The sequence below is a fragment of the Aedes albopictus genome, chromosome 1 (genome assembly GCF_035046485.1).
Source record: "Aedes albopictus strain Foshan chromosome 1, AalbF5, whole genome shotgun sequence".
Taxonomy (NCBI): Eukaryota; Metazoa; Arthropoda; class Insecta; order Diptera; family Culicidae; genus Aedes; species Aedes albopictus.
This window is the reverse complement of record NC_085136.1, coordinates 36,252,168-36,324,256: the sequence shown is the minus strand read 5'-3', so window position 1 is coordinate 36,324,256 and position 72,089 is coordinate 36,252,168.

The window sequence follows — 72,089 nt, the reverse complement described above, 5'->3', positions numbered from 1 at the left end:
GAACTGAATCAGTCTATATCGACTTTGGTGCGACTATTCCCAAATGCGAGTATTCCCAAGTGACATCGCTGCGGTAACTTCCACGTGTGAGGTGAAACCGAACTCTCCATTAAAGAATCTGCATTTTGTTTTAAAAGATGACATTTTGCATGTCGGTGGACGTCTTACTAACGCTCCGATTCCGGAGGATGGAAAGTACCCACTGATTCTTCCTGCATGGCATCCGTTGACTGACAGCATTTTGTTGCACTACACGACGGGCCAAAATTGTTAGTAGCAAAGTCCGCAAACCATTACCTACGAAGTGCTACATAGACATCTTTGCCTGCCTCGGCACCAAGAATATCAACGTAGAAATGGTCAACGATCTTCCAACAGCCGCCTTCATTGCGGCACTACATCGCTTCATCGCTCGCAGGAGTATGCCCAGAACCATCTTTTGAGACAATGCCCAAAACTTTAATGAGGCTGATCGAGAATTTGCCGAACTGGCCAAGCAGTTCCATTCGAAGCAGCATCAGGCGGCGGTTGTGAACCACTTCGCAAAGGACGGAATCCTCTTCAAATACATACCTCCCCGCAGTCAAAACTTCCGTGGGCTGTGGGAGGCAGCGGTGAAATCTTTCAAGTAGCACTTCTGAGCGACCGTTGCAACTCCGTTCTATTGCAGGACGAATTCGCTACGCTGCAGACACGCTTGAACCCCAACCTCAGCAGACCCGAACGACCTGGCCACTTTTTTTGGTTCACCGTCCCGTCATCGGAAGTCCCTCGGAATCGTCTCGATCGTTGGCAGAAAAATCAAGAGCTGCTTCGACATGTATGGAAGCGCTGGTTTACGGACTACTCGTCCAGGCTGCATTCCTCAAAGAGGACAACCTCCCTCCGCTAAGATGGAGATATAACAGAATCACCCGAATCATCCGAGGACCCGACGGAAACATCAGAGTGGTTGACGTGAAGGCGTCCGACGGAGAGTTTTGACGAGACATCTACAAGGTGTGTGTACTTCCGGTGATCGCTCAAGAACTCGACGACAGCTGTATTTCGATACATACTGCCCAACGCTCGGCGGCTGCGGTTTTTATCAACATTGCAAAAACCTGAACAATTTTTCGTCCTCCGACATGTATGTACCTTAGATCCGTAGACGGCGATTCCAACCCGGTTCGAGTGCGCCCAACTGTGCGAGCTCGTGGTTCATCCTTCGTCGCCACACACCGTTCTCCTGCACACCGCCGAAGATCGTCCTTAGCACGCGTCGCTCGAAAACTCCGAGTGCTTGCAGGTCCTCCTCGAGCATGGTCCATGTCTCATGCCCGTAGAGGATCACCGGTCTTATTAGTGTTTTGTACATGGTGCATTTAGTGCGTGGGTGAGTCTTTTTCGACCGCAGTTTCTTCTGGAGCCCGTAGTAGGCCCGACTTCCGCTAATGATGTACCTCCGAATTTCACGGCTCACGTTGTTGTCAGCCGTCAGTAAGGATCCGAGGTAGACGAATTCCTTCAACACCTCGAAAGTATCCCCGTCTATCGTAACATTACTACCCAGACGGATCCGGTCGTGTTCGGTTCCGCCTACCAGCATGGACTTTGTTTTTGAGGCATTCACCACCAGTCCGACCTTTGCTGCTTCGCGTTTCAGGCGGGTGTACAGCTCTGCCACCGTTCCAAATGTTCTGGCAATAATGTCCATGTCGTCCGCAAAGCACACAAATTGTCCCGATTTTGTGAAAATCGTTCCTCGGCTGTTGAGCCCGGCTCGTCGCATCACACCTTCCAGAGCGATGTTGAAGAGTAGGTATGAAAGACCACCACCTTGTCGCAGTCCCCGGCGAGATTCGAATGAACTAGATAGTTCACCTGAAACCCTTACGCAGTTTTGCACACCGTCCATCGTTGCTTTAATCAGTCTATTCAGCTTCCCAGGAAAGCCGTTTTCGTCCATGATTCTCCATAGCTCTGCGCGGTCGATACTGTCGTATGCCGCTTTGAAGTCGATGAACAGGTGATGCGCTGGGACCTGGTATTCACGGCATTTCTGGAGGATTTGCCGTACGGTAAAGATCTGGTCCGTTGTCGATCGGCCGTCGATGAAGCCGGCTTGGTAACTTCCCACGAACTCGTTTGTTTTAGGTGACAGACGACGGAAGATGATCTGGGATAGCACTTTGTAGGCAGCATTCAAAATAGTGATCGCCCTGAGGTTCTCACATTCCAAATGGTCGCCTTTCTTGTGAATGGGGCAGAATACCCCTTCCTTCCACTCCTCCGGTAGCTGTTCGGTTTCCCAGATCCTGACTATCAGCCGATGCAGACAGGTGGCCAACTTTTCTGGGCCTATCGTGATGAGTTCAGCTGCGATACCATCCTTACCAGCTGCTTTGTTGGTTTTGAGCTGGTGAATGGCATCCTTAACTTCCCTCAGCGTGGGAGTTGGTTTATTTCCGTCCTCCGCTGCACTGGCGTCGTCGTTTCCTCCGCTGCCGTGGGCTCCCGTGCCTACGTTCTCCACGCCGTTCAGGTGCTGATCGAAGTGCTGCTTCCACCTTTCGATCACCTCACGTCCGTTCGTCAAGAGGCCTCCGTCTTTATCCCTGCATATTTCGGCTAGCGGCACAAAGCCGTTGCGGGATGCGTTGAGCTTCTGATAGAACTTCCGTGTTTCTTGGGAACGGCACAGCAGTTCCATTTCTTCACACTCCACTTCTTTCAAGCTGCGCTTTTTGTCCCGAAAGATAGGCGGGTCTGCTGTTTCCGCTTCTGTTTGTAACGTTCCACGTTCTGTCGAGTCTCTTGCTGCAGCATTACCGCCCTCGCTGCATTCTTCTCCTCCAAAACCATTCTGCACTCTTCGTCGAACCATTCGTTCCGTCGATTCTGTTCCACGTACCCGATGGTGCTCTCGGCTGCGTCGTTGATGGCTGCTTTCACTGTACTCTAGCAGTCCTCTAGAGGGGCCTCATCGAGCTCGCCCTCGTCTGGCAACGCGGCCTCGAGATTCTGCGCGTATGCTGAGGCGACATCCGATTGCTTCAGTTGCTCTAGGTTGTTCCGTGGCGGTCGCCGGTACCGTACATTGTTGATGACGGAGAGTTTTGGGCGCAGTTTGACCATCACCAGATAGTGGTCGGAGTCGATGTTGGCGCCACGATAGGCCCTGACGTCGATAATGTCGGAGAAGTGCCGTCCGTCAATCAGAACGTGGTCGATTTGAAATTCCGTCTGCTGTGGTGATCTCCAGGTGTAACGATAAGGGAGGCTGTGTTGGAAAAAGGTTCTTCTATGCCCATATTATTGGAGGCGGGGACATCAATGAGTCGTAGGCCATTTTCGTTCGTCTGCTGGTGGGCGCTGAACTTACCAATCGTCGGTCTGAATTCCTCCTCCTGGCCTACCTGAACGTTCAAATCCTTTGCGATAGTTATTAAACCTATTGTTACATTACCCGTATCCTTAGTGTAGCGCATGTCGCAGTACTCTATTGCCATCGAAGGGCAAAAAAGTATCGAATTTGATAATTTTTGTTTTGTTTTCTCATAGATAACAGACGTTCATGTTAACATATGAAATGTGTGTAAACCCCTTCAACCGTCTTTTCGATAAGGGATCCTAACTGGCAACCATTTAAAGATGGCGCAATGATCCCATTCACAACGCTTGAGTGCAAATAACAAACGCAGATAGTTCCTTTGTGGGGTTTTATCACCGTTGAGTTTTATGTTTCGAAATTTGTTGATTTTTTCGGTGAAAAATACTTTCCAAATCGTTTTAGCGTAACGTTTCGGCCTACTTCATTCAGCCATCATCAGATTTGTGAACATTAATTGAGTCAAGTTAGTACAGTTTTTCTTCTTGGTCTACAATTTGAAATTACCACCCACTTATACAAAACGTTTGTTCTCCACCACTGTGGTCTATCAACTAATCCTAAGCCCTACTTCTATGTATAATATTTTGTCATATTGCGTCATTCGGCTCTTCTCGGCTGTGTGCGCTTCGACAACGTTCGTATTTTGCACACTAGTTCGTTGTACCACCACACACACTCGCGCTGTAGGTTTACAGTGGTGTTGTTTCCTAGCAGTTTTATATGGAAGACCTCTGCGATAGTTCTGCTCTCCTGGTTGCCAATTCTTTCCAGGATCTCGGTGTTCTGGAAGTCGAAATTGTGTCCTTCTTCAATGTGGTGTTGTCCTAGTCCTGTTTTCGCTTCCTTCTTCCTTATGTTATTTCTAAGCTCGTTTAGCCGCGCCTCTAACATTCTACCTGTTTGTCCTACGTAAATCTTTCCATCGCCTGAGCCGCATGGTACTGCATGTACTACATTTTTTGTCTTTCCTTTCGGGATTGGGTCCTTAAGTTTACTAAATATTGTCTGTTTTATTTTGTTACGTGGTTGGTAGGCTAATTTAATGTCGTGTTTGTCTAGGATTTGTGCCTGTTTGTTCTCTGTTTTAACAATTTGTTAATGAACCAATTAGTAAAAAAACACTACCCAAAGTATTCGAGGAGGAATTCCCAAAAAAATTTTTAGGAAGAATCGCCGAAGGGTATCAAGGAGAAAGCCTGCAAGGAATTCCAGAATGAATCCCCGAAGGATTTCCAGGAGAAATCCCAAAAAAAAAAATCAAGAGGAATCCCGAAAAAATGCAAGGAGGAATTCTGGAAGATTTCCAGAGGGTATCTTTTCAGGATGAGGAAAGCATTTCTAGATGCAATACCCGAAGGATTTTAAGGAGGAATCCTCGAAAGGATTCCTGGGGCAATTCTAGAAGGATATCCTAGGAACTCCTTGAGAGATACTTCAAAGAAATTCTGGAGATATGTCTAATTAAAGCTTTAAGAAACTTCTTGAAGGAACTCCCAGAAGAAATCCAAAAAAAAAAATCAAGAGGAATCCCGAAAAAATGCAAGGAGGAATTCTGGAAGATTTCCAGAGGGTATCTTTTCAGGATGAGGAAAGCATTTCTAGATGCAATACCCGAAGGATTTTAAGGAGGAATCCTCGAAAGGATTCCTGGGGCAATTCTACAAGGATATCCTAGGAACTCCTTGAGAGATACTTCAAAGAAATTCTGGAGATATGTCTAATTAAAGCTTTAAGAAACTTCTTGAAGGAACTCCCAGAAGAACTCCTAAAGGAATTTCTGCAGAAATATCTGAAGTAACTCCTGGAGGCATCTGTAAAGAACTCTAGGGACGATCTCTGGAAGAACGTCTGGAAGAATCTCTAAAAGAACTTTGCGAATAATTCCGTAAAGAACTCATGGAAGATTTTCAGAGCGAACATCTGGTCTAATCCTTGTAGGAACTTCTGGAGGAATTCCTCAGTTCTCCTGGAGGTATCCATGGATTCTCCTATGAGAATCTCTGAAGCAAATTCTGGAGAGCCCTAGAGGAACTCCTGCAGGAATCCCTGAAGGAATTCAACAAGAAACTCTGAAGAAACATGTGGATGAATCATTGAAACTCGTGGAGGAATCTCTGAAGAAACTCGTGAACTCATCTCTGAAACTTCAGAAGAAATCTCCATATTAATTTCTAGATAACCTTCTGTCCCTACCTAAAGGAACTTCTGCAAAAATCTCCTATAGGGTGAAGCTCTCAAAAATTGGGCAATATAGCCAGATATTTAACTTCAATTTTCCAGGATCCAAGGAGGTCCTCCTAAAACTCACCCATGACATCCAGAGATTCTCGTAGTGATTTTTCCCGAACACCTCCAAGAACTTTCCCCAAGTGATTCCTGCAGTGATTTAATTTTTCCAGAGATTACCCCGGGTATTCTCACAAGAATTGCTCTGGTGGAACCCTTGAATCCCAGAAAAGTTTTTCCGAAGATTCCTTCAAAAAGATTCTGTAAGATGCCTTGCCCCTCAAGCTCCACATCTTTCAACGCCACTGACGGTAGCTCACACCGCTTCCTTCAAACCGTGCACGTGTGAAAGCGCACTGTTGATGCATTTTTATTGCACTTTAGCCGGCTCGTCACGGTTGTAATGCTGGTGGCAGAGCACTAGAGGCACTGCTGCAGTCAAACGAATCACCACCGACGATGACGGTGCTTGACTGTCGAGAGAAGCTTCTCCGTGTTGGTATAGGAATAGGTAGTCCTCTGCTAGTTCTAGATATTTTCCTGAATTGGTTGCTTCGCTCTCATAACTCCCTATTCGGAATAGCAGCCATTGAAGTTTCCTTCGCTGGAAGAGAGGCTACGTAAGGTACCTACATGTTCTAGTTATAAGTGGTGGAACAGATGCACTTGAGCTATCAAAACGCCGCGCGCTAGATGGATGTAAGGGGTGGAAGTGCACTAAGTTTGAATAATGAACGATTCGACAAGTGAGCGTGCGGAAGTTATGCATTACACGGAAGCAGAGCTGTCAATGAGAACTGGGAAAACCTCAAAAGAACATAACTGTACTGTGTTGAAACAATTCGATCGAATGCTTAATCCGTCACTGACTGGTCCAGAGACAGTTTCGTTAAACACCTTCCACACGAACGGGGAATCAATTTATATCACGAACAGCTTTCCCCAACTGACAGGCACCATCCGGCAAGTGGGATTTTACTGCTGCACATGTTGCTAACTCATCAGCCGGTAGCTGCGGTGCTAAAGTGTCATGTAAATTGTATCTTATTAATCATGGTGACGCGCATTGTCGCCTCTCCAGGGTGGTGGTCTAACATATAGCTAGGTGTATGCATGACACAGCCCACCGTTACATAAAATATGGAGTGATGCTTACGCGGCAATTCCGATGAATTTTCTCTGGAAATTCCGATGAATTTCCCCTGGAAATTCCGGTTAATTTCCCCTGGAAAATTCAGTGAATTTCCCCTGGAAATTCCGGTGAATTTCCCCTGCAAATTCCGGTGAATTTCCCCTGGAAATTCCGGTGAATTTCCCCTGAAAATTCCGGTGAATTTCCCCTGGAAATTCCGGTGAATTTCCCCTGGAAATTCAGGTGAATTTCCCCTGGAAATTCCGGTGAATTTCCCCTGGAAATTCCGGTGAATTTCCCCTGGAAATTCCGGTGAATTTCCCCTGGAAATTCCGGTGAATTTCCCCTGGAAATTCCGGTGAATTTCCCCTGGAAATTCCGGTGAATTTCCCCTGGAAATTCCGGTGAATTTCCCCTGGAAATTCCGGTGAATTTCCCCTGGAAATTCCGGTGAATTTCCCCTGGAAATTCCGGTGAATTTCCCCTGGAAATTCCGGTGAATTTCCCCTGGAAATTCCGGTGAATTTCCCCTGGAAATTCCGGTGAATTTCCCCTGGAAATTCCGGTGAATTTCCCCTGGAAATTCCGGTGAATTTCCCCTGGAAATTCCGGTGAATTTCCCCTGGAAACTCCGGTGAATTTCCCCTGGAAATTCCGGTGAATTTCCCCTGGAAATTCCGGTGAATTTCCCCTGGAAATTCCGGTGAATTTCCCCTGGAAATTCCGGTGAATTTCCCCTGGAAATTCCGATGAATTTCCCCTGGAAATTCCGGTGAATTTCCCCTGGAAATTCCGGTGAATTTCCCCTGGAAATTCCGGTGAATTTCCCCTGGAAATTCCGGTGAATTTCCCCTGAAAATTCCGGTGAATTTCCCCTGGAAATTCCGGTGAATTTCCCCTGGAAATTCCGGTGAATTTCCCCTGGAAATTCCGGTGAATTTCCCCTGGAAATTCCGGTGAATTTCCCCTGGAAATTCCGGTGAATTTCCCCTGGAAATTCCGGTGAATTTCCCCTGGAAATTCCGGTGAATTTCCCCTGGAAATTCCGGTGAATTTCCCCTGGAAATTCCGGTGAATTTCCCCTGGAAATTCCGGTGAATTTCCCCTGGAAATTCCGGTGAATTTCCCCTGGAAATTCCGGTGAATTTCCCCTGGAAATTCCGGTGAATTTCCCCTGGAAATTCCGGTGAATTTCCCCTGGAAATTCCGGTGAATTTCCCCTGGAAATTCCGGTGAATTTCCCCTGGAAATTCCGGTGAATTTCCCCTGGAAATTCCGGTGAATTTCCCCTGGAAATTCCGGTGAATTTCCCCTGGAAATTCCGGTGAATTTCCCCTGGAAATTCCGGTGAATTTCCCCTGGAAATTCCGGTGAATTTCCTCTGGAAATTCCGGTGAATTTCCCCTGGAAATTCCGGTGAATTTCCCCTGGAAATTCCGGTGAATTTCCCCTGGAAATTCCGGTGAATTTCCCCTGGAAATTCCGGTGAATTTCCCCTGGAAACTCCGGTGAATTTCCCCTGGAAATTCCGGTGAATTTCCCCTGGAAATTCCGGTGAATTTCCCCTGGAAATTCCGGTGAATTTCCCCTGGAAATTCCGGTGAATTTCCCCTGGAAATTCCGGTGAATTTCCCCTGGAAACTCCGGTGAATTTCCCCTGGAAATTCCGGTGACTTTCCCCTGGAAATTCCGGTGAATTTCCCCTGGAAATTCTGGTGAATTTCCCCTGGAAATTCCGGTGAATTTCCCCTGGAAATTCCGATGAATTTCCCTTGGAAATTCCGATGAATTTCCCCTGGAAATTCCGATGAATTTCCCCTGGAAATTCCGATGAATTTCCCCTGGAAATTCCGATGAATTTCCCCTGGAAATTCCGATGAATTTCCCCTGGAAATTCCGATGAATTTCCCCTGGAAATTCCAGTGAATTTCCCCTGGAAATTCCAGTGAATTTCCCCTGGAAATTCCGGTGAATTTCCCCTGGAAATTCCGGTGAATTTTCCCTGGAAATTCCGGTGAATTTCCCCTGGATATTTCAGTGAATTTTCTCTGGAAATTCCAGTGAATTTCTCCTGGAAATTCCGGTGAATTTCCCCTGAAAATTCCAGTGAATTTCCCCTGGAAATTCCGGTGAATTTCCCCTGGAAATTCCGGTGAATTTCCCCCTGGAAATTCCAGTGAATTTTCCTTGTAGATAAGATTGAATTTCCCCTGGAAATTCCAGGGAATTTTCTCTGGAAATTCCAGTGAATTTCCCCTGGAAATTCCAGTGAATTTCCCCTGGAAATTCCAGTGAATTTCCCCTGGAAATTCCAGTGAATTTCCCCTGGAAATTCCAGTGAATTTCCCCTGGAAATTCCAGTGAATTTCCCCTGGAAATTCCGGTGAATTTCCCCTGGAAATTCCAGTGAATTTTCCCTGGAAATTCCGGTGAATTTCCCCTGGAAATTTCAGTGAATTTTCTCTGGAAATTCCAGTGAATTTCTCCTGGAAATTCCGGTGAATTTCCCCTGAAAATTCCAGTGAATTTCCCCTGGAAATTCCGGTGAATTTCCCCTGGAAATTCCGGTGAATTTCCCCCTGGAAATTCCAGTGAATTTTCCTTGTAGATAAGAGTGAATTTCCCCTGGAAATTCCAGGGAATTTTCTCTGGAAATTCCAGTGAATTTCCCCTGGAAATTTCAGTGAATTTTTCGATAAGTTTTCCTTGGAACCTTGGAAGTTCCGATGAATTTCCCCTGAGAATACTAGTGAACTTTCCCTGGAAAATCCAATGAACTCCCTCTGGAAATTCCAGTATCCCCTATTGTTCTGGTACTAGCAGAATGGAAATCTGAGATTCGGCTACACAATATGGATAAGAAACTTATCATTGTGTTTGCTCACTTGCAGTCCATAATCTGAATGATTTTCAGCCACATCAGTAGGATGAAAATCAAAATTTCCATTTCTTGAAAATCACGAAGCAAATCGTCATTTTGACTTAGCTTGATTCGACCACCTACAGCTGATTTCAGAAGCAGGTTTTACCCCAGAGCAGTGCTGAAACGATGAAATGGTGCTGAAGATGGATGAACCTAAAGACACATTGTACATACCTAACATACCATACATAACTTCCTAGACGTAGATGAGAGGATGATCGAATTGCGGTTTAGGTGGTTTAGAAGACCAACGCGAATCCAATCTTATGAAATTGGTGCAATTAGCTCATGATAGATATAAGCAGATTCTCTTCAAGCTGTGTTTGAGAAACTATTATTCACAAATGATCACCCATCATTTGGAAGAAGTACTGCAGAATCTTCTTTTGAAATCTTGGAAATGTTTCAGGGAGGGAAGCATTATGAAGATTTGACCTTATTTTCAGAAGTTAAATTCTCCACTAACAGGTAGGGTAGCACACGTGCTTCCATGGCAAAGAACCTCGACAAGCTTGACTGAGAAATGGCTTGCCGTGTGAGGTCTTTTACTGACTAGCACGATCTGGAGAAAGACACACGGAAGTTCTACGAGAAGCTGAACCTCTCGCGCAGAGGCTTTGTGCCACAAACCGACATGTGCCGAGACAATTACGATGAAGATATAGGAATACGTGCGCATGTTCAAAGATTTCCAGCCCCTTACCTCCAAGAGATTGAGGAGGAGGTTGGTCGGTTGAACAACAACAAAGCCAAGCGAGCTTCTAAAATACGGTGGAGAAGCACTGGTGAGAGCACTACACTGGGTCATTACCAAAATTTGGGAGGAGGAAGTATTACCATAGGAACGGATGGAAGGTATCGTGTGCCCCATCTACAAAAAGGACGACAAGTTGGATTGCGGGAACTCTTGCGCGATCACATTACTGAACACTGCCTACAAGATACTCTCTCAAATTTTATGCCGCCATGATTGCAAGAGAGTTCGTGGGGCAATATCAGGCTGGATTCAAGGGTGAACGCGCTACAACGGACCAGATGTTCGCCATCCGCCAGGTGTTGCAGAAATGCCGCGAATACAACGTGTCCACTCATCACTTGTTCATCGATTTCAAATCGGCTTATGATACAATCGATCGAGACCAGCTATGGCCAGGTTGTTCGAGTATCTGGGACACTCTCGGGTCCCTTCGAATCTCGCAGAGAGTTGCGGCAAGTTGCGTACTTGCTGTTTAACATTGCTTTAGAGAGTGTAATAAGGAGAGCGAGGATAAACACGAGTGGGACCATTTTTACGAAGTCCGTTCAGCTGCTTGATGATATTGGTATTATGGCTACACGCAAAAGAATCCGTTCCGATAAACGTGAACTCTCAGTCACGGCAACGGCAACAAACGGGAACTATGCATAGCAACGATAACAACAATAAGAAATATACACCGTGAACTAGATTTCACGTTTTCTACAACCCCCATATTGACAGCTGGAACTAGTTCCAGTTCAAGGTGTATATTTGCTTGTTCTCATATTTGCGTTTGTTTGTTCACGTTTATCAGAACGGATTTCTGAGCGTGTAGTAAATTTGTGACCGAATTTCTATCGACGGTGATGAAATCAAGGTGGTTTCGTGTGCTTGGGCTCACTGGTGACCGCCAACAACGACACCAGCAGAGAAATTCAGAGACGCGTTGTGGCATCAAATCGAGCCCTCTTTGGACTCCGCAGAACTCTACGATCGAGTGAAGTTCGCCTTTTCACGATATTAACTATCTACAAAACGCTGATTAGACCGGTAGTCCCCTATGGGCACGAAGCATGGGCTCTACGTGCAGAGGACCAACGCGTCCTTGGAGTTTTCGAACGGAAGGTGTTGCGTACCATTTACGGCGGAGTTCAGATGAAAGACGTTACTTTGAGAAAACGAATGAACCACGAGCTGAATCAGATGCTGAAAGAAACAACCACCGTCCATACCGCGAAAATCGGGAGGCTACGGTGGGCGGATCACGTCATCAGGATGTCGGATAGCAATCCGACTCTCGAAAGTCATTCGACCGGTACAAGGAGACGTCATGCGCAGCGAGCTAGGTAAGGCAATCAAGTGGAGGAGGTTGCAGAAGCATCTCAGAGGATCCCCAGGGACTTTTGGAGAGTTACAGTGGCGTTTTAGGGAGTCTTAGGAACATTTCTGGAGACCTCAGGTTTTCAGGATATTTCCAAGGGTTTCCGGAGCGCTGCAGAGGGCCTTAAGCTCATTGCAGGTGATCTCAGGGGCGCTTAGGCGGTCTTTGGGGTCTCAGGTGGTTTCGGAGGGTCTCAGGGACTTTTAGGGAGGGTCCAGGGGGTTACTGGAGTGCTTCAGGTGGTCGCGAGTGCTTTTTAGAGGATTCCAGTGGGCATCAAAGGGATCCCAAGCAACACACATGTTATATAAAAGTTACGGCAGCGCAAGTTTTGATTGTATAGAAGTTTATTTTACGTTATTTAAACATAATGTTAAAATTACGTCGAATAAACCTCTATATAACCAAAACGCGCTGTCGTAACTCTATTAAAACATGTGTGTTGCTGGGGATGTCAGGGGCGTTTCAGGGGTCTCAGTGAGTTTCTGGAAGACTCAAAGGCGTTCCAGGTAATTTCAGAGGAGTTTGAAGTGGCCTCAGAGGTGCCTTAGGGGGTCCAAGGGGGTTTTAAGGAGGTACATCAAGGTGTCAAGGGGGTTACAGCGGGTTTCAGGGGGTTTTAGGGGCTTGTCTTAAACACCCTTGAAATTTCCATAACCTCATTGCAACGCCCTTACCTGGTGATAATTTAAAAAAATCGAACTTTTTTATTGCATAAACTGAAAGAATTTTTGCTAAAGAATACACATTCCAAATTTCATAAAGATTTGAGTACTAGAATCAAAGTTATAGGCCATTATTGTAGCACGCACCCATCATAAGGACAAGACAAAGCGGGAAACTTTAACTTTCAGATGATATGATGAAGCCACACCTTAAGGTACACCGGGGCAAGTTGAAACGGGTGGGGCACGATGAAACGCGAAATTTTGAAAAAGATTTCAATACAAATTGCAAATTTTTCTTTCGCCAAAAGATTGTTTGATCAAAAACTATGTGTTATGGTGTTCAAGCTGTTTACCATCATTCGAAAGCATCATGTTAACTTGCTGTTTCATCTTGCCCCACCCGTTTCAACTTGCCCCGGTGTACTTTATATTTTCAAGAGCACAAATCTGAAGAACTAGATGTCGGCTTGCGCTGAAAAGTTAATCGATTGGTTACCCACTAGTGGAGACCAAACGATCAAGTTTTTTAGCGCAAACCAACAATTGATTCTTCAGATTTGTTGTGCTCTTGAAAATTTGAGCAGTGGCTTGAGCTTCACCATAACGCGATTATCTCAAAATGATCCCACTTGAAACGCCCCTGAAACCTCTTGAAACGCTCTTTAAAGGCCCCTGAGTAGGGTGGCCCACACTTACATATATGAGAAACAAAAATTTCGAAAAATGCCTAGCCTTATCTCCTGAATCAGTCGTTTAAGAAAGAATACTAAAGGATTTTATTATTGAACGTTTACAGCGCCACCTAGCGGCAAAAATCGAAATGTTAATATTTCTGCATTCATTTTGCCAAGTTTTCCGCATATGAACTTCAAGCTTGTTGAGCGCCCCCTTGGGCTTAATCGATTTTGCTCAAATTTTGATCGTAGCTTCTGGCAGTCCAAAACATCTGATTCAGGAGGTAAGAAAAGGCATTTTTCTAAATTTTCGTTCTCATATAAATGTGGGCCACCCTACCCCTGAGACTTCCTCTGAATCATCCCTGACTCACCGTAATCCTATTGAAATGTCAACGAAATATGTCGGAGCGTACTTATAAGCGTACGCATAAGTCATCGAACTTACATGCATAGCTTGTGTGTTTAACTGTACTTAACTGTACAGAAACTGTAGGCTTCCTTAATCCTCCTCAAAGTCTGAGACCCTCCGAAAACGTTTGCGTTACGCCTCTGAAAATCCGTCAAAAATCCTCTGAAGCATGTCACGCACCTGATACCCTCTGAAAAGCTCTAAAATGCCTACGTAACGCCTGAGTAACACCTCTGAAATTCTCCAAAATTTATTTGAATCTTTCTGAAATACCTTCGGAATCCCCCTAAAACCCCCTCCGAGATCCTCAGAAACCACCGAAAATGCCTTCGTAACGTCTGAGTAACGCCTCTAAAACTCGCCAAAAAACATCTGAAGCTTTCTGAAATGCCCTCGATATTCCCCCAAAACCCCCTCGGACACCATGTAACGCACCTGAGACCCACAGAAACCCCCGGAAACGCCTACGTAACGCCTGAGTAACGACTCTGAAACTCGCCAAAAATCTTCTGAAGCTGAAATGCACTCAAAATCCCCTTAAAACCCCATCGGATCCCGTTACGCGTTACGGAGACCCTTCGGAACTCCCAGAAAATACCACTGAAGCCCACCCCCCCCTCTGCAATGCCTCTGACAGCCCCAACCCTCCTGAAACTCCCATGAAATCCCTCGGAGACCCCGCATGGATCTCTTTAAACCTCCAGGTCACTCGCCCTTCTTAAACTTCTTTGCAATCTTCAATTCGAGAGTATTAAGAAGATTTCCGTGGCTTTCAGGTATTCAGTTAAGTTTAAGATGGATTTCGCAGAGGCTTCAAGGCGTTTCATAATATTACTTGGGGTTTTAGTAAGATTCTTATGGTTTAAAGGTGTTTCTGAGTAGCAAGCTCGGTTCCAGTTGGGACGTAACACATGGATGAAGATGAAGAATAATTGAGAAAAGCAAACATGGTTTTCTGATAAAACTGTTTAGGCTGAGTTTTGAGGTTCTCTATTAAATGTGCTCTGTAGTTCTTTTTTGAAGAGTTTAATAGCCAAATTTAACACCATCCTGTACAGGTACCATCGAAAACACTTTAAATCCGACCCACGTCCATCATCAACCATGAAAAATTTAATTAACCCCGCCACCACCGATTGGATTACCAAATGAGTGAGCACGGAAAAATAAACTCAACTTCAACCAAATGCGCGTACGTACGTTCATACGTATCCGAAACCGGAACCCGTGATTTGAAGCCTACAACAACAATAGCTCCAGGGCCTGATGACGACGCAACCAACGCAACGGCTGGCTCCGCTCGCGTGTGGAGCACATTTTGGCAAACAAACAGAGCAGAACAAATACATGTTGAATGGGAGGCAGAAAAAAAATCTGACACTCGAATCGACTCGTATCGAAATGCGTCGATAAGAGGATTACCTACCAAACGCAGCTCCCGCGCGTAGTATCCAATTCAATGATATATTCGATCAAATGAAGATAACACAATGACAGAAAATCGTTTGAGCGGTGCCGCACTAAGAAGGTCCTTAGAACCATTTTAAAACCAAAAAAGCGGTTTTACGATGATTCTTAAAACCGACATAAACGAATGAGATATTTTTCCTTGTGTAATACCTCCACGAAGCAATCTGGAGAACACGATCATATCAACTCCCGATGTTTCCAACCACATCTGACTCAATACCATCGCAATTATGTCATATCATTCTAGTCGGGTTTAATCACGAGCACGCACCAGCCGATAATATTGCCCAAAGTGGATACCCACGCAGTTCAATCGAAAGGCTTGATGGTACATCCTGTTACCGATTTTCCTGAACGCATGTTTTCGAACCGCCAAAATGAACATTCCCATCTGCCCTGCATGCATGGTGTGGGTATGGGTATGGGGAACGGAACATATCGGCCGAAGTCTATTGAAGTTGAGCTGAGCATCACATTAAATCCGCACGGTAAATATTCACATTTGCAATAGTGGCACCTTTTCACCGTAGCGGTGGATGCCTACGGTATTCTGACACGTTGATTTTCGTCCATTCATTACGTAAGGGAATATTTGTGATTTTTCGACACCCCCTCGCCCCCTTGCAAGAATTTTTGTAAGAGAACCTAAAACTTTTTGCATGACGTGTAAGATTTCTCAAACCCCACCTTTCCCCATAAAAATATGGCATGCCATATAAGCCAGAACATGGGCTTGATCATGGAATAGATTGTGGATTAGATAAGAATTAGAATATGGGCTAGAATGTAGATCACAATACAATACGTGGCCTCACGGTAGCGAGGTATGCGGATGGTCATGGATGGATTCCTCGGCGATACCAATAATGGACTCCGGGAAGACTGATAAGGAACAACAGCAACAACATCACCTGTTCTTCTTTCTACCGTATTTATATAATAACTAGATGGCCCGGCAAACATTTGTATTGTCATTTCAAATTCGTCTATTGTTGAGCTCTAGATTGGTTTTGTTAGGATCTGGGTTGAACTTTTCTCTCAGCTCATTTCTGCCCCAGTAGATTTGAAAGGAGCAAAACTATTTAGTGCCCACTTAGTCGATTCTATGGTCACAATCAAGATGTTTTTAAGAAAGGTGTTAGCGTATAAGCAGGAAGTGGATGCGGGGAGTGCGGTACACTGCGGGGGTGGAGATGCCAGCCGGCCAGTTGTTGTATGATGCAGAATGCTACAAAAGCGTTGCTGCGCCGCATCGGCTACAGCATTCTCAGGGTCTGTTCCAATTGGCGAATTAAAATTAATACTTACATAAATTTGACAGTTCGACACTTAAACTTGATAGTTCTCCTACGGGAATAATTATCGAACTGTCAAGTTTAAGTGGAAATTAATTTTAATTCTCCAACTGAAGCAGACCCTCAACCAAGGATGGAAACACTCACTTGGAAAGAGTTACACCTACTTGCAGTTTTCTCAACTCAGAAGCGTGCAATCAAGAAACGATGTATGGACGACTTTTACCTTGTGATTTTGTCTAAAGCTTTGCCGAATAGGGTAGGGGTCGCACGCGCATACCGAAGTCGTGAGAAAACTGCGAACCCGACTAGATGGACGTTACAAAATTATAACAAGCTGTATAATTTTGTTACAATATTTTTTATAACAAGGGTTGTTATAAAACATGTGCCGTTATTAGTTAAAATAACAAAAAATATAACAAAGTTCCCACTGAAAAGAACAAAAATATAATAACTTGTGCTATGATCATAACAAAAATATTACAAAACTTGTTCCATGAAATATGATAGAATTTAACAAAATTATATCAAATTGTGTTTAATTCCTTCGACACCTATTTGGGTAAATTTATACTCATTTTTGGGTAAATATTTTTAAGTGTGTTATTCTATTTTTAGAAAAAGTGAGTAACATAAAAAAATAGTTTCCAGAACGTTATAGGTTAGGTATCTTTATTAGAGAGATTTTCAGCCCGAGGCTGGTTCATCTCTAGACAGAACGTTATAATATTTTTGGATCCGAACGGGATTTGAACCAAGACACCTACCATCGGCAGAAATCTGGCGCCTCTGCCAATGAGACCATTACGACTCTTTAAGAGAGCGGTGATAGAAGCTTTACTGGTTCCACGTATTGCCAGTTTCGTCATTCAAATCCTTGTTTGTCAGACGTACACGAGCGTAGTAGTATGACGTCACATTGAGCTCGTTGACACGTAATAGACTTGATTTGTCGTTAGAGATTCTGTTTTAATTGATCACAATTATATCACATGCAGATATGATAACAACTGCATATATCATTTAGCTATATTAAAAATTCTATTTTATTTTATGCAATAAAATGATCCATTATGTATGTCGTCACGTTCGGAGGAGGCAGGGAGGGTTATAAATTCCCAATTTTAACTTGACATACTTAACAGTTCAGGACGCGCGCCGTTGTAAAAAGTCCAATACCACCAAAAATCCTCGCTCGTCGTATACGGCGCGAGCACGGTGAAGTTTTAGGATCAAACTGGTGCGCTTCCTAAGGTCGAAGCAAAATAGGCAGAATAAACAAATTCCATGTTTAATTGGACATAATTCATTACATAGAGTGCATTTTTTATGATAATAATTATTTAATTCCACTTTTGCTCATGACGTTCAATAACATTCACTACTCGGTATACTTTTCTGACGAAATTACAGCAGTAGTACTGTTTTGGTATTTTCTGTAATCGATTACAAGTTTTCGTGTGTAAAGAGACCTAATTTGAGTAAAATTCACGTCAAAAGTATTGGAAGTTCCAAGTAACGGAAAAGTTGTTCATCTGTTCGGAAATAACAGCACATGCAATATCCATCGTTTTAGACAGGGTGACTTTGGGTATTATCAGCAGGTTTGTTATCTTTGTCATGAGGGTTTTGTCGGCCACATTGCCAAAAACTTGCTCACGCAGAAAAAAAAGCGTGTTTAAAACAATGAAACATATGGTTGATTTTCAAACTGAGAATTTACTTATTCCAAAGCTATATTTATTTATTATTACTTGGAGTTTATCGATAAATTTCCATCATTCTTTATAACAACGTTAGAAACTTTATTTGTTTCTACAAAATGCAGTTCACAATCTTCCTGTAACTTTCAAACTGTTCGTCCAATCAAGTGAGTGTTAAAGAGAAAGTTTGTGGGATATAATATATAATATTTAACTTATGAAAAGGGCCCATTTTTATCATGAAATTTAATTTCCAAGTATCTCTGAAACAGTTACTTTTAGGAAGATTATTATTGACGGCATTGCGATTCGAAATTTTTGGTAGAACCACATTCCGACATTGAAACATATTTTTTATCATCCGAAAGCGATTTTTCAAAAAAAAACCTCAAAGTTGCTGTAAGAAAAACTTTCTTTTAATAATGTTTGCTCCATGTTTCTTTTGTCACCAACACACGTTAGCTTAGTTTCGCCCGAAACCGAGATATTAAAGTTTTGTCATTTACCAATTTCGCGCAGATTTGCTCTATATGTATTGGATACACTTTTACATGACTTTATCTACGCAGTTTTTCCACAGTTTCAAAGTTACGCGTAGTTCATTAGAGAAGAGTTTTCTTCCCTGTTAGCCTTTTTTCCACAGGCCTTACAATTTCTACTAGAGAACGCTACAAAGCACTGCATTGTAGTATTGAACTGTATAAAATAAGCTGTTTGTTGTTGTGAATTTTTATTCGATTGGCACATCAGCAACTATGTATTCCGGATTTGGGTTAGAATGCAATAAAAGAATCCCAAAAAAAGATAACAGATACCTATGAATTATTTGATTTGCAGCGATATATCCAGCGAACAGTTTGTTTTGATAATAAATTGACATCCGACAAGCCATGTTGATCTCCCAACATTTTTTCTACTACAACTTCTAGCTGTAATTATACATATCGCATAACGATAGCATCAAATCACTTATTGTTTGTGAATTTGGTAGATTAAAACTTAATGATAACAAGTTCTGTTACATTTTTCATAACAAATATGACGCCGTCCACAAATTACGTAACGCTCAAGGGAGAGGGGGAAGTGCAATCGAGCGATACGGTCAATACAAACATTTTAGGACTTTCATACTAAAAAGCTCAACGGAAGAGGAGGGGGTGTCAAAACATGACGATTTTAGCTTTGCGGTCAAAATGACTGCTACCTATGTTATACGTTTTGTATTCTGGCCCAAGTGGCCATGATTACAAAAATGATCAAATTTTTTCGCGTCAATACAAAAAATCTAACGAATTTTGAAATTATTTTGTTACAAAAATCATAGCAAATATTATACTAATTCTGTTACGAAATTATGTTACAGGCAATTATTTTAATATGCATTATGTAACAAATGTTGTTATACACCTCTTTGAATAAATAATACAAGTTTTGTTATAGTTTTGTTTCTAAAATAAGAACAAATTTTGTTACAATTTTGTTATGGTCATTCACATATAAGAATCCTTACAACAAAATTATATCAAATAATGTTATTTCTAACAAAGGTTGTTAAAATTTTGTTATTATCTTGTTAGGTGCTTCTGGTCGGGAAGGCAACTCTCCACGAGGTGAATCTAATTTACACTCACCTCGTGGAGAGTCGCTTTCACAGCTCTGTCACGACCTTGGAATTCGTGTGCGACCCCTAATCTATTCGGCAAAGTTTTAAACGAAATCACAAGGCATACATCGCTTCTTGATTGCACGCTTCTGAGCTGAGGAAATAGCAAGTGAACGTAACTCTTTGCAAGTGAGTGTTCCCATCCCTGCCCTCAACACGGATAACTATAGATAGTAGAGTAAACATAGATCTGCGGACATCACTGAGTGAAATGTTTCAAGCGTGCGAATAGTATTTTTCAGGAGTGCGACTGTTGAATATGACGTCATGCGCTCCATGGTTGTTATTGGAATCGTGACGTCATGCTCGTTTGGATACAAATTTTGACAGTTCGTTTGGATACAACGGATTCATCATCGACGGATCTATGTTTACTTTACTATCTATACGGATAACCAATGTTGACATATTTCCATGGCACTCATAACATGAGTAATATTCCCCCAACCCCTGCGTAACTTGACAGATGAGCTCAGTTTCGCGTACCTACTTGTAAATCGTAGATGTCGCTACTGTTCGTAAACAACGGGTCCATCCTTCACTGACGCAACAATTTTTGTCCATGCGAAAACATCTTTTTGTTTCGTGATAAGTGGAAGCCAACAAGAGGCTAGCGTTTCGTATCAAAAGGACGTATTCAACAGAAGCGCAAAAACTAATGTTCATTAAATTGAAATTATTTTGATTTTTCTTTTTGTTGTAAGAAATGTAATAAAATCACATGTTTAAACGGTCTTCCATATTAATTGGTGACTGCGCATTCTAGACCAAACCGCAGATCAAACTCGAAAAAAAAACATCTGCAAATGATTGTTTTTAACTTCCATTTTGACTTGGCCATCAGATATGTAGCTGTAAAATGTTAGCATAAGTAACCTAATTTATTACTTGCTGGTGCTTAATAACCGCACTAGAAGAAAACATGAGTTTCTTATTAATTTTATGAAAGCCGATTACTTTGCCTTTACTTGTTTTATAGATATAATTTTCGCTTCTAGTAAACATGTTCATTATGCCGCACTTAATTTGCATTTATATACCACAAAAAAAAGCAAAAACAACAAATAAAGGTTTCTGTTCAATGTTTTAATATTTTTTGTTCGGTTTGCTATTGTCGGTTTTCGTCCTTTTCAAAAGTAGCGCTTGCCGCTTTGAATCTGACAGTACCACCCGGACCAAATTTTTTAGGTACGCTGACGTTGTTCGGCAGCTGTCAAGAAGCTCCCGGGTTGTATTCCTCCAGGTTTAAAATTTGCTCGTGTCCCCGCATTTTTTGTGAATTATGAATACAATGGTGATTTTCTATCCAAAAGAGATTGCTATAGCGAAAATATTGCAAAATATTTGCTTAATTGGGTGTACGAGCTAAATTGCAATCTGTGTAAGTAGGAAACACTCGATGACTGTCATGGAATTTGTCCGATTTGAGTGCTGAGCAGAGATGCCAGATGATTTTCTGTATCACTCGTTCAAAAATCTGTATCCCATACAAAATTTGGGTGAGAAATCTGTATCCCATACAAATGGAAAATCTGTATTTCATATAAACGCTGTCTGTACCGATGCTCAAAAATCTGTATAATACAGATAAATCTGTATATATGGCATCCCTGGTGCTGAGAAAGTTAAGCGTGAATGGTTTCTGTGGGGTTGCTACGTTACTAGGGCTGAAAGTTTTTGTTTGTCATCTCACCAGCGAAAAAAAATAAACACAAACATGCCAGCTGTCGTTAGGTTTACCAATATGGCGGATGGTGCAATCTAACATCACAGAGAACAGACATCCAGGCTAGAACAAATTTCATCCAGAAAGTTGTGTAAGGATTTGAATCTTCACTTGAGTGAGGTTGCAAACCAATACACGATGACAACACTAACGCCGCCAAACACCATATTGCCACAGGAAGTGGTGAATTGAAACATTTCAAGTGGTGAATAAAATTTGTATGGGAAATTAATCGATTGCAGCGCCACGCTATTGCCACTTGTGTTGCCGTTTTCAAAAGACCGTTAAATTTCTTACACAGTTTAAGAACTGGAGTTGGATGTCTGTTCTCTGTGCTAACATATTGGATTACCTTCCTTTCACTTACCTTGGCTACAATCTTCCGCGCTGAAGCCAGAGAATCATATCTACAAGAAAATGCATCAGGTTAATCCGAAGATCCACACATCCGGGGAAGTGTGTGCCGAATAGCATTTCAGAACTTCCTCATCAGAGGAAGTAAAATCGTTAATTTGCAAACGAAATTCGTTCACTAGAAAGTCCCTTGACTTCGCAAGGATTTTGTTTAAGGTGACTCCCTGTATCACTCCTATTTCAGCACTTCTTTTTCGATTCTTATTTCTAACAATCATCGAGCGCAACAGTAGTGGTGTTGCCTTTTACATTTGTTCTATAAAGCTAAGTTTCCTGTTGCCACATAAAGCGCTCAAGTAAAAATCCACCTTTTTCCGCAAGTAATGTTGACACCTGATCCAGTACACTCAGCCAAATAACCTTAAGATTTCCATAAGGCCCAACTTAAGAAACGACCTTTAAATAATTCATAATGATTCGGATGAATTTCATAAGGTTACTCTATGACGTAAAATCGTCTCACAGCTTGGCTTTTATTCATGTTTAGCAACATGGTATTCTCAAGTGTCGGTAGCCGTGTGGATAAAACACGGGGTCGGTGATCCCGACGTTTATGGATCGAATCCAGATTGCATCATTTTTTTGATCTTTTCATAAGTCTATCTTAAGTAATTTGTCATAGCAAGCACGATCAATTTTCATAAGGTATTCTTATGTCACATAAAAATTAGTTATAGCAAATTATCATAAGGTATTTCGATAAATTTCGCTAGTTTTTTTCACTGAGTGTATGGGGAGGAACGTTACTTTTCCTTACGGAATAATAGCACGGAATAATGGACAGCTCCATTTGATTCGCACGGGAGGCGTTACGAGTGTTACAATTTTTTCCTTACTTGTGATCTGCGAGCTGCTCAAGTAATTTTGAAGCGGAATCATTACTTGACCATTACTTGTCCTATATTTTTTGCACAGTACGTACGAAGTGGAAACTAGCCATAAACAAACAATCAAAAATAGCACCTCTTTGTCTCGCTTCCACCAATGTAAACATTGCAAGATTATTAATCATTTAAAAGCAATTCAAGCAGTAGACTACTCTATTTGGCTAAATAACAATGAAACATGTCTCAGTATTACGAAAAACACTGAATTTTATGTGTAATAAGCTAAAAATGATCGAATACTCTTAGTATGCTCTTCTGCTGTTAATGTTTGCAAGCAGCAGCAGTGTTGGCGGACAGTGCAGAAGAGATTTCACAAATAAAAATTATTTGCTTTTATTACTATCATATGTGATTCAAAGTACAACAATAATCATTCGAAGAATAGTTTTCGATTTTACGACGTATAATCGATAAATTTGAGTTGACCATTTAATGATTTTGATTGATTTTATAGATGAATTGGCCCGCAAGATCGGCATCACTGCGTTCAATGATAGATGATTCTAGACGGCACCGTCGCGTCGCGCTGCTGCCGTCGTAGGTGTACTGTGGTTAAACATTGCCATCGAACTCTTGGTGCGGTTGAGACAAATTCGTATGATTTTCAAGTTTGAGTGAAAATATTTCTTTGTGGCATAGATAGCTCGAGCGAGAATTTTAGTTGGAATAGTGTGTTCTATATTTCTTTTCCAAATATCTTGCGTGAAGTGGAGAATTTTAGAGAAAAGGTAAGCGTGGATTTTCTTACATAAGTGTATTAGTGAAAACTGTGTTAAGTTGAATTTGGATGATGATTCTGAAGAAGCCATTTTGTGATGACACAAGAAAAGGCCTTAACGTTGAACAATTCGTCATCAAAAACATCGCCATCATCGAACATTTGAAAACAGTTTTTTCGTTCAAAACAAAACTCTTGGCTATGAAAATGTATTCACTGTACTCCACGTGAGGAATAAAACGCAGTGAATATATATTCATGGTCGATGTTTTGATTTACAGCGAGAAAACTGCTTTTTATTTTCCGAAAAATGATGACGGATGCTTGAGCCTTAATCGGCTGACTTCACACAAACTGGAAACATTGTACACCAAAACCTCTATTTAGGTAACGCGTCGGGACTGCCTAAATAGAATTTTTACCTAAATGGATTCATTACCTAAATGGATTCAGTTCATTACCTAAATGGAGTACAAGGTTGCAAAGAAGTTTAAGAAGGTGAGTTACTAGGAGATTTAAAGGAGGTCATGTTTGGGTCATGTGGAGGGAGTTTCAGATGGCTTTCAAGAAGTTTCAGGAGGGGAGGGGCTTCAGGGGCGTTTTCGGGGGTTTTTGAGGGTCTTAGATCAGAATTGTCATTGACTAGCTGTGTACGAAACACGAGAAACCCTGCAAAATTCCGCCAGACTGAAAAATTATTGAATGTCGGGTCAAAGTCGGGTTAATTTTTATCATATGTTGGGCCATTGTTGGACCAACATCGAACATCTGTTGGGTCTATGTTGGGTTTGGTGGCCAAAATAAAAACAAGTGAATGATAGGTTGATGTCGGGTTTGACGTCATCAATGCTGGAGCTGGAGCTGATATCAATTAAATGATGGAAGGGTGGTTGCTTATCTCAATTTCAGCTGGAAATGACGCTGGATACTGATACTTTTCAACACTGAACGGAAGGGGGGGAGGGGGTGGTTAGGGGGCATATCTCAACATTACATCCCCCCTCTCTCCCCCCATATCCCCTTAACACCACTCACTACTTCTTTCCCGTAAACGAACCTTATACCTAATCTTAAGTACTCCAACTGATCTGAGCACATCCAAATTCCATTTAGGTAACGTTACCTAAATGGAGGGACCTAAATAGATTTTACCTAAACGGATCCTACCTAAATGGAGGTTTGAGTGTATGTACAAAGGTTTTTTCAGCTGGATCGTTCAGCAGACCGGTGATCTATATGGTAGGCCTTGTGAGCCGACCTGAAAGCCTCCGATCCAACCGAACGTCATCTGTTCCAACTCTTTCTACACTATCTCATGAGCTTCGCCAGATCAGAGTTCCACCAAGGGGTTCCTCTTGTGGTCTTCACAGGCCGCAGAGGGCAAGCTTCTTCAAAAGCTTCCATGATGGAGGCCTTTGTTGTATCAACGGCATCGTCTTAATCACTTGGAGTGTCAATGGATGGTGGAAATGAAACTTGGCCGCAATCAAATCAGTAAAAAGATCCCAGTTTGTTGACCGGGGATTCCTGAAACGCAATGTTTGCGAAGTAACATTTAAATGTTCAAAAAAGATGTAGCGATGGTCAGATAAAGATTCTTCATCTGACACATGCCAATTGGTCAGCTCGTGACTAATTCTGCTAGAGCAAAGCGTTATGTCTAACACTTCCTCTCTAGCAGATATCATGAAATTTGGGCGGTTGCCTATGTTAAGTAATTCAAGATCTGTACTACTTGAGTATTCCATCAAACTGGAGCCTCTCAGATTATATGGTGAGCATTAGCAACACTACCAACAATTAGCGGAAGGCCTTTTGAAGTGCAGTATGCAATGACTTGCTTGAAAGCATCCGTAGGGGATGGTTCATCATGCGGTAAATAAACCGAACAATAAACATATTTCCTGTTGAGGTTTCCAACAGATACATCGATTGTGATAGCACATTCATCTCTAGTGGTTAGTCCAGAGATGAGTGTAGCAACGATTGCGTTGTTGTCAAACACACATGCTCGAGGCATGACACGCGAGTTCGCCATTTCCTTTTTACTGAAAGTAGCAAACACCGGATTCACAAGGTTTCCTAGATAGAAATTCCCCTTACGAAAGTGAGGTTCTTGGACTAACGCCACTTGGACTGTACAATTTTGCATAAGTCTGCAAAGACCCCCCTAATCATTCATTCCTAGGTAAAGTAAGCACATAGCCGCATAACACGTTGAATTAGGGGTCACCTGATTAGTGGACTCCTACCACTGGAACAGGCGGTCCGTAGTGCTATTTTTTGCCAGTTGGACCAACTGTTACCGACACTACACAGCCATCTAGGCTTATCGAGTTAATATTGGTGATTAACTTCGTACGAGTCCGAAAAGCCGGTAGCCTGTGTTACCTGGGATCCACGGCCATTGAGGTAATTTAGCCAATTATTTTTAATTTGCAATTATTTTCTTCTAACATTTTTATCGCCTCAATATTAGGTCAGCACAGAGATACAAGATTTATTTGCAGATATTACCAGACTCCACGAGTCCTCATGAAAACGCATTGGTGAATTTACCCCATCTCCTTCTAGGATGTAAAGAACAAAAATCGGAATGATCTCACCCAGTTCCATGTCGTCGGATGACCGCAACCACTCCTTTACTCCTTCAATTTTCTGAAATGCTGTTGGCTATCAAGTGTGCAGTGCATCCATTTTTAACACTTCACGGGGAAGGCCTTTGTGCACCTGCCCCAAACATGTGTCACTTTTCATTTTTTCTTTCGTATAATGCCACCCAATTGCAATCCTCATCGCAACTGCCCCAAACACGTGTTACATTTCACTTTTTCCTTCGAACAATGCAACCCGATCGCGATTCCCATCGCAACTTTCATACCTGGGACGGGACGTGACAGCTCATTGGTACAAGCCCTTCTATTCCTTTTTGATAGAGTTCACACGTATAGTGTTGCCAGGTGTCGCCAATGATATTCATAAGCAAATTAATCAAAACTTGTTGATTACTTTTTGCCTTTCTCGTACACTAAGTGTACTGAAAGGCTATATGTTCACTCAAGTCACATATACCAATCAACTCAGTTCGACGATTTTTTTAGATATTTTGATTGGAGAAGTAATCTTGAAAACAAGCTGGTCTTCCTCGCTTACATTCCGCAAGTAGACGTCCATACACTGTCGGCGAACCTCTGGATTTTTCGAAAACTAGTAAAAATGAAGCTCAAGATTATGCGCTCACAAGCTATCGCTTTGAACTTTAACTGTCCGGAATTAAACAGCATCGAAAGTGAGAAAATCGATAAAATCTTGCCGTTGTCAGTTGTCACCGGTACGAGGTTTAAAAAAACACTGTGCATACTAACAACACGGTCAACTCATCAACAAAGTGCTCTTGTAAACGAACGCAGCTGAGTGCAAGTGGCCTTTTCTGACAGGCAAATGGTTTCCTTTTTTGCTCTAGCACCTGACTGGTCCCGTCCCAGCTTCTTACGGGCTTGAACAGCTGCAAAAGAAGAGCTTTCCTAGGAGCTTTACAGGAGCGGACTTTTGCGGTCAAATGATGGTTGGTTACCCCAACTAACAATCGCAAGCAACAAGCAAGCATATATGCTGAACTGTTGCTTTATAATAGTAGTGATAGCTGAACTAAAATTATGCTGTACACATTACTGTACGAATGCTTTTTCAATTGGAAAAAGTAGTCAATGTTCAACTTTTCGTTTCATGATCTTATCGTACAATGATAAATTAAAACTCTTTTTAAACGTTTAATAATATTTTTATTCGACTTGCAGTAATTCTCTTACAAAATAGTTTAACAAGTATTTTTTTCTGCTTTTTGTTTTTTCACAAGCCAAATAAGCGCTTTCGTTTTATCATGCTTCGACTCAAAGTACAGGAAAAACACGTGTTTTTTACTGAGCAGCAGCTGATTTAATGTGTTGTTCAGTTCTTAACCATAATACCACAATGTTTTTGCTTATTCACCACTGCTGTATAGGAGCTGAAGTGTGATCATTATTAAACCACGGGATGTTCGTGTTTGGATTTGAGCGATTCAATTCATCATCTCTAGGATGGCGCGGGTAGGAAGGCATGCGACTAGCTATCAACGGATTTCGAGTTAGCATCTTCATTTAGGTAAATTTATGTGTAGTTATTATTTCACAATAGTTATTCCCAGCATAAGTGCCAATCATAAACTCTGGTGGAAATTGAAAAAGATGAATAACAGCTTTACTATATGGTTGTAAAACGATTTAACAACAAACAGTTCAGTTGAAGCATAGACATCGAACCACTTTTCCCGAAAGATCTGGGGATTGAAGCCAAGAACATTTTGTAGACGGACGAAAAAAAAAGCGTTGCGGGGTCTTTCCAAGCGCCTACAGGTATTGGCAGATCATCTGTTGAAGCGGTGGATAGCGGAGCCAGTGTTGGTAAAAACTCAAATTCTCAAATCTCATGGTTGAGTTGTTTCACGCGCGATTCTTGACTCGCCAAACTCACCGCCGAAAAAATCATGCATGAGTTGACTCGCGATTTCACTCATTGCTTTATTTAAGGTGTTCTTATTATTTACATCAAAGTTTTTAGGCTTATATGATAGAACAAAAGCAAATCTAGTATACAATAACATTGAACACCGTTCAAATTGATTTGGATTCGTTTTACAAGCGAACGAGATTTCGGCGCTTGACTCGTGAGAGCAAGATTTTGCATGAAAATCTCGCGCGTAAGAAAATGATTCAGAATCGCGCGCGAGTTTGCTCACGCAGGAGTGGTTCATGAGTCTGCTTTGTGATGAGTGAGGTATGCCTTGCACCTGATGGCTTAGTCCGACAAGCTCTAGAAAGGGAGTCAAAGAGAGAGTTCCGGTGGCCGGTGGTGAGCTGGCTGTGAATAAAATTCAAGTGCGTAACTCTAGTGCTGTTGGATGATCCCCCAGAATTACGGGGCACACTGGTCCAAATTTGAAAATACCTGGCAAAAATTTCCAAATTATAGTAGTCTGATAGTTATAGCCTAAATAAATGTATTGGTACATTATTTAGCTGTCAATTTCATATTCATGGCATTTTACTCATTTGTCGGTTTTTTCGAACGACATTCAAACCAAATGGCTGTTTTTCATACATTTTGGCTATATACATTGTCGTAGTCGGACGTCACGCCGGGACTACCACCAGTGCCCAGCATTCTCACTGCTGTCGTTTGGCCGGGCAGACGCTACGGCTTTTCAACGGACGTTCAGCGATCTGCTGCTGCTCTCTGCCAAACAACTACTGTTGTACTGCTGTCTTCGGAGGGTTGCTGCTTCGGGAGTAGAGGTGTGCCGTCTTCAGCGTTCGACTGTAGAATGACTCATCCGAGTGATTGCATCACTTTATAAAGGTGAAGCAGGCAAGATTTAGAAGCGAGGCGACAGCCAATCAGAATCGACGGAGGGGAAACAGTAAAGGGGAATAACCGAACAGAGTGTAACGACCAAAAACAACAACAACAAAGAAGAAGAATTAAGAGAAAGAGGCTCCACCTTTTCATTTTCAACGGGGAACATTTTTGACTCCTAATTTTCGCATCGGATTTTGTTTTCAAACACAAATTTTAATGTTTATATATTTATTCAGCGCACCGGTATCTTATACTACATACATATATTATAATAGCTATATAATAAATTTTAAAGCCAAAAGCGTCATTTTGATCTCTTGCTCCATTGCAGATGTCAGCCATACTCGAAAAACTTCTGAAAGCAATTGAATTCATTATACTAGCAGACTTTTGTAAATAGCGGTTGAACTCGTTTGTGTTTTTTATGCTCTGACAAGGTACAAATTGAATATTTCCAAATTGTTTGAAAGCTAGTCATTGCTCCTGATAGTAAGGATGAATGCTCGATAAACTGTAACCCATTAAAGACATGTTCGAAAATTGAGTTTCTGCCAGATTTTATCAAATTTGAACCATTGTGCGGGGAGGAGTTATGTTAGCATGGCTCATTATCGAAAATGCGTCCGTATCGCCCACGTATGACAACTAGATGGCAGGACAATGGCAACTTTTGTAAATTGATAATATTTTCCTGCAAATATTCGACGACGTCGAACGATTTGTATCAAATAAACTCTAATGTGTGTCTTTGTACGGTGTGATGTCATAATTGAGCAAACTCATTCCCAACTGTTCCGTGATGGATGACATCCCACACGTCCGGATGTCAATTTGTGAGCACAGTCAGTGGAAGCATAGTTGTGGAAATCTGATTAAAAAGTTTGTCTTAGCTATCGCGAACCTGAACCATTCGTGCTCGTTGAGGTAAACTATTTTCCACCGCATTCACACACACCCACACAAATTCCACCAGTTTAACCCACCATTCGTCAGTTTTCTTCCGAAATTGATACCAGTCAGTCACTGCGGTGGATTCAGAGGAAAGAAATCACTAATGAAAACTATTTCCGTTGCTCGAGGCTTGAGGAAACTGACGAACTTCGGTGTCCGGAGCCGACACAAATGAGAAAACTTCTGAAGCCACATTAGTCTGAGGCTGGGATATTTCAGCATTCTGGGCCACTATTTCTCTCTAATTTAGAGAGAAACGAGAAGTTACCTAGTGGCAAAATTAGTGAATCGTTTTTAAAAGGGCGTCTATTAGCGTTATCACTGTCGATTTAACGCCTCTTGATTACGATTTTGGCGAAGCGTTTGGTATTCGTTATCTATTTTCGAGCAGTTTGGATTCGATTTTGATTCAATTTCGATTTCGATTCGATTTCAATTCGATTTCGATTCGATTTCGATTCGATTTCGATTCGATTTCGATTCGATTTCGATTCGATTTCGATTCGATTTCGATTCGATTTCGATTCGATTTCGATTCGATTTTGATTCGATTTCGATTCGATTTCGATTCGATTTCGATTCGATTTCGATTCGATTTCGATTCGATTTCGATTCGATTCGATTTCGATTCGATTTCGATTCGATTCGATTTCAATTCGATTTCAATTCGATTTCGATTCGATTTCGATTCGATTTCGATTCGATTCGATTTCAATTCGATTTCGATTCGATATCGATTCGATTTCGATTCGATTTCGATTCGATTTCGATTCGATTTCGATTCGATTTCGATTCGATTTCGATTCGATTTCGATTCGATTTCGATTCGATTTCGATTCGATTTCGATTCGATTTCGATTCGATTTCGATTCGATTTCGATTCGATTTCGATTCGATTTCGATTCGATTTCGATTCGATTTCGATTCGATTTCGATTCGATTTCGATTCGATTTCGATTCGATTTCGATTTCGATTCGATTTCGATTCGATTTCGATTCGATTTCGATTCGATTTCGATTCGATTTCGATTCGATTTCGATTCGATTTCGATTCGATTTTGATTCGATTTCGATTCGATTTCGATTCGATTTCGATTCGATTTCGATTCGATTTCGATTCGATTTCGATTCGATTCGATTTCGATTCGATTTCGATTCGATTCGATTTCAATTCGATTTCAATTCGATTTCGATTCGATTTCGATTCGATTTCGATTCGATTCGATTTCAATTCGATTTCGATTCGATATCGATTCGATTTCGATTCGATTTCGATTCGATTTCGATTCGATTTCGATTCGATTTCGATTCGATTTCGATTCGATTTCGATTCGATTTCGATTCGATTTCGATTCGATTTCGATTCGATTTCGATTCGATTTCGATTCGATTTCGATTCGATTTCGATTCGATTTCGATTCGATTTCGATTCGATTTCGATTCGATTTCGATTCGATTTCGATTCGATTTCGATTCGATTTCGATTTCGATTCGATTTCGATTCGATTTCGATTCGATTTCGATTCGATTTCGATTCGATTTCGATTCGATTTCGATTCGATTTCGATTCGATTTCGATTCGATTTCGATTCGATTTCGATTCGATTTCGATTCGATTTCGATTCGATTTCGATTCGATTTCGATTCGATTTCGATTCGATTTCGATTCGATTTCGATTCGATTTCGATTCGATTTCGATTCGATTTCGATTCGATTTCGATTCGATTTCGATTCGATTTCGATTCGATTTCGATTCGATTTCGATTTCGATTCGATTTCGATTCGATTTCGATTCGATTTCGATTCGATTTCGATTCGATTTCGATTCGATTTCGATTCGATTTCGATTCGATTTCGATTCGATTTCGATTCGATTTCGATTCGATTTCGATTCGATTTCGATTCGATTTCGATTCGATTTCGATTCGATTTCGATTCGATTTCGATTCGATTTCGATTCGATTTCGATTCGATTTCGATTCGATTTCGATTCGATTTCGATTCGATTTCGATTCGATTTCGATTCGATTTCGATTCGATTTCGATTCGATTTCGATTCGATTTCGATTCGATTTCGATTCGATTTCGATTCGATTTCGATTCGATTTCGATTCGATTTCGATTCGATTTCGATTCGATTTCGATTCGATTTCGATTCGATTTCGATTCGATTTCGATTCGATTTCGATTCGATTTCGATTCGATTTCGATTCGATTTCGATTCGATTTTGATTCAATTTCGATTTCGATTCGATTTCAATTCGATTTCGATTCGATTTCGATTCGATTTCGATTCGATTTCGATTCGATTTCGATTCGATTTCGATTCGATTTCGATTCGATTTCGATTCGATTTCGATTCGATTTCGATTCGATTTCGATTCGATTTCGATTCGATTTCGATTCGATTTCGATTCGATTTCGATTCGATTTCGATTCGATTTTGATTCGATTTCGATTCGATTTCGATTCGATTTCGATTCGATTTCGATTCGATTTCGATTCGATTTCGATTCGATTTCGATTCGATTCGATTTCGATTCGATTTCGATTCGATTCGATTTCAATTCGATTTCAATTCGATTTCGATTCGATTTCGATTCGATTTCGATTCGATTCGATTTCAATTCGATTTCGATTCGATATCGATTCGATTTCGATTCGATTTCGATTCGATTTCGATTCGATTTCGATTCGATTTCGATTCGATTTTGATTCGATTTCGATTCGATTTCGATTCGATTTCGATTCGATTTCGATTCGATTTCGATTCGATTTCGATTCGATTTCGATTCGATTTCGATTCGATTTCGATTCGATTTCGATTCGATTTCGATTCGATTTCGATTCGATTTCGATTCGATTTCGATTCGATTTCGATTTCGATTCGATTTCGATTCGATTTCGATTCGATTTCGATTCGATTTCGATTCGATTTCGATTCGATTTCGATTCGATTTCGATTCGATTTCGATTCGATTTCGATTCGATTTCGATTCGATTTCGATTCGATTTCGATTCGATTTCGATTCGATTTCGATTCGATTTCGATTCGATTTCGATTCGATTTCGATTCGATTTCGATTCGATTTCGATTCGATTTCGATTCGATTTCGATTCGATTTCGATTCGATTTCGATTCGATTTCGATTCGATTTCGATTCGATTTCGATTCGATTTCGATTCGATTTCGATTTTGATTCGATTTCGATTCGATTTCGATTCGATTTCGATTCGATTTCGATTCGATTTCGATTCGATTTCGATTCGATTTCGATTCGATTTCGATTCGATTTCGATTCGATTTCGATTCGATTTCGATTCGATTTCGATTCGATTTCGATTCGATTTCGATTCGATTTCGATTCGATTTCGATTCGATTTCGATTCGATTTCGATTCGATTTCGATTCGATTTCGATTCGATTTCGATTCGATTTCGATTCGATTTCGATTCGATTTCGATTCGATTTCGATTCGATTTCGATTCGATTTCGATTCGATTTCGATTCGATTTCGATTCGATTTCGATTCGATTTCGATTCGATTTCGATTCGATTTCGATTCGATTTCGATTCGATTTCGATTCGATTTCGATTCGATTTCGATTCGATTTCGATTCGATTTCGATTCGATTTCGATTCGATTTCGATTCGATTTCGATTCGATTTCGATTCGATTTCGATTCGATTTCGATTCGATTTCGATTCGATTTCGATTCGATTTCGATTCGATTTCGATTCGATTTCGATTCGATTTCGATTCGATTTCGATTCGATTTTGATTCGATTTTGATTCGATTTCGATTCGATTTCGATTCGATTTCGATTCGATTTCGATTCGATTTCGATTCGATTTCGATTCGATTTCGATTCGATTTCGATTCGATTTCGATTCGATTTCGATTCGATTTCGATTCGATTTCGATTCGATTTCGATTCGATTTCGATTCGATTTCGATTCGATTTCGATTCGATTTCGATTCGATTTCGATTCGATTTCGATTCGATTTCGATTCGATTTCGATTCGATTTCGATTCGATTTCGATTCGATTTCGATTCGATTTCGATTCGATTTCGATTCGATTTCGATTCGATTTCGATTCGATTTCGATTCGATTTCGATTCGATTTCGATTCGATTTCGATTCGATTTCGATTCGATTTCGATTCGATTTCGATTCGATTTCGATTCGATTTCGATTCGATTTCGATTCGATTTCGATTCGATTTCGATTCGATTTCGATTCGATTTCGATTCGATTTCGATTCGATTTCGATTCGATTTCGATTCGATTTCGATTCGATTTCGATTCGATTTCGATTCGATTTCGATTCGATTTCGATTCGATTTCGATTCGATTTCGATTCGATTTCGATTCAATTTAGATTCGATTTCGATTCGATTTCGATTCGATTTCTTGACTATCATGTGTTCATGTTAAATTGCGAAAATTCTGCTTCCGTAACATTTTTGTCACCTTTCCCCTCAAGGAATTCAACTGACAAAAATGGAGGACCCTCTTGCTTCTGAAACGTTTTTAACAGTCTTCTTTCGCCGCAGCAGAGATAATATCACAACGACGATGATAATCAAGTGCCAGGAGATTGACTCGCACAATCCAAGAGGATGTGTGTCATCGCCTTCTTCATTGTCGCCTTCATCCTTGAATGTGAGGCACTTAGGACCCGGAGGAACGAGCGCCTCCTATCCGTTTGCCCACTTAGTCATCGCCATGAAGAAGGTTTCAACGCAGACGGCTTCCCTGAAGAGCATTTTTACACTCCATATTCATATTCATAGCTGACTATCACTCGAATTTTTCCCAGCATTGTAGCCGTTCGCCCGGCAGACGAAGTTCACTCAAACGAAACGGTTGAAAGCGAAAGTGAGAGGGTCCTTCCAGGGAGCACCATCTCGACGAACAAAGTCAACGACGACGACGACGACAACAGCAGCCACTGACTAACCCAATGAATGAATGGCAGAGGATGGATGGTGAAGGGTCTCAATATTTATTAACTTACCGGAAAAAGTACCGACAACAAAGGCTCTGTCTGGTTGAAGTGAGAGAGAGAGAGCGGAAATCCAGGGCGGGTGAGGAATTGGACTTTATGTTGCGTGAAGTTTATCGCATCTCTCTCTCCACGTGGTCTTATCTGTGCCATCCTGATGGCAGTTCGGTGAACCACCTACGATAGACCGAGCTTACCGATAAAGTAGGGTTTTTTATAGGCACACACACTAGAGGTCGTTGACGAGGGGAACTGTACATGACACATCCAAACCAGAGGGAGACATTTTCAATAAACATTTATTTCAGTAAACTGAGGAATGAAATTATAATTTAAAACTCAAACTAAAAATGAGATTGACAAAAAAATGACAATCAAATTTCAACTAAAATTGCCGCTGAAATTGCCACCGAAAAGGCCGCAGGAATCGTCACTGAAATTGCCACTGAAATAACTACTAAAATTTCCACTAAGGCTGTCTCTGAAATTGCCACTTGAATTGCCACTGAAATTACCACCGAAATTGCTAATGAAACTGCCTTTGAAATAAATACTAAAATGCCACTGAAATTGCCAAGGAAATTGGCGCTGAAATTGCCACTGAAATTGCCACTGGAATTGTCACTGAAATTGCCACTGAAATAACTACTAAAATTTCCTCTAGATTTGTCTCTGAAATTGCCTCTTAAATTGCCTCTGAAACTGCCACTTGAATTGCCACTAAAATTGCGAATGAAATTGCCAATGAACGTGCCAATGAAATTGCTACTTAAATTGCTAATGAAATGCCACTTTAATTGTCAGAGAAATTGTCACTGAAGTTGCCAATGAAATTTAAATTGTCACTTAAATTGCCAATAAAATGCCACTTGAAGTGTCAGAGAAAATTTCACTGAAAATGTGAAATTGCCAACGAAATTTCCAATGAAATTGCCATTGAAATGCCATTCAAATTGTCAGAGAAATTGTAACTGAAACTGTCAATGAAATTGCCTTTCAAATTGCTACTAATACTGCCAATGAAATGCCATTTTAATTGCCAGAGAAATTGTCACTGCAACTGACAATGAAATTGCCACTGGAATTGCCACTTAAATTGCCAGTGAAATTGCTACTGAAATTGTCAGAAAAATTTTCACTGAAAATGCCAATGAAATTGTCATTGAAGTTGCCATGGAAACTGCCAATGAAATTGTCACTGAAATTGCTACTTAAATTGCTAATGAAATGCCACTTTAATTGTAAGAGAAATTGTCACTGAAATTGCCAATGAAATGCCACTTAAAATGTAAGAGATATTGTCACTGAGATGGCTAATAAAATTGCCACTGAAAATGCTACTAAAAATGCCAATGAGATGCCACTTTAATTGTAAGATAAACTGTCACCGAGATCGCCAATAAAATTTCCACTCAAATTGCCACTAAAATAACTACTAAAATTGCCTATGAAATGCCACCTAAATTGTCAGAAAAACTGTCGTTGAAATTGCCACTTAAATTACCAGTGAAATGCCACTCAAATTGTCAGACAAATTTTCACTGAAATTGCCAATGAAATTGCCATTGAAATTGCAACGGAAACTGCCAATGAAATTGCCACTGAAATTGCTACTTTAATTGCTAATGAAATGCCACTTGAAGTGTCAGAGAAAATTTCACTGAAATTGTGAAATTGCCAACGAAATTTCCAATGAAATTGCCATTGAAATGCCATTCAAATTGTCAGAGAAATTGTAACTGAAACTGTCAATGAAATTGCCTCTCAAATTGCTACTAAAACTGCCAATGAAATACCATTTCAATTGCCAGAGAAATTGTCACTGCAACTGACAATGAAATTGCCACTGGAATTGCTACTTAAATTGCCAGTGAAATGCCACTCAAATTGTCAGACAAATTTTCACTGAAACTGCCAATGAAATTGTCATTGAAGTTGCCACGGAAACTGCCAATGAAATTGCCACTGAAATTGCTACTTAAATTGCTAATGAAATGCCACTTTAATTGTAAGATAAACTGTCACCGAGATCGCCAATAAAATTTCCACTCAAATTGCCACTAAAATAACTACTAAAATTGCCTATGAAATGCCACCTAAATTGTCAGAAAAACTGTCGCTGAAATTGCCACTTAAATTACCAGTGAAATGCCACTCAAATTGTCAGACAAATTTTCACTGAAATTGCCAATGAAATTGTCATTGAAGTTGCAAAGGAAACTGCCAATGAAATTGCCACTGAAATTGCTACTTAAATTGCTAATGAAATGCCACTTGAATTGTCAGAGAAATTGTCACTGAAATTGCTACTTAAATTGCCAATAAAATGCCACTTGAAGTGTCAGAGAAAATTTCACTGAAATTGTGAAATTGCCAACGAAATTTCTACTGAAATTGCCATTTAAATGCCATTCAAATTGTCAGAGAAATTGTAACTGAAACTGTCAATGAAATTGCCTCTCAAATTGCTACTCAAACTGCCAATGAAATACCATTTCTGTTGCCAGAGAAATTGTCACTGTAACTGACAATGAAATTGCCACTGGAATTGCTACTTAAATCGCTAATGAAATGCCCCTTGAAGTGTCAGAGAAAATTTCGATGAAATTGTGAAATTTCCAATGAAATTGCCGTTGAAATGCCATTCAAATTGTCAGAGAAATAGTATCTGAAACTGTCAATTGTAAGAGAAATTGTCTCTGAGATGGCTGATGAAATTGCCACTGAAATTGCTACTAAAATTGCCAATGAGATTCCACTTTAATTGTAAGATAAATTGTCACCGAGATCGCCAATAAAATTTCCACTCAAAACTGCCACTAAAATAACTACTAAAATTGCCTATGAAATGTCACCTAAATTGTCAGAGAAACTGTCACTGAAATTGCCACTTAAATTGCCAGTGAAATGCCACTCAAATTGTCGGACAAATTTTCACTGAAATTGCCAATGAAATTGTCATTGAAGTTGCCACGGAAACTGCCAATGAAATTGCCACTGAAATTGCTTCTTAAATTGCTAATGAAATGCCACTTTAATTGTCAGAGAAATTGTCACTGAAGTTGCCAATGAAATTTAAATTGCTACTTAAATTGCCAATAAAATGCCGCTTGGAGTGTCAGAGAAAATTTCACTGAAATTGTGAAATTGCCAACGAAATTTCCACTGAAATTGCCATTGAAATGCCATTCAAATTGTCAGAGAAATTGTAACTGAAACTGTCAATGAAATTTTCTCTCAAATTGCTACTAATACTGCCAATGAAATGCCATTTTAATTGCCAGAGAAATTGTCACTGCAACTGACAATGAAATTGCCACTTAAATTGCCAGTGAAATGCCACCCAAATTGTCGAAAAAATTTTCACTGAAAATGCCAATGAAATTGTCATTAAAGTTGCTATGGAAACTGCCAATGAAATTGCCACTGAAATTGCTACTTAAATTGCTAATGAAATGCCACTTTAATTGTAAGTGAAATTGTCACTGAAAATGCCAATGAAATGCCACTTAAAATGTAAGAGAAATTGTCACTGAGATGGCTAATAAAATTGCCACTGAAATTGCTACTAAAATTGCCAATGAGATGCCACTTTAATTGTAAGATAAACTGTCACCGAGATCGCCAATAAAATTTCCACTCAAATTGCCACTAAAATAACTACTAAAATTGCCTATGAAATGCCACCTAAATTGTCAGAAAAACTGTCGCTGAAATTGCCACTTAAATTACCAGTGAAATGCCACTCAAATTATCAGACAAATTTTTATTGAATTTGCCAATGAAATTGTCATTGAAAATGCAACGGAAACTGCCAATGAAATTGCCACTGAAATTGATACTTAAATTGCTAATGAAATGCCACTTGAATTGTCAGAGAAATTGTCACTGAAATGGTGAAATTGCCAACGAAATTTCCACTGAAATTGCCATTGAAATGCCATTCAAATTGTCAGAGAAATTGTAACTGAAACTGTCAATGAAATTGCCTTTCAAATTGCTACTAATACTGCCAATGAAATGCCATTTTAATTGCCAGAGAAATTGTCACTGCAACTGACAATGAAATTGCCACTGGAATTGCCACTTAAATTGCCAGTGAAATGCCACTCAAATTGTCAGAAAAATTTTCACTGAAAATGCCAATGAAATTGTCATTGAAGTTGCCATGGAAACTGCCAATGAAATTGCCACTGAAATTGCTACTTAAATTGCTAATGAAATGCCACTTTAATTGTAAGAGAAATTGTCACTGAAACTGCCAATGAAATGCCACTTAAAATGTAAGAGAAATTGTCACTGAGATGGCTAATAAAATTGCCACTGAAATTGCTACTAAAATTGCCAATGAGATGCCACTTTAATTGTAAGATAAACTGTCACCGAGATCGCCAATAAAATTTCCACTCAAATTGCCACTAATATAACTACTAAAATTGCCTATGAAATGCCACCTAAATTGTCAGAAAAACTGTCGCTGAAATTGCCACTTAAATTACCAGTGAAATGCCACTCAAATTGTCAGACAAATTTTCACTGAAATTGCCAATAAAATTGTCATTGAAGTTGCCACGGAAACTGGCAATGAAATTGCCACTGAAATTGCTACTTAAATTACTAATGAAATGCCACTTGAATTGTCAGAGAAAATTTCACTGAAATTGTGAAATTGCCAACGAAATTTTCACTGAAATTGCCATTGAAATGCCATTCAAATTGTCAGAGAAATTGTAACTGAAACTGTCAATGAAATTGTCATTGAAGTTGCCACGGAAACTGCCAATGAAATTGCCACTGAAATTGCTACTTAAATTGCTAATGAGATGCCACTTTAATTGTCAGAGAAATTGTCTCTGAAGTAGCCAATGAAATGCCATTTAAATTGCCACTGAAATTGCTACTTAAATTGTCAATAAAATGCCACTTGAAGTGTCAGAGAAAATTTCACTGAAATTGCAAATGAAATTGCCAACAAAATTTCCAATGAAATTGCCATTGAAATGCCATTCAAATTGTCAGAGAAATTGTAACTGAAACTGTCAATGAAATTGCCTCTCAATTTTCTACTAAAACTGCCAATGAAATGCCATTTTAATTGCCAGAGAAATTGTCACTGCAACTGACAATGAAATTGTCACTGGAATTGCTACTTAAATTGCCAGTGAAATGCCACTCAAATTGTCAGACAAATTTTCACTGAAAATGCCAATGAAATTGTCAGTGAAATTGCCACGGAAACTGCCAATGGAATTGCCACTGAAATTGCTACCTAAATTGCTAATAAAATACCACCTTAATTGTAAGAGAAATTGTCACTGAAATTGCCAATGAAATGCCACTTAAAATGTAAGAGAAATTGTCACTGAACTGCCAATGAAATTGCCACTGAAATTGCTACTTAAATTGCTAATGAAATGCCACTTTAATTGTAAGAGAAATTGTCACTGAAAATGCCAATGAAATGCCACTTAAAATGTAAGAGAAATTGTCACTGAGATGGCTAATAAAATTGCCACTGAAATTGCTACTAAAATTGCCAATGAGATGCCACTTTAATTGTAAGATAAACTGTCACCAAGATCGCCAATAAAATTTCCACTCAAATTGCCACTAAAATAACTACTAAAATTGCCTATGAAATGCCACCTAAATTGTCAGAAAAACTGTCGCTGAAATTGCCACTTAAATTACCAGTGAAATGCCACTCAAATTATCAGACAAATTTTTATTGAATTTGCCAATGAAATTGTCATTGAAAATGCAACGGAAACTGCCAATGAAATTGCCACTGAAATTGATACTTAAATTGCTAATGAAATGCCACTTGAATTGTCAGAGAAATTGTCACTGAAGTTGCCAATGAAATTCAAATTCTCACTGAAATTGCTACTCAAATTGCCAATAAAATGCCACTTGAAGTGTCAGAGAAAATTTCACTGAAATGGTGAAATTGCCAACGAAATTTCCACTGAAATTGCCATTGAAATGCCATTCAAATTGTCAGAGAAATTGTAACTGAAACTGTCAATGAAATTGCCTTTCAAATTGCTACTAATACTGCCAATGAAATGCCATTTTAATTGCCAGAGAAATTGTCACTGCAACTGACAATGAAATTGCCACTGGAATTGCCACTGGAATTGCCACTAGAATTGCCACTTAAATTGCCAGTGAAATGCCACTCAAATTGTCAGAAAAATTTTCACTGAAAATGCCAATGAAATTGTCATTGAAGTTGCCATGGAAACTGCCAATGAAATTGCCACTGAAATTGCTACTTAAATTGCTAATGAAATGCCACTTTAATTGTAAGAGAAATTGTCACTGAAACTGCCAATGAAATGCCACTTAAAATGTAAGAGAAATTGTCACTGAGATGGCTAATAAAATTGCCACTGAAATTGCTACTAAAATTGCCAATGAGATGCCACTTTAATTGTAAGATAAACTGTCACCGAGATCGCCAATAAAATTTCCACTCAAATTGCCACTAAAATAACTACTAAAATTGCCTATGAAATGCCACCTAAATTGTCAGAAAAACTGTCGCTGAAATTGCCACTTAAATTACCAGTGAAATGCCACTCAAATTGTCAGACAAATTTTCACTGAAATTGCCAATAAAACTGTCATTGAAGTTGCCACGGAAACTGGCAATGAAATTGCCACTGAAATTGCTACTTAAATTACTAATGAAATGCCACTTGAATTGTCAGAGAAAATTTCACTGAAATTGTGAAATTGCCAACGAAATTTTCACTGAAATTGCCATTGAAATACCATTCAAATTGTCAGAGAAATTGTAACTGAAACTGTCAATGAAATTGTCATTGAAGTTGCCACGGAAACTGCCAATGAAATTGCCACTGAAATTGCTACTTAAATTGCTAATGAGATGCCACTTTAATTGTCAGAGAAATTGTCTCTGAAGTAGCCAATGAAATGCCATTTAAATTGCCACTGAAATTGCTACTTAAATTGTCAATAAAATGCCACTTGAAGTGTCAGAGAAAATTTCACTGAAATTGCAAATGAAATTGCCAACAAAATTTCCAATGAAATTGCCATTGAAATGCCATTCAAATTGTCAGAGAAATTGTAACTGAAACTGTCAATGAAATTGCCTCTCAATTTTCTACTAAAACTGCCAATGAAATGCCATTTTAATTGCCAGAGAAATTGTCACTGCAACTGACAATGAAATTGTCACTGGAATTGCTACTTAAATTGCCAGTGAAATGCCACTCAAATTGTCAGACAAATTTTCACTGAAAATGCCAATGAAATTGTCAGTGAAGTTGCCACGGAAACTGCCAATGGAATTGCCACTGAAATTGCTACCTAAATTGCTAATAAAATACCACCTTAATTGTAAGAGAAATTGTCACTGAAATTGCCAATGAAATGCCACTTAAAATGTAAGAGAAATTGTCACTGAGATCGCTAATGAAATTGCCACTGAAATTGCTACTAAAATTGTCAATGAGATGCCACTTGTAAGATAAAGTCATTGAAGTTGCCATGGAAATGCCACTTAAAATGTAAGAGAAATTGTCACTGAGATGGCTAATAAAATTGCCACTGAAATTGCTACTAAAATTGCCAATAAGATGCCACTTTAATTGTAAGATAAACTGTCACCGAGATCGCCAATAAAATTTCCACTCAAATTGCCACTGAAATAACTACTAAAATTGTCTATGAAATGCCACCTAAATTGTCAGAGAAACTGTCACTGAAATTGCCACTTAAATTGCCAGTGAAATACCCCTCAAATTGTCAGACAAAATTTCACTGAAATTGCCAATGAAATTGTCATTGAAGTTGCAACGGAAACTGCCAATGAAATTTCTACCTAAATTGCTTATGAAATGCCACTTGAATTGTCAGAGAAATTGTAACTGAAACTGTCAATGAAATTGCCTCTGAAATTGCTACTAAAATTGCAAATGAAATGCCATTTTAACTGCCAGAGAAATTGTCACGGCAACTGACAATGAAATTGCCACTGGAATTGCTACTTAAATTGCCAATGAAATGCCACTTAAATTGTCAGAAAAAATGTCACTGAAACTGCCAACGAAATTTCTACTGATATTTCCAATGGAATTGCCACCTAAATTGTCAGAGAAACTGTCACTGAGATTGCCAATGAAATTTCCACTTAAATTGCTCCTTAAATTGCCAATGAAATGCCACTCAAATTGTCAAACAAATTTTCACTGAAATTGCCACTGAAACTGCCAATGAAATTGCAACTGAAATTGCTACTCAAATTGCCAATGAAATGCCACTTGAATTGCCAACGAAATTTCCAATGAAATTGCCAATGCAATGCCACCTTAATTGTCAGAGAAATTGTCACTGAAACTGTCAATGAAATTGCCACTGAAATTGCTACTAAAATTGCCAATGAAATGCCACTTAAATTGCTAGAAAGATTGTCACTGAAACTGCCAACGAAATTGCTACAGCAATTACCAATGAATTGCCACTTTAATTGTCAGAGAAACTGTCACTGAAACTGTCAATGAAATTGCCACTGAAATTGCCACTTAAATAACCAATGAAATGCCACTCAAATTGTCAGACAAAATTTCACTGAAATTGCCACTGAAATTGCTACTGAAATTGTCATTGAAAAGTACCACTGAACTACCAATAAAATTGCCCACTGAAATTGCTACTTAAATTGCCAATGAAATGCTACTTAAATTGTCAGAGATATTGCTACTGAAATTGCCACTTAAATTGCCACTGAAAATGCCACTGAAATTGCCACTGAAATTGCCACTGAAATTGCCAATCAAATTGCCAATGAAATTGCCAATGAGGTTGCCAATGACATTTCCATTGAAATTGCCAATGACATTGCCAGTAAAATAGTCACTGAAATTGCCACTGAAATTGCTATTGAATTTGTCATTGAAAAGTACCACTGAAACTACCAATAAAATTGCCCAGTGAAATTGCTACTTGAATTGACAATGAAATGCTACTTAAATTGTCAGTGAAATTGCTACTGAAATTGCCACTGAAATTGCCACTGAAATTGCCACTGAAATTGCCACTGAAATTGCCAATCAAATTGCCAATGAAATTGCCAATGAGGTTGCCAATGACATTGCCAGTAAAATAGTCATTGAAATTGTCACTGAAATTCTACCAAAATTGTTACTGAAATTGCCAATTAAATTGTCACTAAAAAAGTCACTGAAATCGCCGATGAAGTTGCCAATGGAATTGCCAATAAAACTAATAACGAAATTGTCACTGAAATTGCCAATGAAATTGAAATTTTTACACCCTGCAAAACATACAGGTGCGAAGCGGAGAGGCACTCTACGTGACAAAGCAATCGATTATTGATTTGATCTCCAGAGGAGGGGACGGATGACAACGATGATGATAGCACCCTCCACTGTGTGACGTGATAGCGTTTCCGTTGCCGGTGGAGGTGGACCAACACGTCACCGTCGTTGTCATCATCGTCGTCACCGTGCCGGAGTTTTTGACGATTATGACTTACTCACGTGTACCTCAATGCTGCAGATAGCTAGCTAGCTAGCTAGCTACCCATCAAGAGCAAGTTAGAACATTTCACGGCACAGGTCACGATTCCCTGGCATCACACGGTGAAACATTGCCAACGGGATGGAAGTGATGTGTTTGCTACAACGACCGCCAGGAGAGCTTTTAGGAGAGCATGAAATTGGATGAATGGTGGTTGGGAATTTACGATGATGATGCTTCCGATGGCGATAGTCGTCGAGACATTTGCTTAGCACTTTGTTTGAGATCATAAAACACGAACCTAGGATAGACAAATTAATGGGTTTGCCTTGGAGATTGAGAGGTGGTGATGCAGATATTAAGAACAGGAACCCAGTTTGCATTAGAATAAGAATGGAATCTGATGTCTCAACTAAAAAAATAAAAAAATAAAAAAAAATAAAAAAATAAAAAAAAAAGAAAAAAATAAATAAATGAAAAAAAAGAAAAACTGAAATCAACACTAAAATTTTAAACGGAATTACGAATTGAACTAAAATAAAAGCCTAAAATCAGAAAGTAATGAGGTTGATAGCAAAATAAATTAAAATGAAACAGAAATTGGAATAAAAAGATCTAAACCTGCAAAGCAGCTTGTCATCCAATTTAAGTTCAGCTGGTCAGTTTATTCTTCGAAACTTGGAATTGCAGATCAAATCAACCACACAAAACCAAGAGGAAACGAAGCAAATAACATCACTGCTGTTTATTTACCCAGGCTCCAACTTCCAATACCTCGGAATCACGTCGAGGAAGAAATCGAAATAGGTAGAGCAGCTAACCTATTTCAGAACCCGGCGACTCGCCAGTCCACTCGTCAGTGAGTGGCAAAAATCAGGCTACTCCGAAAGCCGCCAACCAACAACGATGGCAACGAAGACTACAGCGACGTCTTGCTGCTGGTCACGTTTTCAATTAAAGTGTTCCTTGGGGATAAATTGGGCCGTGTCTTCATTGCTGCGGCACCGTGGAACGGAAGGAAAAATATGGCCCCTAGTAGCGAATAGACTTTGGCTTCGAACAGGAAGGAACGTCATCACCTCAATTTGAGAAATTGTCTTCAATCGAGATGAATCAGGCTGATTGAATCGTTAATTTGTATGAAATGTGTCAGAATAGAGGGTACAGCAGACACATATTTTTGTCCTTCGGGATTTTTCAGATTTCCGTCGGTTTAAGGGATCGAGATAACTTCACAGTGGATATGGCCATAGCGAATGACCAATCTAATATTTAACAAAGCTAAGTCAAATGTTTAGTGAGGATCATGTATTGGAACAAACATTAGAATGGTAAACATATCTCAAGAAATCGTTAATAATGTCTAATAAGAAACCTTGGGTTAGCTAAACTCAAAACCATTGCATGGGTTTGAAGAACTTCTATATTGCGGAGCACTTTCTGAAATCTATCATTGGATTAAGGTTTTTGTTTATCGTCAATCTGCATCTGTTTGATCCCCAAACTCGACGAGCTTAGTGGTCTAATGGCAACCGCAAAGGCAAAAAGTGATTGTAGGACTCCCAGGCCCGGATTAAGGATTGTGGGGGCCCGAACGCATGCGGAAGCCCCTTGGCAATGAGCATTAAAAAAATCTTTGTTTTCAAATAATATTTGAGCAATATGAAATATAAAGTTGATGTGTAATAATCAAAAGAAGAGTCTGTGTGGGGAACCCTACAAGGTGGGACCCGGGACTCGGCAGCTGACGTTTGCTCAAGAGTAGTTTATTCAACTCTTATTCAGCCAAACTTGAGCGTGTGTCGGAAAAGCTTCTTTTCGGAGTAATCAGAAGAATGGAAAGCTTCTCATCAAAATCTTGAAAAGCTTTTCATCAGAAGTTTGGAAAACTTCTCATCAGAAGCTTGAAAAGCTTCTTATTAGAAGCTTGATTAGCATCTCATCAGTTTAGAAAGTTTCTCATCAAAAGCTAGGAATGCTCCTTAACAGAAACTTGGAATGCTTTTATTCAGATGCTTGGAAAGCTTCTTATCAGAAACTTGGAAAGCTTCTCATCAGAAGCTTGGAAAGCTTCTCATCATTTAAAATTTACTAGGCTTCTGATGACAAGCTTGCCAACTTTCTGAAGAAAAACTTTTCTAGCTTCTGATGAAAAGCTTTCCACGCCTCTGACGAGAAGCTTTCCAGATATTGATTGGAAGCTTTTCAAGCTTCCGATGACAAGCTTTTCAAGCTTCTGATGAGAAGCATTCTAAGCTTTTGATGAGAAGCTTTCCAAGGTTTTAATAAAAAGCTTTCCAAGCTTCTGATGAGAAATTTTCCAAGCTTCTGATGCGAAGCTTTCCAAACTATTGATGAGAAGCTTTCCAAGCTTTTGATGAGAAGCTTTCCAATCTGCTGATGAGAAGCTTTCACAGCTTCTACTGAGAAGCTTTCTTACCCAGACAACCGGTAATCGTATAAGATGCTGCATAAGATGATAAAGTAGAGGCCATATGCGTACATGCCTTCATTTAGGCGCATGGAGATTGTACGCATATCACCTCCACTTTTACATCTTATAGAACATCTTATACTATCACTGGATGGCTGGGAAGCTTCTGATGCGAAGCTTTCTAAGCTTCTAAAGAGAAGTTTTCTAAGTTTCTGATGTAAAACTTTCAAGCTTCTGATTGTTCCGTCACATTGCGATCCTGGCTCTTGCTGGATGCCATAATGGCCATATATCTGGAACATCAAATTATCTTTCTGGGTTCACAAATAGATAATGTTGCGAATGGTAGACGATAGAACTTTAATTATGTTTAATATGTACCTAAAATCATATATGTTGCACATCGCTTGTGCAAGTTGGCCGCATTTCTGAGTCCAGCAAGTATTAGACGGTTTGAGCCTCTCATAAGATGAGTTGGTCCCGGGTTTACTGCTTAAACATTACAAATCTCAGTTATGACTTTCTCATTTTTTTTATCTTCTCTGCCTTTGCTCACCACCACTGGTTGCTGCTGTTTTATTAATTTCTCGTGGGAGCCATTTTTCTTTCAGTTGGAAATTCATTTGCCTGTGTGGACCTCTTCTCTTCGAACCCAAAGCAGTGTGAGAATAATTTTTGGTTCAGGCTTTCCATGGGCGAGAGGAAGTGGACTTGATTTATGATTAATGAAGCACGTTTTGCATTTTTGCTGAGGGGGGATTTCATGGCGCGTGCCCATCATAAGGTTAGGTTAGGTTGGAAGTTTTCATTACTTTCGTAATTCGCATTAGGAATACTTTGCAGTAATTCATTCTCGCTTTTGTTTTCAAGCAGACCGTCCCCATTATAAACGAAACTTCAACAGCAAACTTCTCCGAGGGTTTCCACTCGATATCTCTGAAATCTTTTCGATTAGTGAGCTCGTTCAAAATTGCTTTTCATGTTCCCAAAAGCCACTTGATTCCATTAGCACACACTTCACATAAAGTATCTCACATCCCAAGCAGTTGACCATGTGTCAAGTGCTGTAATCCGGAAGACGAACGCTGCATCCCCGATTATCACATCAATCTATCTGGGAGACGCATGGAATCTCTTGAATTCGGTAGCACGACAGTGTGAGAAGAAGCTCAAATTATGCAAATCAATGTGAGTGTGACACTCTGTATACCTTGCGCCTATCGACACTGGTCGTACCTCTGCATGATGACCTGAATGTGTTGGGATGGATGATGGAAAACGGATAGAGCGATGGACTTAATGGTCGCCACAGTCGATGAGACGAGATTGAATCTTCTCTTTGGTTACCTCGTTTTTCGAGGCGCATTGAATGTAGGAAAGGTGCCAGGTTTTCTGTGGAAGGCCGGATAAGCCCTGGATGAATACGAGATTCCTACAGTGACGGTGATGGAAAAGTTGTCAATTGAGTTGTATGTTGGGTCCCGAATTAAGGCTAATCTTGTTGCATTCTAATGGGTTTGGATACATTGATTTAGGACCTGATTTATTGTGATGGATGGCATTGTGTAACGAGGACCTAACATGTGATGGTGAACCTAGACAAACAATTATGTCAATCGATGCGATGTCGTCAATTGATAACCAGTTTGTTTGACAGCCAGACCACCAATCAGAAAAACAATAATGCCAGAATGTCAGTAAACGTGGACGCCAAATGTCCAAGGAAGATACCAACATGCTTCCACACACCAAGCAGGTAGATTTGTCGTAAACATCATATAATATGCATAACTTGTGAATGGGGAAAAAGTTATATTCGATGGGAAAGAGGTTTTCAGTATGTGTCTCTTGGAGCAGCGTAGAACTACAATATGTAGAAGTTTTTTTTATAGAATTCTTTCTTATATATCAACTATGTCCTCAAATATCAAATAACGGGCCCATATAACCACAGCTGTAAGGGGCTGTCCATAAACCACGTGGTCATTTTTTTGGGACTTTTCAAACCCCCCCCCCCCCCGCGTGGTCATTAGTCCATACAAAAAAATTTATCTGTCCATACAAAATAGTCATTGGCCGAACCCCCCCCTCATGACCACGTGGTTTATGGACAGCCCCTAAAGGCGTTAATATTTGGATGACCATGCTGAGGGAGGGTGACGGGTTCGATCCCCCGTCGGTCCAGGACAGCGAAGAGAATGGTCCTGGCACAAAACAAGCAACAAAAAAGTCGTGGAGATTACTCTTCATCTCACCTGGTAGGGAAGTGGAACCATCTCGGCAGGGGTCCAATTTCGGGCACTTTTCTGCTATAACTCAGCCAACTCCGAACCAATTGACACAATATTTGGAACGCGATGAGATACGTATAGCATCTAGCCGTGTGCAAAATTTCAAGTCAATTGGATTGGAATTGACTGAGTTATAGCGAAGAGTGCCGAAAATACTGGCCGCTGCCCAAGTGGTTCGCTACCCTAACAGATAATGACATGATCTCGATTTTTTTGCCGACAAAACGGAAGCTAAGTTTGTTGCGCACTTTTCATCTCGTGAATATTCAATTATCACTAACGTAAAATCGAAACTATTTGATGATAGATCTTCAGCAGCGTTGCAGTGTTTACCGATTCGAAGTTACCGCTCGAAAATCGCAATGCAAGGCCTAAAATCTCTAAACTCGTGTTGCACGATCTTTGTCCTATTTTGTTCAAGTTGGGACAAACTTATGTCGCATTGGGTGGATTGTCGCAACAAATGTAGGTTGCGACATTGTCATTATTGTTGCCCGATGGTTGAATTTTGATTCACTGATTACTACCCATCATAGTCTGTTGAAGTTTTGATCCCAGAGCTAATCTAAGGCCTCCAAAGTACTCAGAAGTTTGTGTCACAAATCCAGCATCCTATACCAAATTTTAAAAACGATGAATCATCACAGAACATAGTCTACGGTACTCAGCAAGCTTCAAAGCACTCCTAGAAAATTCATGGTATGTGAATTGGGTGATCTGGGTCATCCAAACTACTTCGGAGTTCATTTTCTTAATATCTACAACAGGGGTTCCCAACCTTTTTGAGGTGGCGATCCCCTTTAAGAATTGTCAAAGTATCTGGGGCCCAATGATTTTTTTTTTAGAATAAAGTATGAATTAAATAAACGAAGACGAGTTATTTGGTGCTTTTATTTTTCATTTGACACTCACATTTCGTAAACAATGACGTACATGTCAACATGTACATTCAATAATTGAAGTCGTGGCTTAAAAATAGCGGCGCAGCCGAACATTTTTTTCTTTTAAGAGCATTTTATACTGAAAATTTGTTCTTCAAATTGTGGCTCTTGGGGTTTTTTAGTAACATCACGACCCCCTGGACTGGCTTCAATGCCCCCAGAGGGCCGCGGACCACCGGTTGGGAACCCGTGATCTACAACATCTACCATCATTTGTGTACACTCTGTTTAAGAAATTTAGTCACGTTGATGTCCATTAGACCTCCCAGTACTACGAGCAACTCGATATTGTCGTAGTTGGACATTCTGTGAAATACAAATGGCCTCCAAAACACTTTGAAGTTTTGGTTACGATATCCATACACTGCAGTGCGATACGATACGATACAGTGCACTGTATCGTGTTTGAATTGTAAGAAATATTCGTGGAATGCAGTTTTTACTGCTGATGAAGCCTTAGTGCACAACTGTAATGCTTTGGTATATGCTTGTGATATTCCAGGCTTTTCAAACTATTCTGGAATTAAGTTGAAGGCCTTACAGGTCTACAGGCTCTACTCTTGTTTCTGTTCTCTCTATCGGCATAAATCTTTCACGATTGTGTCTGTTGCACTTTATGATATTACATGCATCTCTATGTGTTGCTATTTGGGTATCTACTGGCATACAAATGGACCCAATGAATTTTGAAGTATGGGTTGCAATATCTGTAAATCTTGGGATATTTTTGTTGTAGCGAATGCTTGCGGAATATAACAAACGCTACTCATAGAGCCTCGGAGATCAATTCTGATAACTTAGCAACATTCACTTGGTGATGTAGGTCATCCAAACTATTCTGCAGTTAAGCCCTTCAAGCTCCACAAGCCTTACTATTGAATCTTTATGCCGTATTTAAGCTCCTCCAAAAAAATCCTTCAGGAATTCCTCCAAGACTTTCGCCAAGAATCTTTTCAGGTATTCCTCTTAGAATTTCCAATAATTGCCAATAATTCCTGGAAGAATTCCACCAAAAATTTTTCAAGAAATTCCTCGAAAATTCTTCCAGAAGTTCCTCCAAGAATTCTACCAGAAATTCCTACAAGAATCCTTCCAAGGAGTTTGTCCAAGAATTCCTTCAAGAATTTCACCAGGAATTTCTTCAAGAATCTCTCCAGATATTACTCTAAAAATACTGCCAATGATTCCTCACAGAATTCCTCTAGGTATTTCTCCAAGAATTTCTCCAGGAATTCCTCAGACTTTTGCAAAGAAATTCTAATAGCAATCCTCCAAGAATTCCTCTGTGATTTTTTCCAAGAAAGGGATTCCTCCACAAATTCCTCAAAGAATTTATCTAGGAACCTGCAGAAAATCGACCAAAAATTCCTCCAAAAATTTCACCAGGAATTCATCCGAGATTACTTTCAGGCATTGTGAAGAAATTTTTCTAGGAATTCCAACATAAATTACTTCAGGAAATCCTCCAAGAACTTCTTCAGGAATTTTTCCAGGGATTTTTATAGGATTTTTTTTTTCAAAAATTCCTCCAGAAATACCTCCATGAATACCCCCGGGTCCTCAGGAAAGCTTTAGTAATTCCTCAAGAAAACACTCCTGGGATTACTCTAAGAATTCTTCCGAGAATTCCTTCAGGGATTCCCTCAGAAATTCCTCCGAAAATTGATAAGGAATGACGCCAACAATTCCTCCCGAAATTCCTCCAGGAACTCCTTCAGGAATTACTCCAAGAGTTCCTCCAGGAACTCTTTTTTCTTTAATAAGTTCTTCTTGGAACTCCACCAAGATGTTCCTTCAGGTAATTTTCCAGGAACGGCTCCGAGACCTCTTCCCAGAATTCCTCCAAGAAGCCCATCAGGAATTTCTCCAAGAATTTCTCCAAAAATGTCTTCAGAAATCCCTCTAGCAATTTTTTAAAGAAATTCTCCAGTTATTCCTCCATAACTTCTGCTAAGAATTCGTCCAAGAATCTATCCAAGAATTCCTCCAGGATGTATTCCAGAAATTCGTCCAACAAGTATTCCAGTAATTTCTTCAGGAATTCCTTCAAGAATTACTCCAGGGATTACTCTACGAATTCCTGCTGAAAGAAGTACGGGAATTCTTCTAGGAATCGTTTCGGGAAATACTCCAGGAATTCCTGCAAGAAATATTCCAGGAATTCTTCCAGGAATTACTTCTGAAAAGTAAAATTAAAAAAAATAACTTCGAAAATTCCTCTAGGAATCCCTCAAGGAAATCCTTAAGAATTCCCCCAGGATATTCTTTCAAAATTCTTTCACAAATTACTACATGAATTCTTCCAGAAATCCATGAATTCCTCCAGTAATCCAGGAATTCCTCCAGGATTTTCTCCAGAAATTTCTTCAAGAAATTCTTGAAGAAATTCCTGAAACAATTCTTGTAGGTACTCTTTGAGGTTCTTGGTGAGATTGGTGGAGATTCTTGGTGGATTTCTTGAAAGAAGATTTCCTTTCGGAAATCTTAATTCTCGGTGGAATCTCTGGAGTTGTCTCAGGAGTATTTTCTAGAGGAATTTATGGAGGTTTTCTGAAGAATCTTGGAGGTGTTTATGAAGGAATTTCTGGAAGATTTTTTGAATGAATTATTGAAGGAATTTCTTGAAAAAAAAAATCATGGAGAAGTTCCAGAAGGGATTGTTGGCAGAAGTTATAGAGGGACCCCTGGTGAAACTCTTGAAGAAGGTCCTGTAGGATTTTTTGGATGAATTCATGGAGAGATTGTCTTGGAGGAATTCCTTGATTATTTCTTGGAGTCATTCCTTGAGGAATTATTGCTGGAATTTCTTAAGAAATTCTTGAGGGCATTCCTGAAGATATTATAAGAGGAATTCCTGGATGAATTTCTGGAGAGGCAGGTGGAAATGCAAGTAGAATTTATGAAGGAATTCCTGGAAGAGCTCCTAGAGTATTTCTTGAAGGAGTTCCTTTGGTAATTTCGGGAGGAATTTTTGTCGTTATTCCAAAAATTCCTAAGTTTTTGGAGAAATTTCTGAAAAATTCTCGGACGAATTCTTAGAGTAATCCCAGGAGTATTTTCTTGAGGAATTACTAAATGTTTCCTGAAGGATCCTGGAGATATTCATGAAGGAATTTCTGGAAGAGTTCTTGAAAAAAATCCTTAAATATCCCTGGAGCAATTCTTGGAAGAATTAATCGAGAATCGAGGAATTCCTGAAGAAGTTCCTGGAGGATTTACTGAAGTTATTTCCCAAGTAACACACTTGTCACAAAACAGTCACGGCGGTGCAGGTTTTTGCTGCGCAGAAATCGCTGTGACTTACTTCTAGCAAATAAGTGCTCATTTGTTAGAAGTAAGTCACAGTGACTTCTGCGCAACAAAATCCTGCGCCGCCGTGACTCTTGTGTGACAAGTGTGTTACTTGGGTTGGAATACCTTGAAAAAATTTTTCACGAATTCCTGGAGTAATTTCTGGAGAAATGCCTGAAAGCAATCTCCGATGAATATATGGAGAAATTTTTGGAAAAATTTATAGACAGTTTCCTGCGGGTTTCTGGAGAAATACTTTGAGGAATTCCTGGAGAAACTTTTGGAGAAAATCCTGGAGGAATGCTTGGAAACTTTCGTGAAAGATGTCTATGAGGAATTCTTGGAGAAATTCTCGAAGAAATACCTAGAGAGGTTCTTGAAGAATTTCCTGGTGGAATTTTGGAAGGAATTCTTGAAAAAAATCCTGGAGGGATTCTTGTAGGAATTTCTGGTAGAATTCTTGGAGGAACTCCTGGAAGAATTTTCGAGAAATGTCTTGAGAAATTCTTGGAGAAATTCTTCCAGAAATTATCTGCAGAAATTCTTGGAGGAATACATGGAAAGATTCTTTGAGAAATTCGTGGCGAAAGCCTTGGAGGAATTCCTGAAGGATTTTTTGGAGGATCTACACCGATTAAGTAAAGAGAAACAAGAGTAAAGCTCGTGGAGCTTGAAAGTCCTAATTTCAGAATAGTTTGGATGAAATAGATCACCAAGTCAATTTTGCATACACTACCCGTCATAAGTACGGACTCACAAAAAGTATTGCAACAATATTGCATCACACTGACTCACCTCAATATCTACAAAACCTTAGGACTTACAAAGATGTTGTCTTCAGCAAAGTTATTCAGAAGCCCAAAAGCAACAACTTTTCTGAAGGCGGCATTTTTGTAGGTGTTCTAGTTTTTGAGATATCGAGGTAAGTCAGGGTGATGCAATATTGTTGCAATTCATTTTGTGAGTCCGTACTTATGACGGGTAGTGTAGTTATCAGAATTGAACTGCGAGGCTCTATGATTTGCGTAGACTACATTCCGCATGCATTTGCTAAAATAAATATATCCTAAGATTTACAGATATTGCGACCCATACTGTTGTTATTCTGGTTGCTATTTTGGACTCCGGAATTCCTCCCTATACCAAAATATCATTGAACAGCCGCCATCTTGAATTTTAGGATGTCATCTTAGATTTTAGATCGTTAGAGAGCATCCATTAAGTAGGGTAAAAGGGTATAATGCGCCCCACCGGGGCAAAACGCCCCTCTTCATTTTCTAGCGATTCAAGCGCTTTACGCATGCGTGATCGATTAAAAATCTCAAATATTGAAGAAATATTGCCAACAAGCTGGTCCGCTAGTGGATTGGTACAGAAAAGCAATAAAAATATCAAAAAGTCTGAAATCGAGGCTTTTGGCGTAATATTTAACCTCTTGTAAGCTGACTTCATTGTAAACGAAGCTAGTTCTGTTCGCTTGTGTTACTTTGTAACTTTTATGCAGTTAAACACTTGTTGAGAGACCCTCCTTGGATAAGCATGTGGTGGAATTACCCCCTGGAACAGTTTTATCACGGGGCTGGACGTTTTTCTTTTGATGGGGCGTATTGCCCCGTTTGTTTTGAAAGGGCAAATTTTGGAACGTTTTCGAAAAACGTTTTAAAGTTTCCATAGCCACCTCATCGTCCAAGCCAAAGGCAAAGTTCGCATGCAACACTTCACTAACTTTAGTAACAACGACTTGCAGTGAACAATAGATGGAATAAGGCGACAGTTTCAGATATATTGCCATTTCTGCTTAGGGGGGGCATATTATACCTGTTTACCCTACTCACGCTAAAATGGGAAATTTTCTATCCCCCCCTCCCCCCAGCAGCCATAATGTACTTAATGGATGGCCCCTTATCTTGGATGTTCAGGCCGCCATTTTTGGACTCCGAACATATTCTTCATACTGTATATACCCATATCGCATGGTTTTAGAGCGTAAACCTCCATTAAACAGCCACCATTTTGTATTTTAGACCGCCATCATGGATATTCTGGTAGCCATTTTTAAACTCCAGACATCTTCCCCATACCAACTATACCCATGTTGCAAGGTTTTTAGAGTCTAAAACACTATCATATAACCGCCATCTTGAATTTGGAGTCGCAATCTTTGATTTTGGGCTGCTATCTTGGATATTCGGGTCGCCATTTTTGAACTCTTGCATGATTTAGGAGCCAGAAACTCCATGAACTAGCTCCATCTTGAATGTTGGGTCCTCCATCTTGGAATTTTGGCTGCCATATTTGGACTCCGGACGTCTTTCCTATTCTAAATACACCCATGAAACCATGAGCCTGAAACTCCTTAAAACAGCTTTCACCTTGAATTTTTCGGCCGCCATCTTCAGCTTTGGGCAAGGATCGTGGCCTATTCTAGTCTCCATTATTGATGAAACCCGTACATTTTTTAACCATGCTAAAGGTTACAAACACCTGCACAATTTGATGTGTCACAGGATGGGGTTTGGTTCAGTTTTTTATATGGCCAGTCCACCGGTGCTGGTCCGGATCACTTAAATGGCTGGAACTCCGGAACGCTTCAGCCGATCCGAGCCATTTTTGATAGCAAACAATACGGTAAAATTCCGATTCGATTTTTGTTAAAATCCGTAAAGTAAGTCAAAAGGGAGTGACCTTTTTGTACACATACAGACATATGCTCAATTCGTGAACTGAGTTGTTTGGTATACATATGTGACTTGACCCTCCAAGCCTTCTATCGAATATTCGTTTCTTGAGTGAACATATAGCCTTTCAATACACTTTGGTGCAGCTATGCGACTGAACTGAGATTATTCCAGCATAATCTTAATTCGATTCTATGATTGCCCATTTCTACCGTAGCTCTTTAGAACCAAAGGAGTCGGATATGGCCCTGGCAATGGAACCAAGCATGATAATTACGTTCAAGACCAGCGAGGTTGCAGAAACAACTTTTGCAAATTGAGAACTTTTTCTCTGATTGTGATTACCGTTGTGACCTCATAGATCATCATTAATGACAGCCCACAACAAAGCCAAATTCCTCTGCTGCTGTAATATTCATGTGAATCCCTCCACAACCGACCGTACTACCGATTCTAACGAACGACGCGACGGTGACAGCCCGAGGAACAGCAAATCAATTAAAGCTTGTTTATTGTGCTTCCAAATTGGATTTTATTGTTATGCGGTGGCGGCGATGCTCGCGTGAGGGAACTTTACCGAACGACAAAGGGCGTCCTCCAGGTCTAGCTCGAATACCTAATGTGATGGATCGAGAAGGTATGGGAGTGAATGGACTTAAGCATGTGGGTTGAGCGATTTTTTGGATGTTTTGTTTCTTTTGGTTTAATGTAAATTTGAACTTCACCATGCTATTATTTTCTTTTCTTTTCTTCCTGTTTAACTATCTATTCTTTTTCTTCTTCCAAATTTTATTTTTCGTTACTATTTCTGTTGCACTATCTTCTATCTGTTAGTTTTCATTTCCCATCTTATAACTTTTCATTCTATATGTTCTGTTTTTTTTTTCTTCATAATTTTATATCATTCTATGACAATAAAATCATGGGTGTATACTACCCTAAACATTATTTCATTCACTATTGGCCAGGCTCCATAAAACCGACACACAAATAGCTGGGAAATGCATCCGCCGCCGATCCGATTGCTTTAATTTCCACCCAGAGTCCATTATCCACTTTACATAAGCACCTCTTATTCTCTTGTTCTGTGTGCACCCCGGAGAAGAAGCAGCATAAAAGTAGGTATCAAGATTTTCTCCCATTCCGACACGGCTCAAGTTATAAAACGATAGAGTTGCAATGCAACATACCCCCCCCCCCCCCCCTACAGCCCGTGAACTACTTCTTCGCCACCACGCCACAGAACTCGTGTTGCAGGCTCTTAACGAACCTCTAGTCTAGAAGGAGCAGCGTGGCGCCCTGTGTCTGCGGGAAAGTTTGAGCCATTTTGCAGTGCATTCAGAAACCAGGGCAAGTGTGCTGAAAATAGAGCAAGACTGTGCGAGAGAGAGATGCTCCTGGAGCAGCAGCCAGCGTCTTGCAAGTCGAAGAATACAGACGATAATGGCTTGTTTACTGGCAGATGAAGACATTTGCCGCTGTTGGAGCCGGCAACTTCGGCTAAACTGCACTCTGATGATGTTGAGAGAAAAGTTTGATTCTTTGGGAAGATTATCTCGGTACATGGGGGGATGGTGCCTCAAGTTTCAGCTTTAATTCTTTACCAGTAGCGAGTCGAAAGGGCCGCGCGACGCATTACCGAAGCGAGAAAGGCAGAAGTTTTGATGGAAAATCCGCTTTGCGGCTCATTTGCATGATTTGATCCTAATCGAAGGGAAACCAAGAAAAAAAGAAGAGATTGGGTCGCCTTCTGTCATCACAGATGGTTCCTTGTGGTGAAATTGATTGCATAATTTGCGACACAAATGTCGATGCCATTGTTGCTCTCTATCACGTAAAGAAGATTATTGGTTAAACCACCTGTTCGTTTCTCCGATACACCAAAACCTTTTGTTTTATTGTTTGAAGTTTTTGCTATATAGATCCAGTTTATACATTTTTATACCTTGCACAAACGCAGAAGAGCAGTTCTGTTCCATTATTGTACACTGGAACCTCTTTTTAAGCCTTTGGCTGTGGGTGCATCCCAAGAAACAGAATAAGCTGATCAACAGTTTCTTAACCCTTATGTGGCCGGCAGGGTACCCGGGTACCCAGCACCCATTTAAAATACACGGTGTAGAAAAAAGCAAAAAGTTTGCCGGCCACATAACGGTTAAGCTAAAGTTTGTTTAAGAGTGGTTTGTTCCACGCTTATACAGCAAAAATGTTTGTTAGGAAATAAAAAAAAAAACCTAATTAATCCACCCAGCAGTGATGGCGTCTTTATCGTGCCTTCGAAAACCCATTCTAACAAAACTCAAATGTTGGTGAATATCACGCTTTCATACGTTTAAAAAAAATCCATTTCATGGCGCCAGAAATCATATCGTTCATCTGGCTTTTGATGTTTGAGCTTTAACCTCTTTAAGGACAGAATTGTTAGAATAGCAAAATGGCCGCCACAATGGCCGACTTTGGCACCTACTCACGATTTTGAGGGCACAAAATTCTTCGTAAACAAAACCAGCGCACCTGAGCTTCTTATTTTAAGCTTATTACAAGTGAGCAAGAACAGAATAATTGAATGCATTGTTGTTTGAAGCTTGCTTCTTGAGATTTGTGCAGCTGAAGTTCTCATGCACTGTTGGAGCGGGATGTCAAGACGTTTGTCCTTAAGACATTTCCACGTTTACCTCTGATTAAGTGTTAGATTTTAAAATGATTGAAATTAAATCTAAAAAAACTAATCTTTTCTGAATTTGAGATGAGGCTTAAGGGGTTTCCTGGGGTTTCAGGATAGCCTAAAAGGAGATGGCTCCAGATGGTTCAAGGAGTTCAAGTTGCACTTGAGTGGGGATAGAGGGCTGCAAGGGGGTTTGTGATTTGTGATTGATTTATAAAAAAAAAACCCTTTTAAAAATGTTTCAAGAGGTCTTAAACCGCATTTCAGGGCTTTTCGGAGTCACTCTTTGAACTCCTTGAGAACTTCTGGAGCGTCCTCGAGACCCCTTGAATCCCCTCCTAAAACTTCTTTAGGTTCCTTGAAGCACCTTTGAGACTATCTGGCACTCCCCTGGATCCTTAGTAAACGCCACTGAGATATCTAGGTACCTCTCTGAAACCTCGATGGGACTCACTGAGGCGCTCCAGAAACCTCTTGAACTCCCGCGGAACACCTTGAATACCCCTCAAACGCCTCTGATTCCCTCTGGATCTCCTCTGGAACCCTCTGAGTCCCCTGAAGCGCCCCTGAAATTCTTAAAATCGATACTGAAACTTCTTTTAACCCCTACGAAACCTCCAGAGATCCCCTAGAACTGCGCTTCCAAAACTCGGTTTTCGCGGCCCCCCAATGTGTCACAGGCTCGCTTTTTCTACTCGCTTATGCGAGCCGGCAAAAGGCTGGTGCGCCGCGAAAACCGTGTTTGGGAAGCGCGGCCCTAGAACCCACCTGAAGCCCACTAGGACCCCTGAACATCCTTGAGTCCTCCTGATACCCTCTGAATTCCCCTGAAAATCTCATGATACTCCTTAAAACACACCTGAGACCACCTATTACACTATTGAAACCTTCTCAACGCCCCTGAGACCATCTGGTATTCCCTGGATCCCCATGAAACGTCATTGAGATATTCATAGGCCGCAAGAGTGCGGGAGATTGACATCTAACAGCCCAAGGAGAGATAAACTTGTGGATGACGGACCCGGTTAGGGTGATGCTCCGAGTCCAGCTTGTTCTGTGGGTTAGTCAGTTAAAGCGCCACACTAGCGATAAGGAGTCGTGAGTTCGAACCCCACCAAAACAAAAGGTAATATTTTAACAAATTTAAATCCCTATTTGTCTATCAATTCCTTAATATTTAATTATTTTATATCGTGTAATTTCAAGGATAATAATTTTAGAGTGCATTAGAACAGTTTAGAGTGTTTAGAACATTTCTCAATTTTGAAAAAAATATAAAAGTTTTGATTGACCAGGAAAGAAAAATATACAAAAATTCTTAAATTATATCTCGTCCCAAGGCGGGGTTTTGTATTAGAGGGTAAAACGTACTTTGCCTTCAAGTGCTTCAAGGTTTGACGTCTATTTTAGATATACTGGCTGACTGTTACGGCCGAAAAAGGGCAATAAATACATTGTCGTCCCTGAGACCTTCTGGTACTCTATGGTTCCCGTTAAAACGCCACAGAGAGATCTACAAGTACCTCTCTGAAACTCCCCTGAGACCCCCCGGAACTTACTGAGTCCCCTGAAGCGCCCCTGAGACTTATTAAAACTCTCTTGCAACTGATTGGAACCCCTACGAAACCTCCTGAGACCCCCTAGAACCCACCTGAAGCCCACTGGGACCCCTGAACGCCCCCGTCTCCTCATGGTACCACCTGAAATCTCCTGAAACTCCAATGAGACCCTCTTAAAACACCCTCGGGCCCCCTGTAACCCTCTTAAGACCTCTTGAACGCCCATGAGACCTCCTGGAACCCCCTTAAAACTACATGGGGCCCACTAAAACGCCCCTGATATTCCTTGGAATTTCTTTGGAACCCTCTCAGTCCCTGTGAAGCTCTGGAGCTCCTTAAGGCCCCCTGAGAACAACGCCTCTGAGACTCCGTGGAATCCCTCAAGAAGCTCCTGAGATCCTCCAAAAAAGTCATGATACCTTCTGAAACGCCTTTGAGACTCCTTGAAGCGCCCCTGGGACCCCTTGGATCCCCTTGAAGAACCGTGAAATCCGTGGGTCCGTGAGACCCCCTGGAGCACTCCTTAGACCTCCTGAACGCCCCTGAGAAACACCTTAAAACCCTTGGGACTCACTGAAAAGTCCCTGAGATCTTCTGGTATCAGAAGCACATCAAGGGATCTTGGGGGCTTCTCAGGGGGAAAAGGCCGCGAACTCACATAGTTCCCATGGAGTGCTTCTCAGAACCCCTTGGAGTCACCCTGAAACCCTCTGAAACCAGTAAAATCGTCCCTAGTGTGTAATGTGCAAGAAACTGTGGAAAATTCTTGCAGAAATGTCTGGGGAAAACCCAAAGAAATTCCCGAAGACATTTTGAAGAAATTTCTGAAAGAATCACTTGGAAAACTTTTAAGGAGCCGAATGAATTTCGAGAAGAATTCTTGAAAAATTTTTAAACAAATTAATTGAGTTCTTACTGCAGAAATCTATCGAGAAGTTTTGTAAAAATCCTAGGAATCCTAGGATTCCTCGTAGAAATATCTTGAAGAATCTGTAGAGGAGTTTGTAACTCGGGCAAAATTTTTTTTTCCAGGAATACGTTGAAGAGCTTCTGAAGGAATTTGTGGAAAAATTACTGGATGGATTTAGCATTTCAGATTTTCTTAAATAATTGCTGAAAATATTTCTGAGAGAGTTCCACTAAAAAATTCGAAATTAAACTAAAGGAAGCTATATAAGATTATTGGAAAGGAATCCCTGGAGGATTTTCCAAGGCATCCATGGAACAATTTCGGACAAAAAACAAAAGATTTGTTAAAGGAGATCATGAGCCAATTTCAGAAGAAATCTTTGAAAGATTTTTTAGAAGACTCCTTGAGAAAAAAATGGGATAGTCTCTTTAGAAGAATTTCATAACGTTTTTCTGAAAATTTCTCGAGGAATCCGTAGAATATTTTTCAAAATTAAACATGGAGGTGTTTCTGACGGAATTCCTGAAATTTTTTTAAGGAGAAATAACTGAATTGCAAGATTTCCCTTAAACCCTCTTGAAAAAAATACTAGATGTGTGTGAACAATGCTCTTCCTCTTCTGCAGGAATCCCTTGAGGGATATTTTTAAGGAATTCATGGAAGATATACTAAAGGATACCTCGTGTGAATATTGCGTAACTCACTGGAACTATCCATTCCCAGCAAACTACGGTAGAATAACTTGGCATGATACGGGACCTCGCAATGCAGGTGACATGCTCCGCCAAAGCTTCACTACTCAATCACACTGCCCACCTCGTCATGATGCTTGCTGTCATCGATTCTTGCTAAGAAAAGGACACGCAAGGGGAATGACGCTAACCTTTGCTCTCACCCCACACCTTGAAAAAGTTTTTAAAGAAGCTCTTAGAGAAATGTCGAAAAGATTTCTTGAAAAAAATTCTTTTAAAATCCTGGAAGAATAACTGATGAAACCGATGAAGACATTTCTGAAAAAAAAAAACTCTTGGAAGCTTCTATCTTGGAATTTCTAAAATGATTTATTTTTCAACGAATCCGTGGAAGATATTCCAGATATAATTTCTGGAGCAATTTCCAAAGAAGCCGCTGGAAGAATTTTTGAAGGAATCTTGATCATCATGATTTCTTCTTTACTAAGGATGTTAAGGAATCTCTAGAAGATTCGATAAAGTTATTTCTCAAGGAATCCATGGAAGATTTTCCAAAAGAACGCCGGAGATAAAAAAGAAAAAAAAATGTCTCGAAGATTTCTAGGAGAAAAATCGATTGAGAAATTTCTGAGGAAAACTCTGAATATTCAAGAAAGTAACTCCTGAAAAATTTCTTCTATCTTCTATCTTCTATCTTCTATCTTCTATCTTCTATCTTCTATCTTCTATCTTCTATCGTCTATCTTCTATCTTCTATCTTCTATCTTCTATCTTCTATCTTCTATCTTCTATCTTCTATCTTCTATCTTCTATCTTCTATCTTCTATCTTCTATCTTCTATCTTCTATCTTCTATCTTCTATCTTCTATCTTCTATCTTCTATCTTCTATCTTCTATCTTCTATCTTCTATCTTCTATCTTCTATCTTCTATTTTCTATATTCTATATTCTATCTTCTATCTTCTATCTTCTATCTTCTATCTTCTATCTTCTATCTTCTATCTTCTATCTTCTATCTTCTATCTTCTATCTTCTATCTTCTATCTTCTATCTTCTATCTTCTATCTTCTATCTTCTATCTTCTATCTTCTATCTTCTATCTTCTATCTTCTATCTTCTATCTTCTATCTTCTATCTTCTATCTTCTATCTTCTATCTTCTATCTTCTATCTTCTATCTTCTATCTTCTATCTTCTATCTTCTATCTTCTATCTTCTATCTTCTATCTTCTATCTTCTATCTTCTATCTTCTATCTTCTATCTTCTATCTTCTATCTTCTATCTTCTATCTTCTATCTTCTATCTTCTATCTTCTATCTTCTATCTTCTATCTTCTATCTTCTATCTTCTATCTTCTATCTTCTATCTTCTATCTTCTATCTTCTATCTTCTATCTTCTATCTTCTATCTTCTATCTTCTATCTTCTATCTTCTATCTTCTATCTTCTATCTTCTATCTTATATCTTCTATCTTATATCTTCTATCTTCTATCTTCTATCTTCTGTCTTCTTTTTTTTTCTTCTTAATACTCCAGGTGCTGTTTGATGGGTTTGAATTCCTGTAAGTTGGTGTTCTTCATTTGTGAAGTCTTGTTGGTATTATAGTGACCAACTTATTCACGAGCTTCCGAAGAACTTACCGCTGCTTAGTTATGTAATGCAAAATACCGCACTGAAGAAGAAAGCTGTTGCAAGTTTCTTGGATATTGATTTTCTGTCGAACCGTTCCCCATAGAGAGTTTTCAATGCGGCAAAGCTCTTCCTTCGAGGAAACTCATGCATGGAAAAAATCTTCAGCACATCTAGTGCTTCCTTCCCCGCACTGGCTGATAGCATGCATGCCGCAAGATTACAAACTTTGCTAAAATATTCAACCCCAAACATCCCCTCTCTTGATGGGAGATTGAACTACGCCAAATAATCAAATTCTTGTTGGCTTACGTCGAACATAGTTGCACATACTCACATACACACAGACATACACACGCACATACACAAAGCGACGTTCCGACGACTGAAAGTAACGAAGAACATGCTGTTCTTGCATAAACTTTGATTGAATTTGCAAACACAAAGCTTCGGCTGTTCCCAAACGGGAAAGGAAAAACTTTTCCTTTAGGACGCGGTGAAAAGCGCGTGCCATCCACCCGCCCTAATGGTCCGTTCCGTCCTGGCCTGGCATGGCAGAGGAGGAAGTCTGGTGACTTTGGTGTTTTATGCACAAGTCACGCCACGCCACGCCAAAATCCACTCAATCAGCCACCTTGACGGACGACGAAACTTTTCGACGGCGCGCAACTAAGTACCTTCCTACATACGAATTCGGGGAATGTCTAGATATGGATCGTCCGTCCGTCCCGTTCGTGGATGTTCATTAGTGTCGATGAATTCCCGGAAGGTTGGGAATGCGTGAAAGTTTTCACGACGTTGGCGAAATTCAAATATGAGTGCGAGGCGAAGTTTAGGTATACGGTCTCTAATCTAATCAGCAAAACTTTGATTTTGTCCATTAGACGGCTCAAAATTTACCAGTCTCTTTCGCAGCTACTTACTTATTGACTTAAAGTCCTGGCCGAATTAGATTTCCTTCTCACCTATGCGTAGAGTGTGACCTACCCAAGTAACAATGAATACTGAACAGTGAGAGTAATAGCTGAACATTAGCTGGTCAATTGTGTCAGAGGCTGAATACAACGACAGCAGAACATTGGTCTGAAGTGTGGCTTGTTCAACCTCTCAAGTCAGCAATTCAAAGATGGCTGAATATCAAGCAGAATAGAATATTATTCATCTCTATAATCAGCTTTAAAACATACACCAACATGTGGAAATAATCATCTATTGTTCAACCTTTAATCAAATATTTGTTGACAGCTGACCAAAACAAGTTTTCTGTAGAGTTCTCATCGCTTCTTCAGCCTCAATACAAGCTTAGTTCAACTCATGTTCGTGATTAGTCTGACACAATGTCCGACGATACGTATGCAATTGAGTGTAGTGTAAATACTAAGGTGAGTGACTGTCAATCAGGAGGTCCGAGTTCAATTCCCAGTTTTCCCTCTTCTTCCCAGTTTTCCCTCTTCTGGAAATAAAAAGCCGCAAATGGTAGATAAAATGTTACGAAAGTGTTTTTTTTTTTACACAATAAATAAATTTGATTGATTGCTGATTAAGCGCATATTTAGCTTAAATCAGCCTTTCATTAAACCTCAAATCAACTAAATCACCATAACTAGATGTTTAGAGGCTGAATAAATGATTAAACCTCTTGTGTTCAGCTTTTGTTCAAATGAAGGCTGCTTTTAAATAGTTAAGAAAACGTTTTTACAGCATCAAATTGTTACCTGGGTACCTCCATTTTTGCCATTTTTGAAATCGGCTTTTGATAACATCTAACGTAAACATGACCTTTTCAGTCTAGATAAAATCCAAGTATTGCTATATGATTTTGGCATACTAAGATGATTATACGACTTTTTCAGTACTAATCTTATTATGTCAGTGTAGTTTCCGGACGGACACTGTAGACACTTGGACGAATCAATTCCAATGGCCGAATCTCTTCACTTATGAGAACGTATGCAAATCATGCAACCTACTCGCGTGTAATACTTTACAAGACTGAAGTTTTCTTTTCTCTTGATCGTTTGCTTTGTGCATCATCGCTGCTAATGGCATATGCCCTGTTGATCCTTTTCTCGGTATCCCTCTCAATCCCTACATTCTCCTCCAGTCCTAGTATCTCATTATTTTAAAAATTTAAATTTTTCCATCAACATCATTCACTTCGCGTACATTTACATTCATTGTAGCTCAACTTACAATTGCCTATTTATAAACAATATATCCAATCAATCATCACCATCGTGATCATCCCCATTTCCAACTACCTTCTTTGTCACTTTTATTTTATTTTATTTTTTAAGTTTTTATTTCTGTGCTAATTCTACACTGTCACTTTAACATTTTTCGACCTTTTATCTTATCTTTCATCTTCACCGCTCTTCTCTCATATCTCATCATCACCATCTCTCATCTCTGATCTCTCATTTTTATCCCTTATTTCTCATTACTCGTCCCTCAGTATCGTCATCCTTTAAATCTTATTTCTTATCATTTCTCTCTTATCTCTTATCACATATCTCATCTTCCAGTTTTCTCATTCCTGATCTCTCACCTCTGATATTTCATCTCATTTCTTATAGCATCTTTTGCACCATTTTTGACCTACTGCAGAAAATTTTGTCATACCTCAATATGCTTCCTACCAGTTTGTTTCACTGCTAAACTTACGCGTCGGTTATACATTTTGGGGTTGTGCAAAAAAGATTCGGTTGGTTTACTTGCTACTTCCTTGGTGTTTGACGTGAATACACACATTTTAAACCGTTGCACGTTGCTCATCCCTCATCTTGCATCTTCTATATCTTATTTCTCATATCTCATATCTCAACTCGTATCTCCAATCTTTCATCTCTCATCTTTTATCTCTTTTCTTTCATCTCTCATATCTCATTTCTTATTTATCATCCTTCATCTTTCATGTCTCCCATTACTTCTCGCATCTTTCATCTCTCATCTCTCATCACCATCATCTCTCATATCTTTCTCATTACTCATATCTTATCCCTCATCTCTCATATCTTACCTTTCATCTCTCATCTATATTTTTTCATCATTCAACTCTAATCTCTCATTTTTCATATATTATCTCCTATTTCATTTCTCATTTCATCTCTTATTTTATCTCTCATTTCTCAACTTTCATCTCTCATCTCTCATCCCTTATCTCTCATCCTTTATCTCACATCTTTCATCTCTCATCTCTGTTCGGATAATCAAACCAATTTCTGCAGCAGCCGTTTGCCTCAGTAGCAGCTCAAACTGAAATTAAGTTTTTATTGATTTTGTTTCATTCCAGCTAAATTCACTTCAACTTACAATATTTGGTTTACATTCCTACAAGCTTCTCAATCTCCTTATGCCTCCTTTCAGCACTCTGCTGCCGTTACTTTTCCGCCAAAGAATTCCTAAACAATATTCAAATACACTTATACATTTATCTACTGTTTTGCTTAACTTGAGTACCTACTTCCGAAATACGTATTCCATGTGCGGAAATCACTTCTAATTGCACTTGCACTAAATTTTGTCGCCTCTAGACTTTGAATTAAACGTCTAAAATATTCCGATTTTATGATTTTCTCTCGCTACCGTTTCAGCTTGTTTTTATTTTCCATACGGTAAATCAAAACATTTGATCAGTCGATGAGCAACTACCACTCGAATATCGACCGTCAGTTAGGCCGGTCGTGCTGTCCTGCGTTGTCACAACAATCTCTCATCTCTCAGTACTCAACTCTTATCTCTAATTTCTTATGTCTCATTTCTCATCTCTTTACTATCATCTTTCATTTTTCATATGTAATCTCTCATTTCATTTCTCATTTCTTTTCTCATTTTATTTGTCATTATATTTCTCATTTCATCTTTCATTTTATCTCTCATTTCTCCACTCTCATCTCTCATTTCTCATTTCTCATAACTCATCTCTAATCTGCCATCTCTCATCTCTTATCTCTCATCATTCATCTCTCATCTCTCAACACTCAACTTTCATTTCTCATTTCTTATATCTCATTTCTCATCTCTCAACTCTCATCTCCAACTCTCATCTCTCAACTCTCATCAATCATATATCATTTCTCATCTCTAATCTCTCATATCCAAGCTCTAACATCTCATCGCACATAACTCATCTCTCATTTCTCATCTCTCATCTCCTCTCCCTCATGTTTCACCTCTCATTCCCTGTTTTTAATGTTTCACCTAACATCTCTCACCTGTCATCTCTCAACTATTGTCTCTCGTATCTCTCATCTTCTATTTTTCATCTCTCATATTTCATCTCATCATTCACCTCTCATTTACCTTCTCTCATCTCTCAATTCTATCTCTCATTTCTCATCTCAGAAATCATCGAATGTCCAAATACGCGCACGGCAAGCGATACCTATTTGTTTTATGGCTTTCATCGCCTAACAAGTGTTTGTAGCGGAGCGTGTTCGTTGCCAACATGCATCGCTTAGGATAAAGCCACAGACAAACAGACGTAACACCTTGAACGATTTTTATGGAAATCCATTGCCCAGTTCACACTATCATCACCTGGTGGAAAAGTTGCACGAATCACTGTGTTGTACAATATCGTCAACAGAAGGCACTAGTGTGAAACGTCAAACGCATAGAAAAACGATGCGCGCGCCTCTGGTTGTGAAAACCACAACGATGAAAATTCAAAGTGATCGTTAAATGCGTGGTCGATGGAAATTTCGCAAGTGTTGCGTCTGTTTACCTGTGATAAAGCGTTTGCACTTTGGCCTGATCCGTTTTGCCTACCCTGATTCCAGGGGGCCTCATGAGCGCTTTAGGGAACCTCAGTGGGTTTCAGTAGATTTCTAGTGGGCCTCAGGAACATTTCTAGAGGTCTCAGGGGCGTTTCAGAGGGTACCTAGAGGTCTCAACGGTATTCCAGGGTGTCTCAAGGGTGTTCTAGGAGGTCTCAGGGGGCTTGAGAGGCTCTCACAGGCGTTTCATGAAGTTTCAAGGGGGTACCTAAAGGTCCCAGGGGCGGTTCAGGAAGTCTCATGGGGTAACATTAGGCCTCGGGGGCGCTAGAGGAGTTTTCGGGAGGCTCCAAAGGCATCAGAATGCTAATTTTTAATTACTTTGAATTCGTGTATTTACCTAGGGCTAATTCTTCACACATATCAGGAGAATCCAGGTTCAGGAGCGTTTCATGAAGTTTCAAGGAGGACCTAGTGGTCTCAGGGCATTTCAGGGAGTCTGATGGAGTTCCATGAACCGCAAAGGCGCTTCAAGAAGTCCCAGGGAGTTCCGGAGAGTATTAGAAGATTTTTTTTTAATTACTTTGTATTCGAGAATTTTAAGAAAGGTCAGTTCTTCACACATATCAGAAGATTGCAGGGGCATTTCAGGAGGCCTCAGCGAATTCCAGGGCGCTCCAGGGGATTTCGGTCAGTTTTAGAAGGTCCCAGGAGTGTTCCAAGGGATCTTAGGAGGGTAACGGTGGTCTCAGGAGCATTTTAGGGGGATTCAGGAGGATTTCAGGGGCTTAAGAACCGATTCTGTAGGTAGTTGATCTCAGAGGCGTTTCAGTGGGATTCAATGTATACTAAGAGATCTTAGGGGCGTTTCAGGTGGTTACAAAGATTGGTGGGAGGATTAGGTGGACTTAAGGGCCCTTCAGGGGGTGTCAGGTATCAGTAGGTCGGCTTCAGAGGCACGTTCTCCTCCATTTGGGAAATATATGCTATTCAGGGGGACTCTATAGGAACGCCCTTAAGGCTCCTGAAACGCCACATGAAGCCCCTTCTTTTGGGCCAATTGTGAACTTCCTGTAAGCGCCCTTGGTTCCATATCTTCTTCTTCTTTATTGCTCGACGTTCGCATTGGAACTTGGCCTGCCTCTCTTCAACTTAGTGTTCTTAAAGCACTTTCACAGTTATTCATTGAAAGGCTTCCTTTGCATGCCATTGCATGAATTTGTACATTGTGTTGCAAGTACAATGATACACTATGCCCAGGGAGTCAAGAAAATTTTCCCGACCGGAACGGGAATCGAACCCGCCGTCTCCGGATTGGCGATCCGTAGCCTTAACCACTAGGCTCCAGTTCCCCAGGTTCCATATCATACACCCTAAAAATTTTTCAAAACATGGTCAATGTTCACTCAAAAAACGAATTTTCGATAGTAGGCTCAGAGAGTCGAACACATTCCTATATACTAATCAACTCAGTTCGACGAATAGAGATGATGTCTGTATGTGTGTGTATGTGTGTATGTATGTTTGTCTCTGCGCAAAAAAGTTTTCTCACTTATATGGCATTTCCCATTGGCTGATTTAATGGATTAAAGCTCGAATCGATCCGCAATTTTACCGCATTGCTTGCAATTGAAAATGGTGCGGATCGGTCGAGGCGTTCCGGAGTTATGGTCATTTCAGTGATCTGGACCAAATTCTATCATGCGAAACATCAAATGGCACCGAATTATATAAACTATAGCATGACTGCCGGAGTTTTAGGCTCTCAAACCATGCAATATGGGTATATTTGATATGAGGGTGATGCCCGGAGTCAAAATATGACGAATATTCAGAATATTCAAGATGGCGGTTTAAAATCCAAGATGGCAACCCAAAATTCAAGAAGGCGGCTGTTCAATGGAGTATTAAGTACTAAAACCATGCGATAGGGTATATTTGCTATAAAGATGTCCAGAGTCTAAAAATGGCGACCAGAATAAGCAAGATAGCGGTCTAAAATCCACGATTGCGGCTATTTAATAGAGCTTTGGGCTCTAAAACTATTCAATATGGGTATGTTTGGTATGGGTAAGAAGTTTGGGAAAGATTAAAAAAAAATTGTCAAAATTCAAGATAGCGGCTTTTTAAGCTATGTATAATGATTTTTTGATATTTCAAACGTGTGTTGAAAAGTACAGTGGTGCTTGTATCGACAATATGGATACGGACAGAGTTGCCAGTTACAACGGCAAACAATGCACAGTTCTTACTTGAAGTACATCGTAACTATCTCACTCCATTTCTCAGATATTAGGCTTTATTTGAATCTGCATCCACATTGCACAGTGCTGCCAGCTACGCAAAAAGTTATGTGTTATAAAGTGACGTGAAAGTTTACTGTGCTACTTTGAAATGTGCTACTTGACCCATAATATTGACTGGTCATTCGTGTTCGAAATTTCATCTCAATATGCTATTGATCGATGTTTGTTATTATGCAGTGTTGCCAGCTGCGGAGATAATTTTGAAGAACCGAAAATCGAAATGGCTTTCTGGTAATGTGTTACGTTTATTTAAACTCTAATGAACATGTGAAACATTCCAGTTGCAGTAAATAAGTTTTTAAGATATTTATTTTCAGTGAGTGCATCAGTGTTGCCAGACTTTAGAAAAACACTTTTTACGCAATATTTAATAGCATTTGACGAGTATTTTAATGATGCTGGGCAGACTATTAGCTTGCAGGCATATGGGAATGTACTGAGCAATATATAGCAAGGATTCTACGTGAACAGTGTTGTCATCTATCAGCAGAAACTATAATATCATGAGCTATTGAAGATCGAAGTGTATTGAAGATAAAGCAAAAAGGATAAAAGATAGAAGATTATATAAAGAGATGATAGTAGGTTCCCAGAAGTTGGTGAAACAAAAAGAAATCAGTTTTCTAAAATTAAGTAAGGCGTATGCCGTTCCCAGTTACCTTACTTAGAAATCGAACCTCGACCTTCCAGGAACGATAACCCCGGGAAAATGCATCACCCATCAAAGGTAACGATTTCACCGTGAACGACAGCTCGGTGATGGTGGTTTACCTGACCGCAACAAGCCCCATGTCAGCCAAATTACCTTCTCTATTTACATAATCGGTTGAGTTGACCGAAGGCACCGCCGCCACCGGGATAGACTGCTGACCGGTGGAATGTAGGTAGGTCGGTTCCGGCCAATAACCTTCCATGCGAAGTGACACTACCGTGTGACCCTCGTCGTAAAACTTCAAAAACTTCACCGTGGTGACGACACGGGACCGGGACGGGTATCGAAATGAGTCCCAGTTCTTGATTTGGATCCTTCTTGGCAAAAAGTTGAACCTCCCAGGGCATCATCATCGGGGGTAATTATGGGGTGGTCTGCTGTCAGTGGCGGGAAGAAAAGTAGAAACTTTTTACAGTTCGCTTACGACCGACCGAAGTGAATTCCTTCATCGGTCGGCTGGAATGACTTGGTATCTTGGACGTCGGACGACGACGACGGTGGTGAACCGTACTCACCCACACAAGACTCGTAATGCAGCATCATTTCTGCTTGGGTGGAATAATCGAGAGGAATGTAGCATTTTCGGGCGGTCGGTTGGTGTAGCCCGTAGCAGTCCCCTGTCAGAGTCCGTCCCAACCAACCACACAGCCAATGCAATGGTCACTTGTGTGCGCATTGCTCCAGGCTCACGATGATTGGGCGAAAGAGAACTAGCATGCGGTTGGTCGATTGTAGCTAATTGAAAATAGTGTTCTTCTCCCTGTAAGGGATTTCACTCGGAAACTGGAGTCTTTTGCTGGGCACTTGAGACGGAAATGAAATTTCACTTGGCATTGGCATGCATTAAAAGCGATTTGTTTGCATAATCAAATGGGGTTTGAGATTTTATCAGCTCCATCAAATTGATTGTGGTTGGACAAAACGACAAAATGGTGATGAAAAATTGCTTTCCGAATATAAAAACCCTAATTAATCCACCT